Source organism: Necator americanus, chromosome II (assembly GCF_031761385.1).
Source record: "Necator americanus strain Aroian chromosome II, whole genome shotgun sequence".
Classification (NCBI taxonomy): Eukaryota; Metazoa; Nematoda; class Chromadorea; order Rhabditida; family Ancylostomatidae; genus Necator; species Necator americanus.
In genome coordinates, this window is record NC_087372.1 from 1,291,356 (window position 1) to 1,357,455 (window position 66,100).

At 37.6% G+C, this 66,100-nt stretch overlaps 3 protein-coding genes across 4 annotated transcripts; 2 read left to right on the forward strand and 1 right to left on the reverse strand.

Annotated features, from left to right (window-relative positions):
* Nucleotides 1-21,872: 21,872 nt before the first annotated feature.
* Nucleotides 21,873-34,260, forward strand: RB195_016561 (uncharacterized protein; the record flags this gene model as incomplete). 2 transcript variants are annotated; one of them, XM_064183142.1, is made up of 13 exons in its annotated part: nt 21,873-21,995; nt 26,273-26,346; nt 26,995-27,149; nt 27,323-27,528; nt 28,387-28,554; nt 28,634-28,807; nt 29,754-29,876; nt 31,364-31,411; nt 31,543-31,649; nt 31,763-31,830; nt 32,042-32,177; nt 32,234-32,309; nt 34,063-34,260. In XM_064183142.1, the coding sequence occupies 13 exons, from the start codon at nt 21,873-21,875 to the stop codon at nt 34,258-34,260; spliced, it is 1,656 nt and encodes a 551-aa protein (XP_064039022.1). The 2 variants fall into 2 exon arrangements, with proteins under 2 accessions (XP_064039022.1, XP_064039023.1); XM_064183141.1 differs by having other exon boundaries at nt 32,042-32,172; nt 34,063-34,181.
* A 186-nt stretch (nt 34,261-34,446) lies between these two features.
* Nucleotides 34,447-35,022, forward strand: RB195_016562 (uncharacterized protein; the record flags this gene model as incomplete). The annotated part of the gene is made up of 4 exons (XM_064183143.1): nt 34,447-34,474; nt 34,534-34,629; nt 34,734-34,845; nt 34,929-35,022. 4 exons carry the CDS (start codon nt 34,447-34,449, stop codon nt 35,020-35,022), a joined length of 330 nt encoding a protein of 109 aa, XP_064039024.1.
* A 605-nt stretch (nt 35,023-35,627) lies between these two features.
* Nucleotides 35,628-59,221, reverse strand: RB195_016563 (uncharacterized protein; the record flags this gene model as incomplete). The annotated part of the gene is made up of 11 exons (XM_064183144.1): nt 35,628-35,771; nt 35,829-36,023; nt 36,236-36,362; nt 36,671-36,791; nt 40,559-40,625; nt 41,549-41,680; nt 43,811-43,930; nt 44,109-44,210; nt 44,533-44,604; nt 49,130-49,189; nt 59,180-59,221. The coding sequence occupies 11 exons, from the start codon at nt 59,219-59,221 to the stop codon at nt 35,628-35,630; spliced, it is 1,182 nt and encodes a 393-aa protein (XP_064039025.1).
* Between the last annotated feature and the right edge of the window lie 6,879 nt (nt 59,222-66,100).

Here is a 66,100-nt window from a genome sequence, read left to right on the forward strand (position 1 = left end):
CTTTTTTAATTTTAATAATTAATTTTAATTTTTTAATAATTAATTTTTAAATTTTAATTTTTAAAATAATTTTTCGCTGAGCCCATTTATTACACTTCCTTGGAGATATGAAGCGAGTTTGAACTCTGAGCCTCTCTGAACCAATCGAAGACCATCATTATATTGTCATGGATGAAGAATAAAGTTTCTGGCGTTAATCAATTCGCTTCGAACCTCCGATCAATCGTGCAGGAAGCGGAATCTCTTACCGCTACACCCCTCCCGAAATGAGAGATAACGATGTAGAATCACTTTCGTGTTTGATTTTATAAAATTCCCCGTAACTTTTAATCAAACACGTCCATTGACTTTCTAAATTTAACGTTCTCTGTGACTTGCGATCTCATTCCTGATCTTTTTAATGTCGTTTTGGGATTCATGGGAATGAGAAATCCTACAGAACAAAAAAAAGAGTTCTAGGTCAAAGTCATAGAACAACGAGACTCTCTCACGAGGACAGAGCTTTTCATTCAGAGAGGTGCAACGATAGACGATGTCCTAGTAACGCTCTTCTCGCAGCGTTATTGGTTGCTTTGAAATTTCTCGCTCACTTTTTAGGCGAAATTAGACAGTCTCTGGGGTAAGCTGATTATCCGGAAAGTTAATTGAATTAAAAAAACTTCTGTTTGGACAATCGACCAAGGGATCTACAGTATCCTTAAAGATTTTAACCAATTGCATGCACTAAGTCGGATCACTGATATCTCGTAGTCTATTTATTGAAATCTGCATAATAAACATAGTTTATTCACTAATTTTGTACTTACTACATTCAATTACCTCTTAATTTTGTTGGTACAATGACAGAATATGAATGTTCTTTTTTAGGACTGATTTCTAGTGGTCTCAGAGGTCATAGTGTTTCTCACAATGGAAGAATTAATAAATATTTTAGAAAGAAGAAGAATAAGCGATCATACGAAATGGCTTCAAAAAAGTGCCGAAAGTTTCTATGGCAGCTCAAGATCAGTCAGGATTAGACCTACTGCTGATTTGGGATTAAGGAATTAAATGCTAGTGTCAATCATCCCAAGCAAGATCAGCAAAATCCAGTTGCAGACTCGTTTCTTCTTTCTTAAATCTAGAAATCTTAAATTCTATCAAAGAAAAAAATCAAATTAGGACTTTAAATAGTTTTACAGATTTGCTAACATCTCGGGGCGGGTGTAGCGCAGTCGGCTAAAGGTTCCGCTTCCTGCACGATCGATCGGCGGGTTCGAGTCCACCCTAGTGTTCACCAGGCTTTTCATCCATCCGAGGTCGATAATTTGTTGCCAAACTTGTCTGGGAGGATAAAAACACTGTCTTGACCCATTGGCTAGCCCCCGCAAGTTATTGTATAGGCGAGTTACACGTTCGTGAACCTCAAACGATTCTGAATTGAAGCGAAGTGGTGGAGAAGGTCCCAAGCGGATTGATTAACATAACATAAGAATTTAAACATAATTAAGATAACAAAATATCATAACATAACAGTAACGGTAACTTCTCGCAGACATCACCTATAACTTCCACAGAGCTACAGTTCTCATCTGGCTATAAATGAATTGGGGTTGAATCAGTAGGTCCGTCATCTCTTAGACGAAATGCTAGCAATAACTCTTATTAATAGCAATAACTCCCTTAAAAGCCTTTAATTTTCTTCTAGATTTCTGAAAATGCTTATTTTTTTGTATCAACACCTAAATATAAGCATTTTCGTCCTGATTACTGCAAATTTTCCCTCCTTCCGATCACTGCAGATAGAGTTCTTCAAAAATTGGTGATCTTTCTTGCTAACTTCTCAAATTGGATTTTCTCCAAGTATCTAAATTTACACAGTAGCATTTTCATAAATCTGAAAAAAATATTTGGAAAAATCGTGAAATGCTCGCATGTAACCATTTATTGTGTCGCAGTCTCAGGTTCTAGGACAAGTTTTCGTCTCTTAGGCAAATATCGCCAAAGTTGCGTGTTGTTGACCCTTCACTTTTTCCCGCAAAGCACAGTCGGAAACTCCACAGAAGCTGTGTGTGGGCGGGTGCCCCCGTATCCCTACGGCCTCACGCATTCGAACTGCTTCTTTGTGTACCCTGGCTAGGAGCCGTGGTGCTAATGTGTCACTTCGAGCTAAAATAAAATCTCCACCTCTAATTGACTGCTCTATTTAATCAGCAAATTTAGCTGGTTTCCTGTGTTTACCCACAAAGAAACGTTCAAGTGGCTCTTCTGTTTCGAAAAAACAATTTTGTTCGTATTGTGTTTTTTGAAAAGCACCATCGAGGTGCGAAATTTGTCACTTCATCCTTTTTCCTCCTCTGAGAATGAGAAATAACGGGCCTTCTATCCCTCCGCCCAGTTCATCGGTGCCTAATTTTCAATCTCGTAGCTTGCTTTCTGAAGTGCCGTCTTACATGTGGGACGACTCCTTGGTTTTAGTTTTTTTCCTATTTTTTTTCAAGCAAAAAAAAAACTAAGGAAAATTTCTGGATTGCTTTGATAACGAAGAGAAATCTAGAATGTTTTTCTGGAATTTTAACTGAGCGTATCCTGATCACTGCAAAATTTACTTGCTTTCTGATCACTCCAGATACAGTTCTTTAAGCTACACTAAATGTTCGACTTCATGTGAACTGGATCGGCTTTTCGAATCAAAAATTGTGCAGTTTAAAAAATCTTGAAACTAATTCTAAAAAAATTTTGAAAAATTTAATTAAAAAACAGCTTTGATTTCTACAACAACAACAAAAATGTTCAATTTTAAACATTGAAATAAGCTCATGCAACCGATCTGTTCACAAATCAGAGTAGATTTGGATACTTAATTTGGAAAGAGTTTTCTTTTCGAAACCATTTGGTGCATAAAATTTTCGTGACTTTCAAAGTGCTGCAGAAACAGCTACATATAATTTATGGTTTTAATTAATGAGGAAATTAGCTGGGTTTCCTTGGAATTTGACCTCGAGCTCGTGAAGATACCTTCTTCTTTTCTTCTTCTTCGTGCAGCAAGCTTTCGCTGAAGAATGTTCCCAGCAAAAATTCACCACTTTTCGTTGGGGAAATACGAGAAAAGTACCTTTACGACTAAAGAAGCTTTGGTTTTTTTAATATTTTGCGCTTTTGAAAATCTTGGCAGACAATTTGCTGGTACGGTGTATATGGACTCAGCTATTATTGGAGAGCTGAAAATGAAAAATATTCGTCGATCATTGATCAGCCTTACAATAAATTATATAAAAACTAATACTTAATCGTTGTACAACCTGTTCTGTTCTCTGTCTCTCTCTGTTACTTAATCGTTGTACAACCTTTTACCTCATGTAGAAATTCTCAAATGTCGGATCTGATCTCCAGAGCGAGTGGTTAAACGAATTTGATGATATTAGTTAGGGTCTTACGTAAACCTCAACGAATTATTGTACTTACTCGAGGTACAGTATGATTATCACGAGTACTGAAGTTGAATTAACTTGAAAGTTGAATTTAATTGATTGAAATTTGATTTGATTGGTTGATAACTCGAATAAATTGACGAGATTCAGGATACATAATGATTTCGGAGTTTTCAGACAGAAAATTTACCAAGCTTTTGTTTTGCTATGTGGTCTCGAACTGCTAAGCTATAGTAAACGTAAATCGCGCGCTGGTGGCCGTCCTTCAAATCACGATCTACGGTGGAATAAAAACCTAATTCCAACCATGCCTTGCGTTCCTCAAGGGTCCAGGATATAATTGGTAGCAGACCTGTCTGGGAAAAAAAAAAACACAGGCTTGACACATCGGCTCGCCTCCGCAATTCAATTCATTGTTGGGCTGCACACGCCTTTATAAACCTCGAACGATTCTGGATTAAAGTCGCAGACGCATTCCGATAAGGATTGGTCAGTGACGTACATTTTATTCCTCATCCTTCACCGGGATATCGAGAACAAAAGCGGCGAGCCCGCATCTCTACAGATTGCGTGTTTTCTGCCCGCTTTGGGTAAAATCGTGAACATTGGACCCATTTCCTTCAGAAAATCCTCAAACCCCTCCTCCAAATCCATTCGGATGGACCCTAAACTCCGGCACCACTGGAGTTTAATGCTAAACGCATGTGTATCGGCGAATTCGGGTGGTGGATGAGAGCACATGCCAGCTGTCATGGCGGTTCACTTCTATTATTCACATACACCTGTTGCAGATCGTATTTTCTCTGGATATCTTCCCAGATTATGTTCTTTCGTGCATTTTTTTTTGACTTTGAAAGTAGTTACTTACTTTGCCGCGTCTGTTAAACCGAAACGAATGTGCTGGAGCTTGTGGTTGAGAGAATGCTTTGTTCGAGAAAAATCCAGCCGACGTAGTGGAAGTTTATTGCTGCTGCAGCTGCGGCGGCGGTTTATCGTAGTGATGAAATCGCCGTTAGTTATTATTTTTTAGTTATTGTGCGCACTTTATTTGTTGTTTTAGTTGTATTTTTAGGGTTTTTTTAAAAATTATTTTTGAGTTGTTGTATTCTTGCTAAATTTTCAAATTCGCTCTTTGAACTGAAATAAAATCAAATAAATAAAAAGACAGATTTATAGAGTTTTCCTAATCATGTTATATTCCTTCTATTTTGGAATCAATGTAATTATCAAGATTTCTATGGAAGAAACAAATGTTTGTTTATTAATTATTTTCATTTTTTCACCGGTAAAGCCTCTTTTTGAAATATTTAAAAAGGGTTGACACCTTGATTTGCGGATTTTCTGGAGACAGACTCTCACACCTTTCCCGTTCCTGATCGTGTTCGAATCATTTACTGTCATTTACTGTGTTTTGAATTACTGTTCTTCAAGAAATTAGTCTTTAAGTAAAATTTCTCTGCTTACGACCAGCACCTGTTGAACATGTCTTCAAGATCTTTAAGAACAATTAATTATCTGAAAAAAATTAGTCCGATTACCTCACATTTCCTGCATTTTATAAGCTATTAGGCACTAAACCTCATTGAAACTCAGGAAAAAAACCTCTCATAAATCTTGTTTAGGTGCGGAACCGATGGTGCTTCTGAGAATACAAGCCCGCGTTCGAATCATTCACTGCCCTTTTAATGAAGTCTTTGTTCGGGGGAAATTTATGACGGTGTTTGCGGGAGGTTTTTCCCATCCGATGTCGGTAGTAGTACTACGAAGTATCCACAGCACTCTGTTTTTCTTTGCTTCGAGAATTCTGCATGTGAATTGCGTCAAAACAGCGTGATCTATGCGGATTTCTTGACCTTTCCTGATTATGCAAGGTAAATGTGTCATTGATGCATTCTTAATGCATATTATTCAAGAAAAAAAACGAACAAAAACTGTTTAGAAAATATTTTTGGAAATACGACAGAAAAAAACGTGGAAAGGGGAATATTGACAAGCGTCTTTGAGTTCTATGCATTCGAATTTTTTTTCGAAAGATTTTTTTTCATAGTATCGTTTGATATAAGCACTCTTTTCTATTTTTTTTCCTAGAAATGAGCGCTTATTTTTGTTTTTTTCAAAAATTGACCCTATTCGAAAGTGCTACAGTCATCTATACACAGCTTGCTCTTATTTTTCTTGCCGTTCATTTGTCAAACGGTTTTTTCTCTGGATTCACTCAACTGGAGGTCATTTAACCTGCTTTGCGCGTGTATGGATAATTCGTGAGTTTTCAACAAAGTTACGTGAATGAGAAGTAAAGGCAGGTATCTATTAAAGGTGGGATATCGCTGCCATAGTTATTATTACGGATAACCATCCATGTGGCATCCTTGACTTGTTTTTGTCCGAGAGTTATCATTAAAAAATCCCGTCGAAACTCGACCTTCTCGTCCTAATCTGGTCACTAGTTTTCAGGAAGAATTTCCAAATTTTTATCTCCCACTCTAAGAAGAAAAGAGTCGTATGGGTTGCTTATTCTGAAATGTTTTAAAATTTTGAGGGAAGTTTCGATAATTTTGGATCTTTAACGGACTTTCAGGCGATTCCACCGCCGGAGGTCGATTTGATAGTGCTGCTTGACTAAGTTAACTTTATAAAAGGCCAAACAGTAATTCTCAGTTTACTGCGGAATAAATTCGGAATTTTAAATTTCCCTCGAAATTTTTTTTCCGGTAGATATCTTCGCATTTGTTTACAATAACACTGTATTTATTCCGCAGTAAACAGAGAATGGCAGACCCATTCGTTGTTTCGTAATCGTTCTCACAAATTCTCACAAATCCTCGGATTTATCTAATACTTTTGACCTTCCTCTCGAACGTTTACTCAAACGAAGAAGTGAAATGTACTTTTCTCGGCCGTAAAAGTTTCCTCTGCTCAAGTATTTACATTTTTCGTGCAAATTTCCTTTTTTACGTGAAGAAATCCTTAAATGATTTTATGGCTTTAGGATCACGTGTGCGTTATTCGAGGACAGACGGCATTTTGTTAGTTTCACCGTTAAAAAGTGAAGTATAAAGATGCTCTGAGCGTTTTTGGGAGGTGTTAGAAAATTTATCGAATTTTTTTTTCTCCTGCTGACTTATTGCTTGGTGTAGGCATCCGTATTACTGTTAGAGTATAGTGTTTTTGGCATGAGTTTGTGTTCTTCGCAAGCGTGTGCGCCAAGCGAAATGCGTTAATTACAGCGCACGCGTAGCGGCATCCTTGGTAAACACTGGCATGTACAGGCAGATCAAGTGAAAATTTGAGTACAAAACTTGGCCTCATTCCTACGGATAGGGAATATATGTGAGCTCTCTACTGCTGGGTTATGCTGTAATAGGAAAGTTGCTGAACTTAAATTTTTCCTGTTTATTAGATCCTTCCGAGTCATTAAATATTGTTTTTTTTTTGCTAGTCAAAAATCCACAAAATAAAATCCTTGAAATAATTAATATAGAAGAGCGGCTGCACATTCGTGCATTGATATATGACATTATCTAATATTTCCTTTTATTCTATTTTTTATTCAATTTTTTGTTATTTCGGTCAATTTTCCGCGTATTATCTTCTGTTACGAATAGGATCACGAAGCTCAAGGTACTTTATGATGATTTCGCCTCAAAAAAATTTCGCCTCAAAATGTCAAAAAAACTGCACGGCCGGTTCGGAACCGCTCAAGGGTCAAGTAATCCTTTCACCCTTTCAGGGTCGGTAATTTGGTACCAGATTTGTCTGAGAAAATGAAAACACCGAACTTTAGCTGGGTCCGTAAGTTATAAGTACTATAATATATAAAAAAACCTATAAAACCTGCAAAAACTTCTACGAAGTTAATATGAATCCTTTAAAGAAATCCTCTTTCGCTAGATTTTTGTGTTTTGAGTTTGATAAAATGATTGAGTTTCACATTCGGAGGTTTAGGAGTGCCGATAGGCAGGATTTTGAAATAAAATCAACTCATAAGGTTAAATGTCGACTGAGCAAAACTCATGAGCTAAAAAGAGATAAGAAAATTGGTGGAAATACTCTAGTTTCCGGAGGAAAAAAAAGCATAGTGTACAGGTATGAAATGTTTCAATAAAACTTCACTTCAACAATAAAGAGCACAAAAATAAACAGTCACAGTGAAGGAAAAAATTTTGTTGTCAACATATTTTGAGGTTTAGACGCTCTGGACTGTCAATAATTTCGAAAAAAGGTCATGCCACTCCTAAACCTCCGTAAAAAATAAACTTTTATTGAAAAAGTATCTATTTTATTAATTTTACGGCTTATTTCTGACGGTTTTTTTTAAATTTAGTTGTCCCTGTCAGCATGTACTGTAAACATCATAGGGGGAGTTTTTACTTCACTCTCAGCAATTACTCATTTCCAATCGTTAGGATTCCTCTCTTTCCTATAAATTTCTTTATAGATAGGAGATTACGGCAATAATAAGTGGGACAATTTTTTCCCGGGTACAAATCCACAGTTTTCGATCGTATCCGTCCAAAATCGGCTCGACGGTCTATACTCGTCCTCGGATAGTTTGTATTTATTGACAATGCTCGATGAACAAAAAAAAATCCGCGCATTTACATCGAGTGCACACGATCTCGAGTGCGCTGCAGTGCGTTTCATCGCCGCTGGGATCCATTGCTATTATGACGTCATCAATCAAGATCCACCGCTGTCGTCGACATCTGACATGCGTGTTGTGCCGTGCGTGTCGTGCTGTGGATCACGAAATCAAATCACGGAAAACCTGATCGCATGTCGAAACCCCTAGTTTTCTCAATGATATCGCTGATAGGGTTCCCTTGGGCGTGGCTCCATTTGTGACAGTTGTCCGTTGTTTTTTCGTAGTTTACCCAGAAAATTTTGGGATTGTAGCGGACCTACGCGTAGCATTTGTTTGCTAAGACATGGACGCGCTCCGCGCATTGTTTGAATGCTTCATGTCTTCCCCCAGCAGAAAAACAAGGAATTTGCTGCTGAACGTTCCGGATTTCCTGCCAGTTCGACAACGATTGAGCGTGAACAGCAACAGGAAATAATGCAGCGCGGAAAACAAAAGCTGTCCGTCTACCGGGTTCATTGTTTTTCTCTTGTCTTCCCGTACTGATTGTTTCGTTTTACTTTCGGTTGCTCGAGAATCAGTGACAGTTGATTTTTCTTCTTTTTCGATGATATTTTTAGAAGTATTTTTCGAATAGAACTGGACTTCGACGATGTTTTTTTTTTGCTCTTTTAGCAAGAATCGGAATGACATGTATGCACCGGTTCTCATTAATTCTTCTGATTTTTTTTAAAGGTTTTCTTTTTCTGCAGTCTTTACTAGGAAAAGTTTCTAGAGGATTATCGCTAAAACGTCTATCATGGAAGGAAATCTCGGTAATCTTCTAGTTTTGCTAATTTATTGTTTTATTTTTGTTGTTTTGTTTTGACAGCTGCTTCAAAGTATAGTTGCTTTTACTTCAAATTTAGATTTTTTGAAAAGCCCAAAGATGCCCTGTGACCTTACCACCATCCTGGGGACTTATTTTTATAGCAAAGCGCTTAATGTTTCACAATATTTTTTTTAGTAAATTATCGCAAGTGATTTTAATAACAAGATAAGAGAAGAAATAAATATATTGGGAAGAACACTTGCCGAAAGTAGAAGAAAATTGAGTTATTTTTCCTTTATCTTGAATTAATGATGATAATAAGGAGTTTTTTTCCATTAGTCTCAAAAAATTGTAGCAGAGGTGGTGAATAAAGTCAGGTGATGTGCTTTTATTTAATTTCTGGAAATTCCAAATCGGTTTTTCTTGGACGCTCCCAGAATCCTTCTCAGTATTTTTCGTGCTGAAAAATTCCCAATACATAACGAATTTTAGTTTAGCACGTTAGTAATTCGTTTTACTTTGAAATTTTGATCAAATTGTTTCTTTTTTCTCGTACTCAGTTTCTCTTAGAGCTGTTATCAGTGATGAAAGGATCATATTTGGCAGAAATTGCTGGAAATACGACGAAATCGAATGGTGTAGGTCAACAAATACGGGAACATTTGCCCTACAATCGAACCACCAACTCCATTTCTGATTATTATGCCATTATTCACGTATTTTTAAGCGCACGGGAAAATTTTTTCGAAGAATATGAGCACTAAATTTCTTCTTTCCCTTCGCTCCCCTGTTTTTTTTGCTTGCTTTCGTCTCCTCACGCTTTGCTTCCATGGTCATCTTTCTGGTTTTTTTCTGGGAATTACATCTTTCCTTCATCATTTATCATCTGGTTTCTTATCACAGTCGCTCATCTGTGGTGTCCTAGCGATCGGTCATCCAACTCTCGCCATTTACTAACTAGTTTGACTTGCTCGGTTTTTACCGATCTCTTTTCTTCGCTTTCTTCTTTTTTTCAACTTTACCTCTCCCCACTGCCTTAACACTTATGTTTCAATGCGAAACGGTACCATATCTGCGTTCATTGTCGAAATACTCTCTTTTGCTTGTTCTGTTCTTTTCTATTTCTATCACTTCCTGTTCTCTCACATCTCATCCGCTTTTGTGAGTCTTTCTTTGATTTTCTTCTCATCGGATGCGTATAATCTTTTCCTGCTCACTTATTTTCGTTTACACTGCTCGCTTCGCTTCGACATCGTTTGCGCATTTCCGATCCCGACAAGGAAGCACCTGCTGCTTGTTTTCTGTGGGATTTTCTTTCCAGTGGGCTCTTTTCCCTCGCCGCTTCTATTCCTTTGCTAACATAGAAGTCTCATTAGAAATTTAAATTGAATTCTTTGCCTTCTTACATGCACTGATCTTTTCTCATAGTTTTTTTTTGAAATTTCAATGAATTTTACAACACTCAACCTAACTTGCGGCCTCCTGCCTCAGTTTAGATTGCACGGATTCCGCAAAATTTTGAAGTTCTTGGATGAAGGAGCTCTATAAAGCCGTTTGTGGTAGTCCTATACTGCACGTATTCGACGAATTTTATTCTATAATTAATAGAAAATTAGAAAAACCCTGGAACACTATTCTTATCCTTCTTAAGGGGAATTTGTGAGGCAACTTGAGAACAATGATGTTTCGAGAAATGAGATTGTTAGTTGAAGTTGAAGTTTTGTGAAAACAGTAGCTAGAGTAAACCATTCTGTTTCATGATGCAATAATAGATTTTTTACGCACATACACTATTTTCAGTCTTTGTACTGGATGCGATCCAGCACAACGTGACAGTGATTGGCTGATTTTTATAGGAAATTAATGGAATGATCGAAAAATAGGTAGATCTATTTGAGGTGGGATCAAAATGTGTAGGAATTTGTTGGAAGAAATGTCAGTGCACGATGAAATTAGATGAAAATAAGTATCTTTTTCGTGGCCTGAGGAGAAATTCATGGAAAAATGCAGAAAAATTCCGGTTTGTCTTCAACCCTTAACACTGAAATATGTAGAAGATTTTGCGAAGGTCACAACAACCGAAGAAGCGGAGAGGTGCGGAGGAGAGAGAGTTCACTGGAGGCCATTGATCCGACCAATTTTCGATCTCTTCATGCGTCAATTCGAACAGGATCGCACCCACGTATTGACCTTCTCAGCACGTTTCCTCTCACCTTTTTTTTTACAGATTGCTTTCAATTTTTCTGCTTTGTTTTCAATTTGCCAAAGGGTAAAATACATTCATTTCCGAAAAAGGATCGAATCTGGTGTCCTTTTTTTTGACAAGAACTTCTTTAGAATCCATTTTGTTTAATAAAATTACAATTGTTATCATTTTGAGTATCCCTTGTGAGACCTTTCGGCCAGTAACGTTGTAACGTTGTTGCAGAATCCAATACAGTTAGAAGATCCTTGCTTCACAAACAGACACTTGTGGATTTTGAATCATTTAGTAGATCTGAGAGGATCGCTTTAGATCACTGGATCTAGCTAGCTGTACCAAATCAATAGCATTTTTCCAGTTTTTGTGAGTTCCTATCATTTCTAAATAACAATAAAGCTTTGTTATGGTTGATGTTGTAAAGAATCGTATTCTTAGCGATTTTTTTTTGGTCTGAGAGTTTTTTTAGACTTCGAAAAAAAGAACTTTTCAAAATAATATTTTCTTGTTGTATTCAAAAAAGTTGAAATTGAATTGAGAAGAAAATTCCCAATATGACAAGGAGAACGTCCCCAAGAGAGTCAAGAACCTGTTCAGAGTCAGATGTGGTGGAAATTTTGATTTTCTTCCTTAATCATCTGCCTTAACATACATTAATCATTACAACAAAAGATGTAAGATGTTCTTGAGATGATGAGTAACATTCTGTCCACATGAGTCACATGTAACGGAGGAGGAGAACGATTTGAAAGCGACGATATTCGCACAAAGAACTCCTAGACGTCTGTTAATTAAAGGTCTGGATGGTTTTGTGGAGCTTTGTGAGTGAGCGGCATTCGTTTTTACATAATTTTCTACATGAGCACCTTCTTGCATTGCAGTCCCGTCGGATTTTTCTCGCTTCTCACATTTTCCAAGTTTTTTCTGGGAAGGAAATAAATCTTTTCGTATGTAAAGTTTAGATAATAAAATTAATATTATGTCGATGATATTATTGCACAATCTGTTCACAGAAAGCCGGTCTACTCTTCTGAACGTGAATGGATCCTTACTCTTTACTTATTTTCTTTTTTTTCACTTTTTATTAGATTTTTTTCTTATATGTTCAACTTTAGAACTTTACTTGGACTACTCAACTCGAGAAATTTTTTAAATGTCAAAATCAAATGGATTATAAATTAAATCTGGCTGAATTTTTCTATTCAAAAGAGGTTTAATCCGTTTTTAAGTGTTTCTAGCTTCCACGGAAATTAGTAGCGATGTTTACGTCTTGGCATCTCCTATTTTTTTTGGCAAAGACGCTTCGGTAGCGTTACGTAATAAGAAAATTCCGGAATTTAGAATCCCTTATGTTTATCCACACATAGTGTGTTGGTAAACATTGGCCCACCACAAGGAAAATATTATCGAATCATTACCTTTTAGAGAGATATAGAGCGGACATGAATCATCTACAAACACGTAACTGGGCTACGACCGGTTCTTTCCCAGGAACAAAGTTTGAATCAGGCTGTGAGTAATGGGCGCGGAAATCGTTCCGATGTTTTTAGAGCCGATTTGATTAAATAACCTTACTTTATAGAGTTGTACAGCAGTTCAGCCTCATACTGTAGGACCTAATGCATTATTAGATTACTGTAGAATGTAGAAAAAAAATCTTGTCAGGTTACTGTATAACCTTATGAGGAGAGAAGGTACGCAATTATTGCGTGGATTTCCAAGATTTCTAGTTTTTTTTTGAGAAGAGAGTGATCTTATAATTTATAGAACTTCCGTGTGCATCGGCCAGAATTCTCACAACAATGGAGCCAGCTCTGGATGGTAGCTGTCTGATCCGTTACCGCTACTTTACCACGCTTGAAAAATTTTTTGTTGTTGAAAAATCCCGAATAAGGAAACGAAAAATAATAATGTAGTTCCTAAAATTTATCATATCATCAAAAGTAAGCGAGTTCTGCTTAAGGATTTTCAAATGAAAGTCCACATAAAAAACGGTACCTACAGCAATACATAGGTACACATCTCCTGCGTCAAAAATAATAATTATTGCGTTGATTTCTAAGATTTTTACTTTTTTTTCTTAAAAAGAGTAATCTTATAATTTATAAAATTTTCGTGTGCATCGTCCAGAATTCTCGCAAAAAGTACTTTTTTCCCTGAAATTTGGTCAATAGATTCGATATAATGAGAGCCTCTCTCAGCACTTTTGTGGTTCTGTTTTCAAAAAAAAAAAATCTAATGCGTTTCGTACTAAATTCTATGTGACATAACTCTGTAGCGCAACTATAAATTGTGGATTTACTGCACACGGATTGTTTAAAGTGTAAACGAGTCGGCGTCTTGGTGTAAACGGCACATCTGTTTCCGAATTCACATACTACTTTTTATTACTCGTTTTTTTCCCCCACGAGTTTTGGCTCCGTGACTCGGCTCAACTCTTATCGGTGGCTTACAATTAGTCTTAAACGTGACGCACTCTTTCTTGACAGTGTTTGCGAATGCAATCCGGAAAAACTGGATGATGAAAAGGAGGGAAATGTAAGTCACGGGGATTTCTACTCTGTTTTCTAAGCGCTTTTGTTGTTTGGTCAGCAGACAACGCTAATTTCATTTATTTTTTCTTCGAAAGAAACTACCAAATCGCAGTGTTACAAAATTTTCTTCTCAGAAAATTTTTGCTTGTTTTTTTTTTGACGAAATTTCCCAGATACTGTATTATTCCTTCGAGTACTTAGTTTTTCATCTTGAATGCTTCTGGAGGAGATTCACAGGGAACTTTTTCACACTGACTAATCCAAGGGAAATTTGATCTGTTCTCCTTGAAATTAAATAGAAGCCATGATATTCCATTTGTTGAAAATTCTTTCAAAAAACACACTCCTTGAACCCGAAATTCAGCTGAAATTGACTTGAATTTGATATCCGTTCATCTTTCGATTAAAAAGTGCTTTTTCACTCGAGCATCCCGCAAAAGTAAATAGTAAAATTGATAAAATATTAAAATCAAATAACTAATTATAATTAAAATTAGATTAGTAATAGTAAATAAATTAATTATTCATTTGGTATAATTAAAAAACGCAATAGTAAAATTGATAAAATTTGATAAAGTATTCTTTTCTCATCTGACCATTTCTAAGGAATTGGGACCCTGTGACTTTATTTTTTTTCTGGATTTAGATCGGTTGGAACAGCTCTGAATGATGAGGGCGTTTCATTTGTCAAATCACTACCGAGTGTAAACTACGAGTTACTTTTGGCTGAAATTCAGCATTGGAGTATTTGACCGGTGGAATTTTCTAACTAACATCATTTCATCATCTGAATTATAATTCCGTAGCGTAGGGTTTTGACAGAATTTACCATATTGTTTTGTTTTGTTACTGCCCATTTTAATTCTAGAGATTAGATTCTTAAAAATTGTTAGCTTTGCTGAGGTAAATTCAGTTACAGAGAGATTCAATAATCCATTTATTACCCATTCGTCTAATTGTATTCAATAGAAGTTGTAGTGATGGATCCATAGAAAGTTTTTTACTTCACCTACTCCTTCCACAGTTTCCTATTTCTTTTCCGTTTGGAGGTACTTCGGTTATTTTCGAAACCTCCTCTTCAGTCGGTTCCCTTTAACAGTTTTCCGAATTCCGCAGAAGTTCGTGAAATTTTCGGTTTAACTCTTTATCTTTTATAGACAAAAGACTGTGGCTTTTTCCTCACGAGAAAAGGACGAAGAAAATAAAGTGCTCTATCTTCTCCCACCTTTTCCCCCAAAATCCACCTTCTCACTTCATTTGTTCCCCAGAGCCTATCGGTCCTACCATTTGTTAGAGATAAATGGGTCGTTTTACAGAAGATTCAGCGGTTCCGAGCTCCCAAAGAAAGGCAACACACGCGGAAAAAAACCATAACGACACCGAGTTCCCATCGTTATTCGCACTGCTGCCCTTCTTTTACGGAACACGAATCTCTCATCCGGGCGGCTTCGGGGTTGTTATGACTCGTAACGGCGAGAGGACACATTGGAAAAAGCCCGGTGACGAGTGCGCATCAGTGCTGCACCCATGAGTAGACGAAATCGGAGAAACGGAGTTCGACGCTATGTCCGTGTTGTTCTTGCTAGGTGAACTTTCTAAGTGATTTTTTCATCAGCCACTTTTTTGATACTTGAGGTCGGCTGAGGCCCTAAAAACTTTCCGTTTGGTCATCTCGGAGTTTAAATGAAAAATAACCAAGCTGGAAGTTTTTATAAAAGATATAATTGTCCTCTGTTAGTCCTGAGGTGAGAAACTATGTTTTAAATTTATACAGAAAGACCGATGGGTCGATGTAATGGCGTTGAAGTCGTTAAGTTCCACTTTTGGCGTTAGATGCATGTCTCGTGAAATAGTTACTGGAATTACTAGTAATTACTAGTAAAATTTGTCATGATCTGTCAGGATCTGTCATGATGTTTTGCTAGAAAAAAAAGAAAAACGGCTTATTTTGGTTTAATTCTGATTTTTACCGTTATCAATCAATTTACAAACGCTCCAACTCATTAAATTAAACCATTTTATCGTACGACGTTATGTGATACTTTTCAGTAACTCTCCATTCCTACTGGATTTTTCAATGAATCCTATCTGCTGTCCAGTCGTTCTGCGTTCTTTAACGCTCTGATGGCTAACCTCCCTATTTTTAAAAAGAAAGTTCGCATTGTCTTGCTCCGCAAGCGTTTCCGATCTGAGTAAGTTTTTTTTCATCAGAAAAAAAAGAAATATGCGCACATTTTCTCCTTGCATCAACCTTCTAGTGATCTTCAAGGTGAATAATTTTTCCAAAGAAGTGTATATAATTGTTTTTTATTTATCTTTCCTGTTGGGCTTACCAATTTCTTAAGTAAACCTCAATATTTTAACGCATATACCTAAGTATAACTTTCAGAAGTGTCTAGGAGTCTTTTTCAAAGGGGAGCTCAAATGAACGATCCGATATCTTAGAATTGAAAATTGCTTCGTCGACGGCTTCGGGAAACCACTATTTCTCAAATTTCATTACCGTACGCATTTTTACGCTCTAAGTCCTGGTTCACGATACAATTTTGATCACTTGAGATAACCGCGTAATGAGATTAAAGTCACCGAAGAAAATAAATAGCTATAAAATAGATAATTCTCCTCTGAGCGCACAATACCGTATCATAGAGATTTATTTCTGGGGCCTTATGGTGAACATTTTTGATGCCACATGCTTTTCGGGAACACTGTATTTACTGGAAATGTGCCTAGTTGCCAATACATCCAGAGATCCACTAGTGCCTCATGGAGTCGTCATTGTGTTTGAATGTAACCTCTGCTGATGTGTCCTTAGCTTTCTACACGAACCGTATCTCATGAATTCAAGACAACAATGAAATTTCAAAGTAGACCTATGTTTGTATGAATTTCCTTGGAATTTTTCACTCACGACTCAAGAAAACTGCTCCGATAATTCATTTAGTACGTACTCTTTTTCGAAGTACTATTTCCACTGCGTTCTAGTTTATCTCAGAATTCCTTATCCTTATGTCCTTTGAAATTCATTTAAATTAAAGAGGATTTTTGCGAGGACTTTCTCCGAATAAACGAAGTGGAATTAATTTTTTTTGAATCGTAGAAAACTCCTTCTTCTTTTAAACAACAAAGTGTTTTTTGTTCCAAACGCTTTAGCGAAAAAATAAGTTTCTTTCGGCGATGAATTTCTGAAGAATTTGAATGATGTGAATGTTACAAAGAAAATCAATTTCACTATTTTTTTCTTCAGATTTCTTTCACAGAAATGGGATGGATTTTCTTCCAGAATTGTTTTTTCTGCGATTTACTTCTCAACGATCTTCAAATTCACTCGCTACAATTACTGTTAATTTCTTTTTTCATTGGAAGCACTGTGGATTTACAGGGAATCAGTTAAATAAGCGTAGTGAACCGAGGTGCTCCACTGGACTTTTCTTCTCCTTTTGGAGAACTTTTCTTTTATTTGAAATTGGTACCCCAACCTCCTTCTCTTTTCCCAGATTTTGGCTGCCTAAATTTTTTTGTGGGTTGCTTCTCAGCATTTTAACCGTGGCTAAATCCTGGCTATACAGGATTCTTTGTAACTTTTTCTCTCTCTCTCGAGTTAAGAAGGTATGCGTCTGAATTCAATAAGCGCCTAATCCAGTCTCGATTTGTTAAAAACGGCACACTTTTCGCAAAACATCGTGAATAATTTCTTGAAGTGAGCTCAACAATGGTCTTGTGTCTTAGTCATTGCTCCTCCTCTCCGTTTTTTTACCTCCTTCGTTTCCTTCTTTCTCGTAGAACAGAATTTTTGGCCACGGATTTTATCTGTGATTATGTTGTTCTCAAGCGTAGCGAACTAGTTTAGATTATTCTCGAAAACTGGCTTGAGCACATCCAAATCCACGGACGGAGTAATGCGAAATCATCGACCCTATCCGCTTCACTCGAGTGCTTTCCACTTATACTACGTTGCACATGTCTCCGATCCTTAACGCCGTCAAATTCGATTTGAAAAAAAGACGTACATAGCTGCTGGAAGATTCGGAGTCAGAGCTAGTATTCTGGAGCTATTTTCCACTTTTTTCGTCACACGCTTTTCTGAGATATCCCCAATAAGCAATCCATAGGAACGTCTAGTTTTCCAGCAACTCATCCTTCAATCTTTTTGAAATTGTTCATACGTTTCCAGCTTTTCTTGTACATTTCTAGTAAATACGTAAGTTTTGAGCAATTCCTCGTCCTAGAATTCTTAATCCTATTATTTTCTATTATTATTATTCCTATTATTTGCGCTCTATAAAAATTTCTTTTCTTTTCGAAGTCAGTGCTTGTCGAAGTAGTGGTTGGTGAACAAAAATAGGAGATTTTGTTAAGGAATGCAGTTTAGAAAAATTTCGTGTAGATTTCGACGTCTCTTACATCGAACAAAGTGTTGTTTTTACATCCATTTTTTCTTTTTTCAGTTCGATATAAATTCTTCTCAATTTGTTTTTCTCATTTCATGGACATCAGTACAGACTTACATCTCCTTTTTATGCGGAACTTTTTTTTTCTTTTTTGGTTTTTTTTTCTGCGGATCTCCCGAATATATTCAACGATTTCCTATGTTCATTTGGAAATAGTGTGATCTTCCTGAAATTCTTAATGAAAGTTTGTAATCGTGTTGTTGAATTGGACTCTAAATTTTTCCCATAACACTAATTTGAGTCAATTTCTTATAATTTCTATTTTGGTAGAGCTGACATCGAAGCATTTCAACTCTAATTTCTCTAACTACCTCTCTGATTTCTGTTTATGTACGCCTCCGACTGAGCGTGAGCAAAAAAAAAGGAATTTCTCCGGTAGAAATCCGGCTCTTAACCTTCACAGAAAAATTAGGTAAACAATGAAATTTCCACTCTTTATAAAATGCTACTTCACTTCTTTCCCCCGTGAAGAAATTCTTCCCACTTTATAGTATTTACTCAAGGATATCGTAAAATATGCTGAAAAGTGCAAGCACACATTCGTATTCAAACAGCAGGATCATGCCGAAAAGGAGGCGGAGCTACTGAGGGGGGAACACGGCAGAGATTTCTGGATTCCCCAGGATTAATGCTACGTTTGTCATTGTCATTTCGTTACTATTTCAGTAATTTGCTAATTTTTGCTTCTTGTAAATTTAGTTTTGGACTGACTATCAATAAAAATAAATTTGTGCTGCATACATCAGTCTTTCGTCACGAACAAATAAATAATATAAAGAAACAATTTGTTGAATTTCTTTGTGTATGCGTTAAAATTTTTATAGTCGATGTCCTTTCCTTATTTTAATTCGTCTTTTATTTATTTTGATTTAATTTAGGTATTTAATGATGGGAGAAATATATGCATGGTGCATGAGAAAAAGTGAAATATTAGTAGCTATGCAGCTTATTATCAACATCTTTCTACTTTTGCTCTTTAAAAAAATAGTGCTGCTATTTTTAATCCCTCCATCATATTTCCCCAGTTCTTACAAAATTAAAAGATGAGTAACTTGGAATCATGTTTTTCGCTGCTAGAACATTGGTTTTTTTCTTATTTTAATTAGAATAGAATTAGGATAAAAATATATTTTTGTTCTAAATAAATCTAAATATAAATAAATATATTTTTTTGTTATTGTTATTTGTATTTTCTCCATTTCTTGATCTAGTCCCCCTCTCTTTTTCTTTTCTTCTTTTCGTCCCACAACAGGAAAACGTGAAAGTAGTTTTTAAAAAAACTAAACGGTTAGCAAGATTAAAGTGTTTACTAAAAATCTTGATTATTTTCTATTTTTTCGCCAGTTCTTATTTTTCCTATTAATGTTATTCTCTTCCACTTCTAACCTCAAGCTATTTCCTTCAAATTCGTAGTTCGAGAAATGAATAAGATAAAAAATATTTCAAGGCACGTTTATTCTAAAGAAATAGGTAAGTAAAGAAAATTCTTTAGACTTTAGGTTGTTTTTACCATGTATTTTAAAAAGGATGAGAATTTTATTCTAGCTCATCATTTTAACCTCGTAGAACCTCTATTCTACAGAAGTTTCAGATAGAAGTAGTGTAATTTTTGTACCTACTTCAAGAATTTGCAGAATTCTGTGTTTATTTACAACATCATCAGGAAATATATTATGTTTCGTTTATTGGTTTTTGTTTCCACACAATTTGTGCACTTTTACGTAGGAAATGAAGTACTGTCCTTCGATTTTCCTGTGGTACCGAGAGGTTTTTCACAAGTTTCACTACATTTTCCAATCGAACTTTGCTCAGTTTCTCAACAGTCGATGTTCTCGTCCAGTAGGTTGCACCAAGGCTGCCTCTTCTGCCATAATCGGACACCGTACTCGACCGTTCTGCCCGGGCGGAACTGCGATGGCACGTCCGCTAAGACCTCTACTACTTTTACTGTCCCTATTTACATACACATATATACGTAGCAGTCTCTGTAGACCTGCTAACACTTTTCTCCTACTGTAAGCTAACTAGTTACGGTACTAATTACAGTGCTAGTGGTCACACTGTATGCAATCGTGGAGTATTCCAGCAACAGTATTTCTTGATCAATTAAGTGAACGAGTAAAAAAAAAGGGTAATAAAATGTCTACAATGTTATCAATGTAAAATTAGTGGGAAGAATTTTGTCCTTTTCAAAATTTTATCTTTTTTTCTTATTATTTCCTGATCCCTTTTAGAATTTTTCCGACTTTACCTTTTCGGGAGAAAAAAGAAAACATTGCGTAAACCCAATTTATCCTCAAGTTTATGGACGAGATTTTCATTACCGTAGCACTTTCATCCTTAACGTGTTCAGAGATAAGCGCAAGATTTTGAGCTTAAAAGTCGAAGGGAGGTGGGACAAGTCCCAAAATGTCGGGATTAGAATGTGGATACAGCTTTTTCTCTAATTATTTCTATATTTTCTGTGAATTGGACGGGTTAAAGTCTCTTCTACGCCACTAAAACTTTAAAAGTCTTGAATTTTCGATATTTTCTTACTGTACCATTAATATTCACGTAGTTACTTCAAGTTAAGGATACTTGGAAATTTGTCCCTCTATAGGAAACTTGAAATGGCGAAAAAAAAATAAGAAATTTCTTTTTTTTTGTTATTCTGGATATATTCTATTCTGATCGTGCTACCGTTTCTACACATCATTTCGAAAATTTATTTTATCTATGTTGTTCGGACCTTTTTTTATGGAACTCTACTGCTGCATGTACTAAATGTATAGAGAAATAAATGTATACATTGAGCAGCAGCAGTGTGCAGAATTCGGTGTTTATTTATAACTTCATCAGTAAACATATTGTGTTTCGTTTAGTGATTTTTGTTTCCACACAATGTGTGTGCACATTTACGTAAGAGAGCAATTCTGAATGCCCTCATCGTTTTTGCATGAAAAATGTGTCGAATTCGTGTCAACAACGCAAATACACACGATCGAAATAATTTTGCAACGATGAATCCGGTCATAGATATGGACGGGTGCAACCGACGCGTCGTTGGAGGTTTGAAGGGTCATCGTCGGGCAATTTTGCTCCTCAAAGTTGGCGCCAATAATCTGGGTCCCTCAAATATCTCGTATAGTTTATATAAATTGCCCGATCGGTCTTTTCTTCTTACTTTCGTTCGACGATTTTTCCTAGAACTAAAGCGACCTTTGTAATTTGGAGGTCCTATGCGGATTTCAAGGCAATTTTTATGAGTAGAAAAAGCAGTTAAATCTGTAGTGTCTTTTTTTGCTCTAGCTTTTCGAGCAAAACTATTCCCATTTATTTGAGCACATAAATGTGGTGCAGCATGAAATTATCCCCTAAAGGTATTAACTGTTTTCCCTAAAAGCATTGGTGGTCCGTTTTTTCTTCCGCTTATTTCCAATAAAACACGTCCTGACTGCTTGGCTAAGTAGGCATTTCTAAGGAGAAGCGATAACTGTTACGAGATATCCAGAATTGGTCGTATTTTTCCTCGTAAAGATATTCACTACGCTTCCGTCCAACTAGTGGACATTAGTCTCAAGGATTTCTCGAGCATAACGATGGAAATTGTTGTACTAAAAATAATTGTCATGCCTGTTGTTTATCGTGAGAGGACACGACTTCTGTCCATTCGTCAACGTCAATCGTACATTATGACATGATGTTTGCATTTTTTTCTTTGTTGTTACCGCCTATGCGCCCGGATCGGCTCCACCTCCGCTCGGATCCTCCGAAGATGACGTTCGCTAAGGGTAGAATTTTCAGATCATTGCCGATCGGTGGTTTCCTCGTTCGCGATCGAGTCGGACTGCGTACGTGAGAGGTGTGTGAAGTGTACTTTGGGGAACTTCGCGGCGGTGAACATGAATGTGCCACCACAGCTGCTCCATCAGTTGCCGTTGCTTGCGATTTTTGTCGTGCCGGTCACCAGCGCCTACTTTGGACTCACCAGGATCAATATGAAGAGTGCGATACATTTTCAGCAGGTGAGTTTCGAATTTTTTTTTTGCTCCTCAAAAATCTCCACGAAACCTTGACTGAGTTCCTCGAGTAGTTAGAAGGCGAGATTTGCATCGATTTTTACTAACAGCTAGGTTTCTCTCAAAAATTCTGAGGAAAATCTAAGTCATAAATATCGGACTCCTTTAAACGTCCCATTAAAATATAGAAATTATCCAGAGTTTACTTGGAAAAAACACTTTCAGGTCTTTTATTATTGTACGCAGTGAGATTTATACGATAGCAGATCACCTCCGATCGCAATAATGAACCCTCCATGATATTTTCGCTAACACTGGTCATCAAGATAACTCTGAAGAATAAGTACCCATTTTTTTATATTCAGAATAATTGCGCAGTCCATGACTTCATTAAGAACTCTGTCATACATTAATTAATTATTTATATTTAGTTTTTTATTTTAAAATCACTTCAAACGCAGCAGGTATTTACTAGTTCAGGTCTTATATTTTGTGCTCCCATCACCGTCGCACAGTAAGTTGAATAAATTCCGTAAAGATGCGTCCAGCTACCAATATTTCCGTCCGAAAATTAATCGTTGCATAGAAATTATGTTGAAATCCAGTTTACCATCAAAATGTTGGCCTTAGTGAGGTTTTTTTCGTCACGATCATATTCCTGGAAACTTCAAACTTTCGTGCTTCCCAGTCAGCCCAATTAGCTCTTCCTAGTCGTTGGAGTTTTATAAAAATAAAAGCATCGGAAGACGAACTGTACACGGATCGATCCACTCTCTGGTTGCTTCGCCCGAGACGAATTGCCGCAGAGCTAGTGCATTTAGTAGTTTTTGACTACTCTTTCACTCACCAACAGCGATAATAGAAATTTTCTCGAAGGTACATTCAGTAGAAAAAAAAAGAGTAAACGGCGTCAAGAAAGTGGCGCAGGGCCGAAAAAAAAACTCTGTTGAGGAAGAGAAAAAGTTGTTCAAATAATCAAAAATTATTCTTTTCAAAAGATGTTGACAAAGCATGGAATGAGTAACAATGAGTTGGATATCATTTTTAATCACCTTGAATAAAATTCATTTACTTGAAGTTTCACTGTTAAACATCAAGATTATGCGAGAGCTTTGAGAATTTTGAGGATTCGGACAAATTTATGAGTTTCGTGTGTTTAAAGCTGGTATAATTGTTAGTCTAGTTTATAGCTGCACAATTAAGTGCGTATGCACTTAGAATACGCCATTTCCACGACACATTTGGCAGGAAACTCAAAATTCATGCAGTTGAGGGAGGATATCCGAAACCTCCTCAGCTCTTAGATACCGTGTACTGCCCGAAGCGATCGGCTATTGAGTCATTGACCCTACTAGAAGTTCATATCATATTTTGGCCCATGAATTTCTGGACATAGATACCCTGCAGCGATTTGAGCATGAGCGACCAAATAGTTACCTACTAATGTAGATAAATCCTGCCTATTGAGGTAAGTAAAACCTTAAAGGATAGAGGATAAAGTTTCTGGAGTTAATCAATCCGCTTGGGACGCGTCCCCACGTTCACTTCAATTCAGAATCCTTTGAGGTTTACGAACGTGTATCTGGCCTATACAATGACTTGCGGTGGCTAGCCGATGTGTCAAGTCAGTGCTTTTATCCTCGCAGACAAGTCTGGTACCAATTTATCGACTCCGGAGGGATGAAAGACTTGGTGAGCACTAGGGCCGATTCGAACCCCTGATCGATCGTGCAGGAAGCGGAACCTCTAACCGCTACACTACACCCACCCTTAGGTAAAACCTTACCTACCATAAAAGTAAATTTTGTTCAGCCAATCACAGCGAAAAAGCTAAACTTATATTACAGTAATTATGAAAGTTGTATTAATTGTAAACTTATATATTTGTGAAACCACAAATCGCTTTAAAAAAATTGTTTATGTTCAAAAAAAATCTCTCGCTGCTACCGTTCACAAAATTCTTCTTCTCACTCGCGGACAACTGTAGAAAGAGGCTTAGCTAATGACATATTCTGGATATGCAACATCGGCTGAGACAACTGTCCATCATCTTCGACTTCTGCTTTGCTTATTTGATTTTTCTGTGATCCTTCTTGATTGTTTTAGGATTTCAAAGGGATTTAGTGAGAAGCTGCACTCAAATTATTCCCAATACGCCTATTCAGTTCTTTTTTTCAAGGGGTTTCCGTTTCACAAAGAGGTACTCATTTCCCACACAGAATCAAGCGAATCAAAGTTGCTGAACAATATAATTTTTTAAAATCATTTCTAACAATCCTATGGTATCATAAGTTCGTTCAGGGAAGCAAATTTCCTGGAAATTTGAGTGAATTTAAATCGATTCACATGAGCATTTCTTTCCTCCGACTACATATACTTCAGCATCGAGAGTTCCGCTTGAGAGACCGTCATTTGTCGTTAGTGTTTCTTTTTTTGCTCACCGCATCTGCTCCTTTTTTTCCTCATTTCTGTTCTTGATCAAATAACTAATTGTGTGTTCGATTTAGAAGACTAAACATTCATGTTTTTTTCTTTCTTTCTTTCGATTTTTCTCTTTTATCGCTAGAATTTTGAGCTCTGTTTTGTTTTGTGCTATCCATTTTCGCATTGCGCTGTGAGGCGAAGGGAAAAAAGCAGAATTTCGTCGTCTGCAAAAATTAATAAGTGATATGAAGCAAACACGTTTCATCGTTCCACGACCCCTTCAAAAAAACCTAAGAGGTAGATTTCAGTCGCGTATGTGCATAGCTCGTCCGTATGAACTGTACAAGTTTTAATTATTAAATAAGAGGTCACTTCCGTCGCCTGCGAAACTCAACAGTCATGTTCTTTGGATGAAACTTGTGATTTGTTTGTGAAGAAAAGAAAATGTTCGAAATGAAAATAAAAGAAAGAACGCAACCATATTGTATTATATTTTTGAACTGATAAGATTTAGAAGGAAAGATTGTTTAATTCTATCTGCATTATAAATTATAAAGTTATAGTTAGTTATATGTATATGTTATGCTTCAATTGCACCGAAAATTTCCTCATTTTTATCATATGATCATGATCAATTAGTTAAATTCATAATTAATGACCATAATTAATTATTATCATAATTCCACACACGCATCAATCTGTGACGGACCCCCTCACGACTGCTCGCCAAAGAGGTCCTGATGAAATCAAAGAGTTTGCGGGAACTGTATCCTCGGATTTGTCTACATCTAAGCACGGTAGAAAAAACATCAAAGAACAAAAAAAAACATCAAGGCTTAAAAAAATTAATAGTGAGTTTAAAAAATGCATTGCCAACTATAATGAAAAATGTAAAATTAACTATAGTGAAGTATTAAACCTAACTATCACGATTTTTCATGAGTGGTATATTTTTCTCGACGATTTTTTGCAGAGGTTTCTGATTTTTTTTTTCATTTCTGAATGCGGAACAAAACGCTTCAGTGTTGTGACCTCAATTATCCGCCAATATTTCGAATTATCCACACGTAACAGCAAAATTTTCCACGACTGCTTCACTGCTGTCTAGTTTGCTCCTCATTATTCCAACCTCCGCAATCGGTAACAGAACTCGTTGCTTAGTTCCTCTTCTCCCGTGTGTTTTGCTCACATCTTCTTCCAGTCGAGCAGTGAACCGTGTAGAAATGATGGTCGTACGCGATTTCACCTTGTCCTCTTAGAATAGCCTTCATCTCCCTTAATTGCCGAGACAGGGCGAGTTTCGCCAATTCCTCTCATGAGCATGACAGCATTACCACCGAAACTGGAGACGTTGGATGCGTACGCGCTGCTCGAATCGGAAAAAGCATTCATACGTAAGGAACCGTTTCTTGTAGAGGGACCTACCGTTCATTGCCTGACTACGACAATCGAGGAAATCCGTAAATTTGGTACAGATGGTATCGGATCAGTGTAATCAAGTAGATTTTTTTTTTTTGAAATAATCCATGATATTCTAGACAAATAAAACATAAATATAACAAAAAGATCTAACTTTGAACTTTTTTAAATTTTAAAATGAAACTTTAAATTCGAGCACAGAGTTGGTAAGAAGTGTACGGTCAAGAAAAAAAAAAGGCATATCCGCAGAGAACGACGTGGCAACAATATTATTCTGTCCTAAGTCAAGTCCCTTAAGATTTTTTTTCATATTTTCATCAAATTTTCCATAAGCCAATAATGAAATGGTTTTTTTTTGGCAGGGACTGTTTTAATAAAAACCTATAATTCATCAGTTAGTAAATATGCAATGCAGTGAATTTTAAGTACTTTATTTTCAGGGAACCAGAGGTTCTTCAGCGTGGCGAGCTGCGCTTACGATGAGCACATTGACGATCCCATCATTTGCGTTTTGGTTCGTTTCTCATCTTCTCATATGTTCAAAATATTCCCAGGATACCTCATTTTACTCAATTTTCTAAAGTACTATTCTAATACATCGATGAAACTTTTAACCCTTTACCCTTTTGATCCTTTACTCTCCTAATTGATGAATCAAGATCGGGGACTAGTTCTCGCTTTAGACCATGTTTTCATCCATGTCAAGGATTGATGTTTAGAGAGTTGATTGTAGTCCAGTCGGAAAATCCATGATTTAATTAGAAATTTAAAATGTTTGAAATGTTTGTTTAGAATGTTATTTAAAATGTTTTTTTTCGTGATATTGTTTAGTTTTGTTTTGTTATTCATCAGGGAAAGAACTTCGTGGATCAGATTCCGCCTAAATGTCCTCTTTATTGCTACATATCCACACAAAAGCGATTTTCTGGGGAATTTTTGAGATAAAATTGGCTGGGTCTCAAAATCCTCTCACATACTAGTGCAGAATGTCAAGAAAAGAGTTTAGAGGATACGGAACTGCTTAAATTTAGAGATGGGTAAAAAATTATACATTATCTCTATACTGTCCGTTTATGTGAATGGAAGCAAAGAAGGAGTTCGAGCAAAAGGAATCGCAACCTAATTTTCTCGGATTTTTTTCACAAAATTCCAAAAATTTTAGGTGTTTACTGCTGCGCGGACCATCAGCTCTGGCGTATCAACTTGGATTCTCGTTAGCTATTGTGGTGGTATTCTGTTCAGTGGCCAGTATACTACATTACGTACCGTCACCGAGTCTATTCGCTTATCCGCAATTGCGGTTCCAGTCCAGTAATTGTGAGTTTAATATCGTAACCTCACCTCATTCTCGAAAATGCAAGAAATTTCCTTTTGAACCTACTATTTCGCCTGAATTTTTGCTGAATTCCAGATTTTTAACGATTTTTTTCAAACAACTATTTTATATCTCCAGTATGTGCACGTGAATTGTTACAGTACGTTTGTTACAGTACGCTTCGCACTCTCGATTCTGCAAACCGTCGTCACCTTCCTGTGTATTCTGCTGGTTCTGCTCCACTCTTCGTCGATGCTCGCCTCCGTCTCGTTATTCTCACTTTACCTCTGCGTGGCTCTTGTCGCCTTCTTCCCACTTTTCGCCGTCGTCTTCTCCGGATACTCCAGCATTATGACCTTATCGCTAGTTCTACACACATTTGTGAGTTTCTGTTGACTTAATGGTGATAAAAACGTGCCATGAAGAATTTACTATATGGTTTAACGATCTTACATTTCGGAACTTCTCTTAAATGTTAAATTTTAATAAGTCCTTAAATGTTGTTGGTTTAATTCACCTAATTGATGTGAAACGAAAAGAAGCATTAGATCACACCAATCAAATCCGCTTTTTTTTTCTAAAAAAAAGCTCTCAAAGTAGCAAAGGAACGTAGTTCCTGCGATTTTCCTTTTTCTAGATAGTCTACTAATTTCTAAGCATTTTTGGCAGAAAAAGGGAACGCGCTTAGTGAGGAGGAAAAAAGTAAGTATGCGCTCAAAAAGTGGAGTAAATAGAATAAACAGGTAGAGAAGTGCCAGAAAAATTCGCGAAAATTACGCTGTTGAAACCTTATGCGGACAAACTTCTCTTTTAAGACCATAAATAGATCAAATGCATAGATATTTCCCAGAGAGAAATGTAGTCTAAGGAAATTTTTCATGAAAAATTATGGTTGTCGTAGAATTGACATGACAGGAATTTTTTGTAACTTCTAAATAAGACATTGACTGCAAAGAGGTGTGCCGATATGAGGAAATCAAGCATTTCAATGGAAAGGTTCGGAAATGATGTGCTTTAATGGAAGAAATTGACTCAGAAAATTATAACCCGTTGTTAGGGACATCCTGAGGAGTCTCAGCGGGAAAATGACTTTCCAGGACAGTGATATGTTATGTTACGTATATATTGTCGTATGCAGTTTATGTACTGTTTAATATTCTACTCGGAATGCTCTGGAAAATATTTGTATCGATATAATTTCCAAAATTGAATCATAAAAATCAACGGATTCTTTTCCAGTGCATCCTCTTCGGTATCGGTGTATTCCTTGTCTTTGGGATTAAAGACGTCACATCCTTCCGAACGATCGTCCCCTATGAGTTCACAATGTCCGACGCTGTTTTATCGCTTTTTGTCGGATTCATTGTCTCTTTGTATCAGTTGACTTCGAGTCCGCTGCTTTATCAGGTACAGGGTTTAGCAAAAATCTTAAAAGTAGTTTATTTTTCAAAATAAGCTCGGCTCCCTATTTCAAACATAATTTAAGGCCTACTTTCCTATTCCTACGCTCTATAAGCTACGATTGACTCTCGTATTCCACGGAGTTTTCCAATTATTCTCGTCCATCTTGGTTTTCCTCACTATTTCGCTATTTTATGCGTTTCTCGAGAAAAACTGCTCATTAAGCTTTTCATATCAAACGCTTTTCCAGTTTGCGAAGGTAAGTCGTCACTGTTTTTCCTTTGGTTTTGCTTTAAGGTGATGTTAAGTATATTTGAAGTACTATTTTATATTTTCGAAAAATAGAATTATACGACCCCCTCCGAATCTTCTGAAGTCTCGAATTGCTTCTCCTCTTTTACCTGCTTTTCCAACTCGTATACTCGTTCCGTACCTCTTCTGCGAATGAAAAAGCACTTTTTTTTCTAATTTAGCTGAAAACAACTACCGTGTAGTTGATGTATCCTTTGAAAATCGTAACAAAAAATAATTCCGGATGGAAATGACTTCTTCTCCGAAACTGACAATATTCGAATAAAACCACTCAAAACAATAAAATTTTTTAGTGGGTTTATTTTTTTTACAGAAAAGTTCAAAAAATGAGAAGAAAAAACGGACGAAATAAGTCTTCAGAAAGGTAGTAGTTCCTCTGAATAAAAGGACGTCTATAAATAAAAGAATGAGATAATTTCCGTAAAAATTCTGTTAAATTCTATCGAAGAAAAGTTTCTGGTGCGAAGACAAACACGGATGTCCTTCATGTAAACTACTTTTTATATCAGCGGGAAATTGTAGAATTTTGCAAGGATCAAAGGATTTGAGGGTTCTGCAAGAAGCAGCGAAATTTAGTAAAGTCTGTTAATTTCGTGGATTTCGACTGATCCCATTCGGGCTCCCCAAACTTCGAAACAATGTGCCCTGCCCATCTCCCTTCGGCTCGGAACAGCCCTCGGTTACGCTGAGGTCTAGAGAGGAACGCAAGCGAATGTCCCTATTCAGAAAAAAGAAACAGTGAAATTTAGAAAAAAAAGTGCTCGAAGTTCAAAATTAGTAAAGAAAATTTTTACCTCAGTATCCACAGTCTTAGCATGTAATTTCTTTAACAGATTTATAGATCACAAGTAAATGTAATGGAGGATTCCTAGATTTATTCTTTATTTTTCCAGTACACCGTCCCTCATCCAGCCCTGGCTTACGCTGTGATTGTATCATTTCTGTCAGTTTTCACATTTTGCATTCAGTGGTTGTACATGTGCATTACGACACATGTATGGGAGGAATTTGTGAAGGTTAGTCGATATAAGGCGTATTTCAATGTGGTTCTTTCAGGAAAATACGATAATTTGAAAAAAGAACTAATTTAACCGTGCGTATGACGCGTATGACGTCCTCTAGGAAATTAAAGAAAGCATGCCATGAATCTGACGTGTTATGGATTTCTCATAGAAAACTTCCATACGGGGTCGTAGATTGCGGAAAACCACGTGGTTCCGCACATCTCTCCGTGATCTTCGTAAGAAACGGAATGGGAACCCCTTTTTTTCCTAGGCTTCTTGGCCTCTTCTTTTTAGGCTGCGTTAGAACACGCCTCTAGGTACACGTCCCGTTCCCCTCAGCAGTCTATTCATTAGTTCGACGTGAATTAGCTGGTTGGGATATCTAATTGATTTTCGACCGCTCGCTCGCACATGCGGCGCGTGCACAACGGTGACACATTGCAGTGCAACGTAGGAATGTCGGCGGCTTCCGGGCGGTGTTTTTTGGCAACTGTGGAGAGATCAGTGGAACCACCTGGTTTTTCGCAACCTACGACCCTGTATGGAAGCTTTCCATGGAAAATCCGTACCACGCCAGATTCGTAGTCTGCTGCCTTTACGCAACATTTATTCGTTAATGATTCTATTCTAGGATTTCTATAGGTTCTAGTAGTTAAAAATGTGTTGGAATAAGTCACCGCCAATAATTTTACCAAAAATAGAGACATCCTCAGAAAATGACCGTTAAATTTGGGATAATTTACATTTACGAGGATCAGTTTGCAGCATTCCTATTCATTACTTCTACTAGGCACAGCGTTAAGTGTTCAGCATATCATGTTTTTGCAAAGAGAAAGATAAAGGCATCACCCCAAAAATCTGGAGTGGAGATTTCTTCCTAGTTGCCGTAGAAAACGGCCCGAAAGATACGGCTTCGAGCGTTCCGGCGCACTATTTTCTACAAGGAGTTCGATTGGAGCGCGCCAGCCCTGTGCAGCGCCGCATCTTCCGGGCTGTTTTTTACGCCAATTAGGAAGAAATGGACGGAATCACCCCACTCTCCGTAGTCTCCCATCCCGTATACGAATACACCACCTGAAATCTGCACCACCTCAGATTCGTGGAGTAATGCCTTTAAACCTTTATTATTCTTGATATATTTAGCAATTTGAAGACAAAGTCTAACGGTTCTCAACACCACTTTTTTCTAGTAGATTTTGAACTACAATTACTAGATGTGTGAGCCAAAAATAATATGTTTAATAATAGTAATAATAATAATAGCAATAATAATAATAATAAGGTTTAGTTTTCGAGTTATTCCTTCATACTTTTATGAAACGCATCGCATTGCTACTGCTGAAGTAATTCTTGTGCTTCGTAGTGTCCTAGTTCTGTGGTGGATTGTGAGAGCTCTGTTCTTTTTTTTTCCTGTGGTGGCGGTAATTTAGTAAATAAGAATAGATAAATGAACAAATAATTTAAATTATCGTCAGATACAACAGCTATCAACTTTTCAGGTACATCTGAGGGATCTTGGTTCCATGAAACAACTTTGCTGTCTTCAGGTTTGTCAAGCTTTTTTTCTAAAAATATTTTAGCTAATATTTATCTTAAAATCATAGTTTTTTTGAGACTAAACGAAAAAAGGACTCTATGTCCGTACCTGTGAACTTCTCCTCAAAAATAACAATTCCAGTCAATTTTACTGCTCATATGTGCGATTTCTGTAAGTATAGTATCTGCGATTCGTTTTTTCCAAATTCCCTACGATATCTTGACTCCTTCACTGATGTTGTCCATTCTGTGAGTATTCAATGTTTTTTAAAATAATTTTTATTACGTCTAGCCTAAAAATGCGGACAGTAATGCTATTACATAAATAATATTAAAGTGGTGTATGTTGTGATATGTTCTAGGACAATTTGTGCTGGAATGTGCGGAATTTTCATGTGCGGTTATTTTCTACCGTTCTGTAATTCAAGAGGTTTGTCTTTTTCTGGATGTTACCGTATGGTTTTGCAGTAGTGCGGTTCACGCAATCGTCGCCCTTAGTTTCTTTTCCCTCAATTTTGAGGTCAAATTTAGAAATCACGAAACAAGCACATACATAACTATCATATTCTCGTACAATTTCAAATATTCGAAAGATAACAGAACCAATGCCTTCCCAACATCTATTTATTTTTTCTTCTCAGGAGCTTTGACGTCCCTGATTATCACTACCATTTCCTCGCTTTGTCTATTCTACCTCTACGCTTCGCACAACACTTTGCCAACACTGAAGAGCAGCTGCTCAGCTGAGACAGTCGCCAATTCTACGGTTCTTGTAAGGTACTTTTTGAGAAAATGCTTGGATGAAAATTACTGTTGATTCCGGAAAATTCCAGGTCGTTCAATATGGAAAAAATGGTGTTGATGGCATCTCAAATGCCTTTATATTCTCATCCAATCGTCGCTTTTGTGGTAAGCCTTTGCGGGAATTTCAAACTTCTTGTATACTCTTCAGTTGCCTTCTCAAATCCATGAAAATTTAAACCAGTGGGTCCTATCTGGAAATTTATGCCGCAGAATCAAGACTGTTTCTGCTTCTAGGAGTGGTTCATTTTAATTTTTTGAAACATAGGCTTAGTTGAAAAGTTTTGCAGGGTTCTTATTGAAGGTGTCAGCATCATATTCAGACTTCAGACTTTTTCAGTTCAGTTCAGACTCGATTTTACATTTATACTTCTTCGACGTCACTGCAATTTAAGAACGGTATTGTTGTAATAGAAGGAGCTCTTCTCGTTCTTTTTTCGCAACAACTAAAATAAAATGATGAGCTCAGATGAAATGATACCAACGTCATCACTGTACCGATAAAGATAAGGGTCCCATGTGAGATCAAGTAAAGTGCTAGTGCTATTAGAAAAGCAGTTTGCATGTGTGTATCTGACTTGTGAAGAAAGCAACCGGAAAACATGATGAAGGGAACGTGCGAAGGAGTAGAAGAAGGCGCACTTCGCTATGAAAGGAGTCGTCACGGCCATGAAACAGTCCATTGCGTCTTAGTCAATTCCAGACAAATTCGCTTGGAACTATTGCGCTATATTGGTGTACTAATAACACCGCTCATCCCAATTATCCCACATTTTTCTCAAGTCGTCAGATCCGTTGCACTGTTTAGTGGAAAGGTCGCACCAACCTAACACCGTGGGACCCGTCACGCTCAATATTTCAGGGTTTCCGGCGTCGGCGATGCGGTGGGACCCGCTCCCCTCCATCTTTATCATTTCTAGCAGCTGGGCACAATATGGGTGCCGCCTGGAAGTCCCATTTCTCCTTTTCTTGTGGCTTCCTGGCTAACCTCTCTAGCAACATTGGTATTTCTCTGGACAAAAGCGCTGAGACGAGGTTGAACCCACTTCGCTGCGTAACGTACTTCCGTAAAAGACATGGAGTAAGCTCGCAATTATTTAGCGTGATACTATGTCAGATGGAATTCAGTTCCTCAGTCTTTCTTCTTCTTCAAAAAACAATTGATGAAAGTGAACTGTTCTGAACACTAAATAAAGCTACCCATCGTTCGTGAGTTCCGTAGGACAGTTCATACTTTTTACACAGATCTTCCTGCGCTATTTCGCTCTGTCTTTGTGAAAAGAAAAACGTTATCCTTTGACTGGCTAGGACAGGGAATGGTGGTGTGCCCTTTAGGCACTTAAACAGTAACGAATTCCGAAGAAAGCCAACGCGCCTTTCTAGATTTAAAGGCAGCACCCCACGAATCTGAGGTAGTGCAGATTTCAAGTGGAGTATTCGTATACGGGATGGGAGACTACGGAGAGGGAGGTGATTCCGTCCATTTCTTGCTAATTGCCGTAAAAAAACGGCCCGGAAGATGCGGCGCCGCACAAGACTGGTGCGCTCCAATCGAACCTCTTGTACAAAATGGTGCGCCAAAACGAATGAAACCGTATCTTCCGGGCCGTTTTTACGGCAATTAGGAAGAAATGGACGGAATCACCCCCCTCTCCGTAGTCTCCTATCCTGTATACGAACACTCCACCTGAAATCTGCACCACCTCAGATTCGTGGGGTGATGCCTTTAAGTGAAACGTGGGACCGAGACTTGACAGGATAAACTTGAATCCATGTTACCTAAGGTAGAAGGGTCCCTATTTTCATCTTTAAGAAAAATAAAATCATTATGTAAGGATCAATGCTTGATGGCGTGTTTCAGATGAGCGTAGTGATCTGTCCGATCGTCTCGTTCTTCACCGGCGGCCAGGATCAAATGAGTCTCGACTGGAATCTGCTTGTTGTCCCCGGCTCATTGGGACGCGGTTCCGCCTACAGTAAACGGCCGTTTGTGGAAAGTGAATCGTTTCGCTACGCACAGCACACAGCTGGACCCGGTCTACTGAAACATCAGCGATAGTCGATAGTTCTGTACAAATCCTATATTTGGTGCTTTATTCCACTGTTTTGTATTTTCTTCCTGTTTTTTTTCAGCATCACATTGCCATTCTTCATACTTTCTTGCTTATGTCACTTTTGTCGTTTTTAATGTTGTCTTATTTTTTCTTCTGTAGAGTGTTCATATCATAATTTTACTACGGGTCATATGTGCAGTGAAATTCTAATGGAACTCGGTGAGGAAGAATAAAATATTTGAGTTTTTGGATGATGGAAACTAGTCTGAAGTTTGTAGGTCGTAGGGGACGTGACCGTGCTACAAAATCTTCCTACATGATAATCTTACGGTACTCGTTAGTACTCCATTCACCTATTCCTATAACTCATATATGTACGTTTAAAAATCGCAAATCTAATCACCTAGACTAAGGATAAGAGTACCTGCCAGCGTAGCTGGAACTATAAACGCTGAGGGCGATAAATTAAAATTTCCAGCTTTGGACTTGCACTTTAATCAGGTTCTACACCATGAATCTTATCATCGTGTCCGATCACAGCTTAAATTATGGAAATACGATGAAGAAGTTCCAGAAAGGAAATGGAAAAGGTATTTGAAGCGCATTGAAAGATTATGCCTTTCGTGTAAGAAGCGCGATAACTGCACCAGAATTATGGACTTCTGTCATCCAGCGTCACAGTGATACCGACAAAAACTATGAGCGATTTTTGTTGCCTCACTTCAACGTTCCTTAAAGATGCAGAAAACAGAGAACAAGGACATTAGGAGAAAGTATAAATGATCTTTCAAAGATACGTTGCTATCCATAAATACTTAACTCCTCTTGAACTGAGACTCTGATAAATATGTGAAAGTATATCGTCTATCGAGCGTTGTGATCTGACGGATATAAAGATTTTGAGTAAGGGATAGTGTACCGCAGTCGGTTAGAGGTTCCGCTTCCTGCACGATCGATCAGAGGTTCGAATCCGCGCTAGCGCCAACCAAACCTCTCATCCCTTCGGGTACCAGACTTGTCTGGGAGGATAAAAACACTGACATGACACATCGGCTAGCCCTCACAAGTTATTGTATAGGAGAGGCACGGGTTTCAAAACCTCAACGATCACGAATTCCACTAAAACTCCTTGGTGCATCCCAGATGAATTGACACTCTACAGACTTTATCCTTGATCCCCATGGAGTTTGGAGAAGGGAACAATGCTGCGTTGGCGTTTCCTGATTGCAATCACTGTTACCTCATGTCATATTTTTCACCGGAATCGGGGAATAATTGTGATTCTATCAACACAAAGTGTGACACCATATATGAATCTTTATAGCACGAACAAAATCGCTTATTGCATGGGAAATCCGTCGGATAAATAGTGTTAATCGGTGATCTCCTCGATTTTCAGGAATCGCGGCTCCTCCTTGTACTGAGGTGGGGAGAACATCGGCGGCATAGTGTAGGCAGGCACAAACGGACGATACGGTGTTTTGAGCATATGAATAGGTATGTACATAGGACGAGGCTGAAACAACGAAACGCTACATATCGTGATCGAGCGATACGAACACGGTTCGCGTACCTGTGGATGGGTGCTGTACGGAGGTGGTCCTTCGCTGCCGGTGCTGTACTCGGACGGTGGGACACAGTAGTACACGCTGCTCTTATCGCCGGACGTGATACTCAGCGGTGATGGGCAACCGACACGAGTTCCAATCATAATCGGAGCGTCCACAGTGAAATTCCCGAGCGATGTGAGCAACAGTTCATAGGTGACCTGATTACCGTATGATATGCGAAAAATATGTAAAACAAACGAAACTAGAACCTAGAATTATGTTAATAAAGCGAATAGAGTTGTTTTAACCAGCAACACAATATTCTGTAGAATTTCCGCTTTCTTTTTTTGTCTTAATAAAGGATAAAAAAAAATAGACGTGGCTTCTCCAGAAATCTCGGAACATTCTCAAAAGAGGTTCTTACTGCTACCTGGATACTGATCGCATTTCTTTCCAACGATGGATAGCAGTCGTGAGGGATTTGAATCGAGTGATGGAGTGTGAGGGTGTCACCTGGAGCCACTGAGCCGCAAACCAAACGAGTGATCAGTCGATTACTGAAGATGGGTGGATATTTATGGTTAACATGGGTTTAACAACAAATAAATAGCTAAAAAAATCGGAAGAATCTGCAAAGGACGCTACGATGTTATTAAAACGTTCTTAAATATCTTATTTTTTTAAAATTAAACTTCTAAAAAATTAGTAAGAAAAAAATGCTATTACTTTGAAAGTTTTTTTTTTTTTAAATTCCACAATTTTTTCCAGCATTTATAGAGAATACAATCGTAGGACCATGTTTTTTTCAATTTTGACACCGTAGGTGTGGGAGGTTCAGAGTAAAGGATGTGTTTAAAGGACTTACTCTGTTCGTTTCGCCTCTCCGCTGGTGTAGTACACTTTCTGACGTAATTCTATGGAAACGTGTTTCAGTACACTGGTGTTATGGTTATTCTTCACTTGACCAGTAACAAGAACGTGTTCACCTGAAAATTTCCGGAAAAAATTCGGTTCAATTCGTCGGTTACTTTGAATTTTAGAGAAAAATATAGACTGTATTGCAGTGAAATAAATAAAAATTAGAAAAAAAAACCCGCATTACTGGGACGAGCAGTCATGGAAGATGGGATTTTTTTGGGTCAGATCCTAGTGTGTTGAAGGGGTCACAGGATAGATACGACGAGAACCACCACATAACTTTTCAGTCCTTCTATCAATCCATACACAAGTCGAATTTTAACTAATATTTACTCTTTTTTCAGTTCTTCGGAAAATCCTGTCCTATGTTTGTGAGCGAAAATCACTTGACCACAATGATCAGATCCACAGATCGTTGGTGACCTCGTGACGGTGTCGCCGGTTGCCATCACGAACTCCTTATCCTACTTTAGACGCTCGTTTTCCTGTGAACACTACCGCAATCAATCGTTCTCACGGCTGATTTCTTGCGTTCCACAAATCGACAGCTACTGATTTGATAATCATGGATGTGGAAGTGTTGAATGGAACTCTTAAATCAGTCAGCGTTCGATTGACATCAATTTTTTTCAATTAAAAATATTCATAAGATTACCATATAAGTACCAAATACCAAAAGACCACTGTATTTCGGCTCTTTTACGTTACATCACCTAGAAATTTTCTAAAAAAACGATAAATGAGTAATATGGATTAACGATCTTACAAAAATTATTAACTATCATAGTTTCGGACACCTGCAGAAAAATATCCCCAGATCAATTCACATGGATTTCTGGAAGATTATTTTCAAAGTAGTTCCACGAAGAAGTATAGTTTTGTCGGAAAATTTCAAGCTTGGCAGAGAACGAATACCAAAAACTGGCTGATATGTATTTATAATATGTTTTTCATTTTATTGATTGATTAAGAAAGAATACTACTGTACTAATTAATGGTGGGAGACTACAATTACTGGTGTACTTTGTAATATTTTATTACATACAACAATAGAATTCGGAACTTTTCAAAGTTTCATCTCCTGAACTTTCTCCTACCAATCTAAGAGAGTCAGCGACCTCTTCCAAAGTATGTGGTTATTTATTTATTTATTTATTCACATACTCTAATGGTGCACCGAAAGAAAAGAGAAGAAAAAGCAACACCTCCAATCCTTAAACTGCAAAAATGGAGGAAATTTTTTTTAGGCAGAACATTTCAAAAAATTGTTTCCTGGATATCGATGTCGAGTAGATGAAGGACATCAATAACCCTTAGGTAGAGTTGACTCATGGGAGAGGGTGTGGAGAAGAACACCTCTAATCCTTAAACCGCAAAAATGAAAGAAAACGAGGCCTCAGAAACGCTCACGTGCGGATCCAAACTGTAACCATGATCCTTTTTTTAATTTTTAGATCTCTGTATCTTTTAGGTCGTTTCATTGTCAGTCTTCTTTTACTTGAAAATAAAATGTGGTTGAGTTAATACTTTCTCGTTAGAAGGACTAAAAAAATTAAAAGTTTTCAGTAAAAAGACGGTGAAAAATTCATTTCTATCCGATTTTGTACGTCCCTGCTAGAACTACACTACCATTCTCAAACATTTTGATCGAAGAATCCAGTGATGCGCGACGTAAGAGATTTGCTGAATGTTTTTTTTCCGGTACGAAACATTTGAGAAAAAAAAACGTAATTGGAAGGAATTCATCGAATTAAAAGAGCGGCATGTTCTGATTCAAATTGAATTAGCAACGGAAGTCTAAAACCACGATGTCACATCCACCGGATCTTGAGTTGTCAGGGAATTTTTGCTCGATGAGAATGACGTCGACGTCGAAAAAGCCTAAGTATCTAAAGTTTGATGATTTCCTGTTTGAATTACACATTTTCACAAATTAACAGTTTTTCCAAGTTACGAATTCATATTTCCCTTCAATAAACAAATTTATTACGCGTTTTCGCAAATTAGACGCAGAGACCAACGAACCAAAAATCAAACGTTTGATGGAAAGTTCGGCCTCATCCAAGGCGATCCTCTCCACCTGGGTCGATGATTAGATCAAAGATCATCCGCAGATCTCAGATGACGGTGGTGAACCAAGGAAACTGCTGGATTCAGATTCAAGCTGTTCATCTCAGATTACCCAGTCTGAGAGCAGAAAATCTCCAAAAATTTGCTATAATAAGGCAAAATGTTCTCAAAGTAATCCAGAGCACGCTACCAAGACTGCTCAATCTAATCGATAACCGAGATGGGTCCGTCGTGCATCGACATGGATCACTAATCATATTGATATGACATGTAAAAGCTAGATTCCAGGAATTTTGTAGATGAAATTGTTTTCGGAAATCCAGAAGTCAGAAACTTAGCGTTTCCTTATTTCCTAATCTCAAGTATTACCTATACGTGAACCACCTCTTGTAGGATTTTCTTCCAGATAAGATTTTTACGAGAAAGAACGTTTCTTTTTCAATATTTTACGCAAATCCTTTTGATCCCCGGATAAAATCCACGCATATTCCAAACGAAATACTCATGTCTTTGTGGAATTGTCCATTGTTCCGCTGGGCGGCGATCCTGTTCACCACAATCAACGCCGCGCACAGCAACCATATCCTGATTCGGTATCATCCCGATTCTTCCGTATTGGAACAAATGCGATGCGAGACAAAAAAGAAACAGCAGTTAAGCTGATTGAAGATTTCCGGAAACGAATTATGGAGGCGTCAGGGAGAACGGAAATCTTTAAAAATGGCCACGACCTCTTTTTTTTTCGGAAATATCGCTTAGTTCAATTGATGAACGCACACAAACGGTTCTGGATGGATTTAGAAATATCTCGGTGTTCTTCACCGGTCGAGTCAGCCAGGATGAAATTCTACGGACGGATGGGATAAAACAATTGCGATTTTCAGATGGAAAAGGCCTAACTTGAAAAATCAACCAAAATTTTTCAGTGTTCGAAGAGGGGAAGTTCGATCTGGTCTGTCCGCATTCGCGATTAGTGCGAAAATTCGAGATGTGTGCACGAAAACACATTCATTCATTCGATTCGATGCAACGTTTTTTCCCCCCTCCCACAAAATAATGTCGCACATAAAATACCAGTTTAATTGATCCAGTTCAGTAATTAAGGTCACATGAATAAAACTGTTTGGAATGAGGTTTCTTAAGGAGTCAGAGAAGAAATGATGAACTAGTCTAGGATTTTCGACGCTCGCTCGCGTTCTTATAGTATTTGGCCCAGATTTTCATTGCGCTACGAGCTAATAGGGTCGGAAAAAGCTAGAAAGTAAATTTATACGATGAGAAGTGTAGCTACAAATAAGTGTTATAAAAAATACTACAGAGAAAAATTAAGTCAGTAAATAATTTGAAGTTTTCATTTCTGTTACAGTACCAGTTAGGGGCAGTCTACTTCAAAGAAGCGTAGGTAGTACCATGGATAATAGATATTTCTATCCGAAAATTTATGGATTTGCCATAAATAGTGCAAACAAGGTCGTTTGCCCAACGTTTCCCTCATAAAAGTGAAGCTGAAGGATTGCATGACACTGTGAGAACCAATTATCCATGAAACGTAAGTGAAGCTCAGTGCGCGATCAAATATGTTTGTAAACAATGCCAACCGTGAACACCAACACAGCAGATCATTCTCGTGCAGAAAAAAATAATTTGCTGAAAAAAATAAAAAATAAAATGTAATAAAAATAGAAAATAAATAATAAAAATAATTCAATTCGAAAAGCTAATTCTTGTAGGAGATTTTATTTCTTGCAGAAATAAAATAGTTTACCGGTAACGAAAGCAGATTTGTCCACTTCGAAAGTTACATTGCAATCCAGACGATTGAAGCAGAGAGCCTAGGAGGCAAAGTGTTATTAGGAGATGTCACGAGAGAAGAAAAAATGAAATGAAAATAATTTCACAGGAATTAAAAAAATCGGAAATTTCGGGCGTTCGGGAAATTATCTCAAGGAATTTCCTAGTCGCTACCATAATTTAGCCTGCAACAAAAACAAACTGTAACAAACTCTGCTAAGTTTTTTTTTTTGAAGGATCTTTTTGGAGAACTATAATAGCTATCATCCCTATTAAACTGTAATCGATTTTTTTTTTGCACTCCTCCTCTGCTAAAAAAATTCGTTTACAAGATCAGTTCTCATTTTTGCAGCCAACAAAAGTATCAACAACCGAATTTTTCAATTAAAAAAATAATAGTAGAACAACGGAAGCTCTACTCGATATTAGGAGAAGTCACAAAATATCAGGTACAGTTACATAAACATTTGCCGGAAAATCCCCCGAGCAATTTTATTTTGCGACGACGTCATGGGTCGCTACATACTCTTTTTCGAATCGCAACTTTTTCGGAGAGGTTTCTGTCCTGACACTTCATTCGTTTAACATCTGCCAGCTATTTATTACACATATCTTTTTTTTCAAAATTACAGAGTTTTTCACAAGCTACATATTTTATACTGTGAGCCAAAGTAAAAAGTAGTTCGAAGAAGAAAAGAAGAAAATAAAGTGGAATTGAGCGTTAAACTTGTGATTTTTGCTTTCAAACCTTTCGAACGTTCTAATGAAGGAAATTCTCGGATTCTATGTCGAATATATTGTCCCTTCAAGATTTCTAAAAACTTAATAACAGAACCTCTGTTCAGCACATGGAAAATCATCCTTCCTCTCAATTTCGCTTCATAACACATAAAAAAGAAATTTCCTGAGGTTGCCTTTGATTTTTCTGTTCCCGAACTCCATAAGCTCCAGAACTACAACAAACCTTCTTCCGCAAATGCCTTTGAATTGAAACAGGTGGTAGATTTGTGTTGGTCGCCGTTGAACCCCAGACCACAGCCTCACTTTCCGTTTCCAGCAACGCCTCCTCACCGGTGGGGAAGCGACGAAGTGTGAACTGAAGTGAATTGAGTCTTTTTTTTTTGTTCTTGAAAGAAAACTTCCACCCATATTTCCGCTGCCAGTCTTCAGAAAGCGCTCCCACATAAATCCTCCCCCTCCTGAAGGTGAAAGTACAACTGACGAACGGAATAGTCGCGGGAGGGCAGTTAGCCAACGGAAAAACCAAGTGCATTGCTAATTGTCACCTGGTTTTTCCTGGCATTCGCTTGGCTGAGGTCATTTTTTTGTCGATCGACCGCTGGATGAATGATAGGGTTTGAAGGTTACGAACTCGAGTGGCAATTTTGTGGACGGCAGAGAATGACATGGGCGCTGATACTGGATTGGTCTTGTGCGGAATATTCAGGCAAGTTTGTCCAGAACACAGTGCTCGGGATAGAAAGCTTTTTGGTGAGAAGACTGAATCGATTTCCAGGGAACACATACATATGAATAAACAAATAAACAAATAAATAAATAAATATGTCATTTGTAGAAAACCAGAACCCGGAGGGATTTTGATAGTACTAAAGGTTCGGATCGAAGATCATTCATAGAAACAATGAGTTTTTTTTCTAGGATTTTTTTCTCCCTTAAGTTATTATGACTCTTATCTTGGACATCATCAACACAAAAACAAGTCACCTGGAAAATTTGTTTCCGGGATCATTAACCGAATTGGTGGACGAAATCCTCAAATTAAAAATGCAACCTAGAGAGCTTGGAAAATTACTGCGTGTGAAAAAAAAACCGAACAAAAACTTCCCAGCATTTCAGTTCTTATGTGGTTTCCGACAAGAAACGGTCAGATATCACCCGACAGCTGACAGATTCGCCTTTTAGCGAGAAACGCTTTGCGATGCCGCATTTTGTGACTCGCGGAATAACCTCTGGCTGCCAGTTTTTCTTCATTTTCAAGGTCGGAAAGGAGACCTCGGAGATTGGCAACTTTGATGCTTATCGCTTGCTGTCGGTGGTCATGGAAGGGTGGCTCGTTGTCCGAGTTATCCGAGTCCACGGTAACGTTGATTTGATGTGAAATCTGGACTGATGTGGGAAAGGAAGTATCCAGAAATAGGTAAATTTTTCGCTGACACCATTTCTGAGGCCGATATAAACCTCAATTCCTAGATGGGATTCGTTCTGGATACTAACCTAATGGGAAAAAAAAGTCCTTTAAAAGTTCTCTTTGGAAAAAAAGTTGAAAGTTGCACTACTGACTATGGATAGAGATCAAAATGTCCCTATGGGTTGATTTTCTGGAAGAAAAACTACCAAGTAAAGAAAAAAAAACACGGGAGATTATATACTGTCAAGTGAGTTCTTGTATTCGGATAGACGAATTCGTGAACAATCCAGAAAAATGGAAAAGAAAATTGTTTCCCACGTGGTTATTTCAAATTCACTCTAAGAAATTAAATGTAAAAAGGGTACTGCGTGGAAAATTCTCGAAGCTTCTCCCATAGATCTCATTGTTAAGGGTTCATCGCCAAACTTCGTAGGAAGAAAAAAAAAGAATATCCGTAGGATAGCTGCACGGTTCCCACGTCCTCAATTCCTCTCCTCCACATGTTCCCAAAGCGCGAAAAACTTCGACACTTTACGGAAGATACAACCATCATACGGTAACTAATTGTGAATGATCAAAGAATGTGCCGACTTTTTCGCTGCAACGGAAGTGATTGCACAAAAAAAACCTTAAGTTCAGGAAAAAAACAACTCCTTAGAGGTCTCTTCAACACCACTAGAACAGGCATTTTTTCAGTTCACGAAAAAAACCGTGTGATGGATGGCGGTGTGGAAACTGTATCTTCTTTTTTCACAAAAAGAAAATGGAGATTATCATTTTTTAAATTTTTTCACTTCTTTCCCTGTCTTCTTTTTTTCTGAAATAGCAGTTGTAGATTATCGGCATTTTTTAACTTCTTTCCCCAAAATTTTTCTTTTTTTTTCGGAAATAAGAGTTATTTTAGAATAAGCAAGCAGGCATTCTAAATGTCTTCAGTAATTTCACTCTTTTTATAGTAAAAGTGGCGCAGGTCTCGAACTCCTCGAATATGAAAATCAACCGATTTTTAAAGATGAACGACAGAGAAGAACGCTGATAGAAGGAAGAACTGCGGCAAAAAGAAAAAAAAAATGATACCTTAGCAACAACTCGATAGGCTATCGCTCCATATTTCCCGTCGAAAGATCCTGGAAGATCAGCTGGAAGTATCAACAGCATTGGAAGTCGATGATAGCCTTCAGCTAAGACCATTGTGCCCTGAAATGCAGAGAAAAGCGATTTCATGCTGTGAAAAATTCTTACATCTAAAAAACCACATCTATTTTTTTTTATATTTGAACTAATATTTATTTAGTCGCTGGTAAATGCCGCAAAAGAGGAAGTATAGAACCAAAAAATATGGAGTAAAAAAAAAGAAACCGAAAAATATTCGAACCTTGGAAGTTGGCAGTAGAAATTGCTGAATAGGAACAGGAATTCGGTTAGAGATCAATGTATGGATGGAATCGTGACCGGAAAATGCAGAACGACAGCGTCCCTGAAAAAATTGATGTAAGGTTCAAAATCCTTCTACAGGTACTTTCCAGAAACTTTCTTCCTCCACATTTCCATTTTTCAATCTTAGCGTTCAAAAAAAAAAAAACGAAGACTTTGAGAAATCTAAGAAATGTACAAATAGCAAAAATTTCATCGTCATCTTAATTTTTTATAATTATTATCAAATTTTATCAGAAGATACATATTTGTAGGAAACGCGTGTTTTCGAAACTGCAATTTATTTCTTCTACGATGATTAACTGAAAGTCCTCTGAAGAGTCCAGTAACCTCTGAAGGAGTTACAGAAGCAACGTTTCACCTACCTCAAAAATAACAACTGAATTGACGACTTCAACAGCATCCGGTATGCGAAGGTGGATTTCGAACATCTCTTTCTGAAATGCACATCACTTAAGCCGAAAAAAAAACTTTCCAACATCTACTAACGTGTCGTGAAATTATTTGATTTAAATGAACAGTTTTGCCTCAATTATAGACTTTTTTTTTAAAATCATGTATCATCATTTACACACCACTGTAAATAAATGTAAGGAAAAACAAATATTACGAAGAAACAAAGAAATCAGCGCTACGTATGTAAGAAAAAATCGATTGAAATAGTTTGCATAAGATTTTCCTTGCGGCTTAATAGTAAATTCTCAATTTTCTTTTCAGCAACTATTCAAACATCTTTTTTTGAACGAAATAAACATAATATGCGTCTATGCTTCCAAAAATATCATCCGGTTCATTTTTTCTCATTTCTAGTACCATCCTACGGTTACCACTTACTGTTTCTGTTCAGAACACTTGCAAGGTACCAGAAAATCAATTTTTCTAGTTATTTTCACAATCTTCGAGAAGATACTCCAATTTTAAGGAATTTTCAAACTTAAAAAAACCCTATCTATTTCCTGTCACAAATCATACAGCTGCATTTTTTTCGTGGTTTTTTCTGCTGAATTGCTTCTAATTAGTGTCATGACCTTACGACAAATCCACAAAGATCTAACTTTTAGAGAGTCCCTACCCTTAAGTTCAGAATCTGACAGTTGAGTGACGTCTGAACCCTATCAACCACTAAATCTTAATGATGAATACCACCATCTTGACAGTTCAATCACGCAAAACGCCATCGACGCGTTCAGGGTCATCGTGCGACGACGCGGTTTCCACAGCATTCGCTGATGTTCATCACAAAACGCGATTTCATGGAAATTGGAACGAATTCAGGCGTAAAACAGCGATGTGATGCAATGCGTGTCGGTCATCTTCTGCTATGATGGGACATTTTTCGGCGATTTATCACCTCGAACTATTTTCGCTAACGGCGTTCGCCGTCGGCGGGTCGAAGGAAAATGAGATCACCCATCATCCGAAAATATCTTCGGATGAGTTGGTAACTACTTGCGTACTCTTCATCTCATTCGAGTTCTTCTCAAAAACTTTAGCTCCGTCGCACGCTTCCAACATTAACAACTTTTTAGCTCTTTTTAACGATAGAAGTTCTGAGATATACCAAAATTTGGAGAAAAAAGACAAAAACTCAAAGAAATCTGCTTGTATCCGTGAAACGATTCCGGCCAACAGCTATTCTATAACAGATCCTGGGTAATAAAATTTCTTTGCTACATATACGTAAGATGCTTTGCGAAACAACGAATAACGCTATAAGAAATAAAAATAAAAATAAATATAAATTTAATATAAATAAGAAGAGTAACTTTTTTGAACGACTACTCGATAAATCTGGATTCAAAAGCACCATAAGCTGCCAAAAAGAAGAAGGGATGGGAAATTTTGTACTTCCTTGGCACCATCCAGATCCAGCAATTCATTTTACAACTTGCTTCATAGTACCCTCCGGCTGATTTCTACTGCTATTCACCCAACACTTTAAGCGTAAGAACAAAAACTAAAAAACGTAGGACTGAAAACATAGCCGATTTCTTTCCAGAAAAAAAAAACTTCAGAACATCACAGCAAAATTTTTGAGCTGGAAAAAATTGAACGCAAATTGATTTTACTTTATAGCATTTAAAAAATCCTAATGAAATATTTACTGGAATATCAAGCTGCGAAAAGTGTCTGTTGAAGTCCCAGAACAGATAAATAGGTTAAAAAAAGCCAGAAAACCCCAGAGCCAGAAAATAAAGATGGGAATTTTCAAAGAATTACCATCCATTTATGGGAATCTGTGATGGTAAATAACCAGGAAAATCATATTTTGAGTACACTATTCAGTTTTAATTTATTTGTACGGTTTAGTACGTTCTCGCAACGTTTTTCTTTGCATTTTTAAAGGTAATATTGAGACACTCTAAAGAGGTTCTTGGACTATTTTTCAACTCGGTTTTTCGATTCGCTCATGAGTAGTTTCAATTGCCGTTCGCTCACGTATAAGGATACAAATTAGGAAGAGGTTACGAAAAATTCTCGCAAAAATACAAAAAAAGAAGTTTTCTAGCAGTCAGATAGCTCCAGGATATAAAGGTATCCTCGCAATTGTTGGAATTTGAACGGGTACCGGATGATTGTCCCGTTAGTTTGTGTTGTCTGCCGAGTTTGAGAAACTGGTTGCGTATTTGAAACCCGCATCCTACCACCACCCGCAAAGCGTATACGTACACGTATGTCCAGTTGCTGGCCGTTGCGTGTGCTGCGCCGTAAATTGGTTGTTAGCCGATGTGGTCGTGACTTTTTTTTTCGCGCTCACATCGTTCTTCGAAAAAAAAAAACTGAGGGCCATGGGATTATCCATGCAGGATATGGTTTTTCTTCTTACAAAAAATAAAACTCGAATCACCTTTGGAAATCGGAAACTTCGAAAATTTTGCTCGAATTAATGATCGTAGTTTTTTTTTTAAACACGTATCTCTTTAACAATTTCGTTTCGGTGCAAACGTAATGCATGAAATTACAACGAATGAAAGGAAATGAAGATTGCAATCGATCGCTTTAGTCTTCCAGGAAAATTTTTCGACTTCAATCCACCACTTCCGCATGTCTTCACTTTTCGAATAACCAGAAAAATAAGCTTATAAGTATTCACGCCCAGCCTGAAGCCTACCATAACCATTATTATTACAATAGACGATACAACAAGATCTTTTTATTCAAACCACTGAATGAGGTTAAGAAATCCCGTCACAAATCTCTACGATCCATCCGAAAATCAACAAGGACCTGTTTAGAAGAAAAAAAATTTAGAAGAAATCGATTTCGAACGATGTTTACTCATATATCAAACGTTTTGCATTGCTTAAACTTCTTTTTTTTTGTGATTGGCAGATCTCGTTACAGCAGAACCAGACATTGAACTCACCGAAAACGGGATTCGATTTTTCTCAGACGAAAACGCTGAACGAAAGAAAATCTCCAAGCAAACAAGCTACCAATAGTGGCTAAATAAGAAAACCCAAAAGCGTGGAGATCCTAATATCCATAACTACCACACAGGACTCGTAGCTAACGATCCATGAGAAATTTTTACGCTGTTCGCGGACAGCAAATTCTGACCTCGGTAGGTTATTGTGTCAAGAGGAACCAGGATTAATGTTAGAATTTAGCGCGTCTAATGAAATCTGCGACGAAAAGCGCTGAGAACGTGTTTTAAGGGTTTGTAACAAGAGATTTATGGATAGAAGAGGGAAATTATCCGCAACGAATGAGTTCATCAAAGGTTTCTTCATTAATGAGCTAATCTACAGGAGCTAGATTTTCCGCATTTTTAACCTTTTTTTTTTCGTGACAATTTCTAATTAAAAGGTGTGCCAACTCTGTGTACTTTACACCCTCACGAAGAGGTATCCTTGGAATTTTTTTTTCCGTCGATGTTTCAAATCTGGCTCTGATTATAGCCTAACTGTCACCTTCCAGGAACTTTCTTCGGTCGGTCAAAATCCCAACGATGTTCTGGTGGCTGAGGTGGTCAAACTCCCACGGTTACGAGATTTATTTCCTCTTCTGTTGATAGGAATCAGTTATGTCTAGTTGAGGTAAGCAAATTTGGGATGGCACAGTACTTAGGCTCAAGAGTTTTGAGAGCGGTTAGCCACAAGCCAGGTGAGACCGAGAGCTTGAGCTCAAACGTCCCTCTTGTACAGCAGACAAAGATAACCTTTAATCCTGAAAAACCTCTTTCCTACAAAAAAACGATGTTAAGGATTGTCCAGAGATTCTCCAATTCTGTTTACGTCTTGTTTACGTTTTTCTCTTATGTTTCCATAGGAGTTGCAGGTTCCCCGAGAAGTCAGCTGAAATGCTCTTCACTGGTAATTTGTCACAACCCTGTCTGAAGTGTACCAGTTGTAGTAAATTCCGTAAAATCAGGATTGGTGAATACATTCATCGACTGTAGGTGACCGGAATACAGAAACAACGCAAGATTACGAGGAATTCCACGCTAACAAGGCAATTCTCACTTTCATTGAGTAATTCATTGCACATCCGAACAGTACCAGTAAAAAAATCCACCATTCCGTAATGATCCATCAACTCGGATTTGCACAAACAGACCCACCGTAGCGACCAGCGAATGGACGCGACGCGCCAACACTTTCTACATATACACTTCTTGAAACTGGGAACTTCAGTAATTTATTTTATTCAGTTAGGAACAAATCCTACCCCGAACTACCAGCTCTTATTGACCGCTTTTTTTCCTACTATATGACTTGGAATTGGAAAACGACAAGGTTACACCTATGAGTCACGGCAGACAAACCATCAGATAACGAAAAATCAGCCGCAAGAGAATATTGCTGACAATATTTGATTATTATTGAAAAGAATAATAGCCAAAAAAATTTTAAAACTATTTCGTTTCAATATATGAGAATAACAGAAAGAAAGAGAAGTTGGGAAAATAAATAAACTAAACACTACAAAGAAATCAAGAACACAAAAGTAAGGACTCACTGCTCCAGCTCTCAGTGGCCGCTCTGGCAAAATCACTTTAGCAGCTCTTTTACGAGCCATCTGAAAATACGAGAGTTATGCAATGATAGAAAAATTCTAGAAATGAAGGACTGAAAGAAAATAAATTTTCAAGTTTTAAAATGTCAAGGATATCTAAAAGTCTGAGTCGGAGTTATTTGGAGTATTCCAGAGAAAGTACGAGTGTCGTATGAGGAGAAAAAAGTGTATATTACTAGTGTCAAAATGGAAAGTGTACGGAAACATCCACAAATTAAAAAGGTACATTTATACTTCTGATATTCCATTGTTGAAATCTGTATGGAGTTAGTTTACTGTTTGCGATTTCTGATGCTTCCCCATCTGGGACGCTTGTAAGTGAAGAAAAAAGAAAAAATAAAGAGTGAAAAGTAGGAAAGAGAACGGAGTAGAAGAAAGGAGGAGGTGTGGGGAGAATTTTTGGATCGAACTTCGGGCGCAGTCTTTCCACTGTTATTCTCGCTACAAAAAGAACTATGATTTATTGGAGTCCAGTCTCATTTTTAGTTAATATCGAATGGAAGCAAAAGCAAATTACTATTGGATGGAAATCAAGTAAGTTATGTGATATAATGAAAAAAAAAAGAATTGAAAAGAAAATTCTATTTTCTCCACAGGTCTCCGGAGATTGCATTGTTTTGAAATAATAATTCGGAAAAAAAATCAAAATCTAGGAAAGTTTGAAATCCCCTTCTCTCAGACTCTGTTAGCGTATTTTGAGTGCGGTAGGTTAGTTAATAAGTGATACTGGATAAACATGCACATATATTCTATCAGAAAAAAACCGTCAGCCAAAAAAATCATTTAAAAAGGAGATAAAAGATTTCTGAGAAAATATGTTATAATTTAACAAATTCTATTCTTCAGACCATTCAGAATAAGCTGAAACATCCAAAACGGAAAAAGCTTGAAGTTCGATTTGAAAACACGAGCAAAACATCGCCGAATCCTCATTACGTTGGGTTTACGACAAGTATGGGCGGCGCTTGGTTGGATTGGTTGGAGGTTGGAAAAAAACCAGATCGTACAATGTGTTATAATCCAACGCAATGAATTACTGGATACGATGAGAACGCCGCTCTGTTGGATGAAGGAACGGAAAAAAGAATTGTTTACGATTGGTTAAGTGAAAAAATCCTAGAGACACGAAAAACGCGACGAGTCAATGGAAACTCAAATAAATGTGTTTTTCATTTCTTGATTGTGCTCACTTGAAAAAATGTAAAAAAAAAATGTAATTTAATGGGAGCAAATAATTGAGTGTGAGAAAAAAAAACCAGAGTAAATGCGATTCGTTAGGTTTTATACTGTAGAAACGTAAATCGTTATTGGAAAAAAAATACTAATTTCAAAGGAGCCGAAAGAATATTTCGTACATAATAATATGATCCATATTTGATCGGCATAGCATGCAAAAAAAAGTAAAATTCAGGCGAAATTCTGGTGAGCTCTGTTCCATTTTTTTTTGTTTGATGGCACACCTGCAGGTGTTCTCAATAAATAAATAAATAAACTAATTAATTAATTAATTAAAACTAATTCGGTCATCTGAGGCAATAAACTACTTGTTGACTTCTTCTAATGATTAACTATAAACTGATAAATCGTCTTCCGAACTTGTACTACAAATTCCTCTGCGTCTCTATTGAAAGCGTTATGCCTTCACTCTGCCATTTTTGTTACTAAAGCTAGTGGAACTGGTCCCAGAATTTTGATAGCTCCAAGGATAATACGAATCGGTTCGATAAACACATTATCCCGGGAAAAAACCGCGAAGGACATGTTTTTAGGTTTCAATGTTCACTCCACTGTGGGCTATTTCTTCGCATTAATATTTCCACGCTAAGATTTGTTTTTTACTTGGGCAGGAAACTGAAAAAAGAAGCAATTGTAAGTTTGTGGTTTCTCTAATAAAAAAAACCCAATAAACAATAGGAATGATAGTAAAATAATAGTAAGAATAATGAAAACTAATAAAAAAATGGTAAGGAAACAGTGGGAATTTTTAGTGAGTCCAGAACCAGATGGAAACGAGGTCATGCTCACCTGACTAGATATTAATTTTGAGGCTACGTAATGCAAAAAAGAGCGCTTTCGCAAAAATCAATTGACAGAAAATTTCCTCGCTCGTCCTTTGTACCTCATCATTTTTCCATGGTTTGACTTTCTTTCGCAAACTGGAAACAATTTTAACGTTTAGAATGAGAAACCTCCCAGAAACAAGTTTCGCAAAGACTTTACTACTTTTTTTCCTAGAAACATAAAATGGGACAGGCGGTTGACGCCTCTCGCTATGAAAACTACCAAAGTCTAGTACCAACCGAGTTTTAGTGGCTGTTTTCCAAAAAAGTGAGGACTTCTCGTTTTTAATGATAGAAGAAAAGTTGTATTCTATTCTTATGCCTTTATGTCTATTTTCAGTAGAAAATTATCTTTAAAACTTTGATTTTGATGGATCCTGGTTCACTAATATCCGGCTTTCAAAGGTTTTCAAGAAAAAAATCTAAAATTAATTGGCAGTTTTTCTTTAACTTTCTTGTAAAAAGAGAAGGCTTCTGAGAGGGCACGGAATATGAAATTAGGATAAGATGAGAACATAAAGTGTCCAATAGAAAACAATCTTTTCCTTCAGGAAATGCCAATCATTGTCCTTCCCTTATCAATCAGATTTTATTAAATGAAATTTTACTCTCAGACAGAACATAATTAATGGAATTTCAGAATTTCCGGCAATTTTCCAAATTTTGTCACAAATTTAAATGCGTAAGTGAGCATAATCATGTCTGGTTCAAAGATGCATGAGCAATGCTTCTTTTAAGTAAAAATTTGCATTAATTTAGCACAAGGTTTTAAAGCAATTCAATTCAGTTCAATTTTACTCAATTTTCCTTGAACAAAAAACGTTCACTGCTATTTCAAAGCAGCGAAAATTCCACAAGAAATCGAAGTGCTGTGACATCGGCCGTTGAGCAAATTTTTCGCAAACGCATGTGAAGGTCAAGAATAACGCGAGCATGATTAATATGCATGCGATGTTGAGTGTTGCGCGACGAATTCAATGAGGTGAACCCATTAAGTGAATGGGAGAAAGAGGAAAAAGAGGAAAAAGAAACGTGTAGGTGAGGAGAGCGATGAACGGAGAGCAAATGGAGAGAGAGACGAATGGATGCAATAAATGCAGAAAATTCGCAATAACTGTATGTGTACTACTAAAAACCGGATCCACCTGAATAAATAGAAGAAAAGAGCTGTTTTATGGAGCTATTCAGAACTAGGAACGCCCCGAGCGAAACAAAGGTAACTGAACCTGCAGAAAAGCACTAACATTTTCTTCCAGAAATGTTCACAACTGGGAAACTCCTGATATAGTTTTTTTTTCATCGAAAAAAAAATCGAATTGCGGTGCTACATAGTTTCCAGATGATTTCCAGAAACAACTAATCTTCATCGAATAAGAATTGAAGAAAAAAGAATTTGAAAGACTACATTTAAAATGATACTTGGCTAGAAAATCTCTTTTAACTAAGCGAATCGAATCATGAAGTGGAAGTCTCTAGGATGTGTTTTCTGAAGAAGAGAAAATGGCATAGGAATTCGTACATGAAAATGAAATATCACAGAAAGATTCAATTTTAAACAAGAAAAACCTCCAGGAATGTGATTTCCAGCGATGAGAAGACTAATATTAGAGCGGAAGGTTGGTGAGAATGTAAGGAAAAAGTAGAAGCATAAGGAGCGGAAGCAACTGGGAAAAAAAAAGAAGATGTAACAGAATGAAACCAGTTCAAGTGGCGGAAATCTGACAGTTTCCGGCATGAAACGACATTTTTTCGACAACTTAATAGAATAAACCAGGAGAAACTACAAATTTCAATGTGAATTCACCACAGTAACCTACACGATCCACGAAAATAAGGACGCCGCAGGAGGAACAATGCGAAAGTGTCGTTATCACGTTGTTATTATGTCATTAATACTGGAACGAAATCATTTAAATGTCGGCAATAAATTTCTCTTCAAATGGCACTCAACAGCACTCCGACAGTCACATTCGAAGCGAATTACACAACAATCAACAACCTTTTAATGTGTCCCATCAAGAAAGTGGAATATTAGCCGAACAAAAAGGCGCTCTGTTCGCTGGAACGTGTTCGCAAAGAGGACGGTAGAACCGCTCAACGGCACGCTACCGCAGGCAAGCATATTATTATAGGATTAGCCGTAAAACGAGGTGCAACAGAAAACTACGACTGGACACCTGAGAGAAGTTGCCGATTATACACGCCCAGGTTGCTGTTCCAGGGCGCTGACGACGATCGACGTTGCTGGATTAGTCTGGATTTTTTTTTCGTGATGGTCATCAAAGGAGAGAGAGAGAAGTGTCGTGAATCCCAATCGAGAGATATTTTTGAAGTCATATCGATGGGCACATCGAATCGAAATACATCATCTGTGAAGCACATGAGGCTGCGTAGAAAACAGGACTTATTCAATGTGCCGACTTTTTTCTGCAATTGCGGACTCTTTTGAATAGAACGTCAAACGCATCGTACAAGCTGGCGTGCTTTTTTTTCGGCGGTTATGACGAGATTTCGCGAGTGAAGAAAAAAAATGGAGCGGATTCAGTCATGGTTTATGTTCCAGTCATCCGTCTTAAATCGTTTCCAATGAACACTTTGTCAAGTCCGTAATTACACAAAAGAATAGGAGAAGTCAAAGTGCGACCATTAAGTAGATTAAGGAGACGTTTTTCCGACTTGGATGATAGAAAATTGTGCTATTTCAAAGTAAGTGTGCCCACGGGAGGTAGTGAGAATTGCACAAATCTGCAGCTTATTACCGTATTAGCCGGAAAATTGTGCACTTTTACGTGTTTAGTAGCCATAAATAAGTAATCTTTCTTACAGAAACAAAATAGTCTTGAAGTACACGGGGTAGGTGGTGGTTACTGTATGCTACCGGCTAATAGAATGACATCGACTTTCTCGGGAAATGACGGAAGCACTTACGCATAATATGCGCCGGTGCTACACATGCGGGAATTACGCAATAAGTATAAACGCTTCAAAAGTGAGGGCTGCGCTGGAGATCGTTCGAAAGAAGATTGATGACAGACATGGATTATATCCACCATTTAAAGCAACTGCAGTAAATACACGAAAAGGAGGTAAGGGTTAAAGAAACTGTCAATGGGTTCTTTACTTACGAAACTGACCACAACGTGAAGCGAGACTTTTCCGAGATAACAGAGGAGGAAATGAGGTCAGGGGCAGATGTGATTAGGTGAATTTCAAAATGTTCCTGGTCGCAAGAAGGTAACTGAAGAAAGACTGTTCGAGATCTACGCAACCGTATGCGCTTAGGACCAAAAGTATAACTTTGAAGTTACTGCGAGCGTTTTTCAAGCCCTGTTTCACGGATACAGTAATAAATGTCAGTGGAATCTTAACCCAGATTCATTGGTTCATTAACGCGACCTGAACATAGTCTAAAGTTCTCCGACAGTTATGTACTGAAATTAAAAGAAATTAAAGAAAATTGAATCTAACGTCGATTTGCCTGACATTTAAATACATTGTAACACTTGATTTTGAATTCCCTTTCGAAGTTTTAGAGTTGATCTATAGGTATTTAATTTTTACCGCTACGAAAATAATTAAATATGGTTCTGGCAGGTTCTTCTAAGGCTTTTAGCTTCTCTTGTGAACGCAAAAACATCACAAGTAGTTAGTTCTGCTTTCTAGACAAGTGAATTCATAGGAACAAACGAAGAAATACGAAATATAAAGGATAAATAAAGTATAAAAGATAATGGTAGGACAACGAACTAGCTTGTGAAAGAAATAATGAGTCCGGAAAGAATTTGAAAGAAGAAGGAATGTTATGAGCTGCTAATGGTTCAAAGATCCACCAGATCCTGCGAGGAAAAGATAAAATCAACTAGCCAGCTAGTATTCGACAAAACGCGTGACACCACCGTCGCCGACACGGCGGCGACGACACCTCCGTGGCGAAGGCGGCGCCGGCGTCTGCAGCAGCAGCAGCAGCAGCAGCTGATCGACTGTCCGAGACCGCCACGCCCCGCCGATGCTGGTGGCTGCTGCGCGTTTTTCTGACCTCAATACCGTTGATGTCGCTGCGATTCGTGTGTGCTGCGATGGCGATCGCCGCTCGCTGCAACGCTAAACGATCAGCGTTCACCAGCGCTCATCTACGTACGTCGTAACAGTGCTAAGCGTTTCGTTTGTGCGCGTCGTAGCTGTCCTTGAAAAAGTACGACAGAAAATCATCGCGCGAATCGATGTGACGATTAGCTGTACGCCATCGTCAACGCCACTAAACAGTATACGGGAATAATTAGAATTCAGACTGAAGTGTTCGAGTCGAGTGCGAATCGACGTCGTTGACGAAGCGTCGTCACGACCTCAATATGATCCTCATGCGCCGCCAAGTTCTCTTAAATTCAATTAGAACGTGTTGATATTTTTTTCCTCGGCGTTAAGTGTATGACTACAACCCATTTGCGCTCGTTTGGGAATATCCTCAGAAGAAAACGAGATGTGCGAGGCTAATCTGAGTTTGAACATCAGATGGAACTTCAAGAGGGTGCAACTGGTTTTTTTTTTCAAAAAAAATTATCTGGGGAGAATAAAAGCACATTTCCTATAATTTCATGGTGCTTAAAAGGTGAACGTTAGTAACCTAAATCTTTCTTCCTGGTATCCAATATGTAAACCAGTAGCGCTATTGGCACTATGTAGTTCTTTTTAGGTGCAAAAATCCTAATCATTCCCTGTGAAAATTACCTATAACTGTACAGGTTGAGTCATTAAGTTGTTTACTTCACTGATATAAAATTTTTTATGAATATTTTCATAATGACTATGTAACGTTTCGTCACAATTTTTCAGGATAATAAAGTAGTTTCCTAATTCATAGAGACAATCATAAAAAGTAAACATAGTAATCAGATCTTGGATTAACTTGAATGATCGAAAGGAAAAGGAAAAATTAAATTGAATGATTGAAAGGAAATGACTGAAAGGATTCGATTGAAAGGTATTTTAAATTCTTGAAAACTCTGCTTTTCTGAAAAAAAAATCCGGTGGAGTGAATTGAGAAGTGTACCTCTTCGACTACTAAAAGGAAGACAACGCGGTACGGTTCGATTTCTTTTTTTTTTGCAAGATTTTAGAGAATATTAATCATGTATAAATAAATTAGTACAAGGTGCATTTGAAAGACTTAGGATCGCCATGAAAGCACGAAATGTGAATGTTTTTGAAATAAATTACTGCCCATTACTTTTTTTTGCCGTCTACAAATCACGGTGCACAAATTAGAGAGGTCTCTAAACTTTAAGCTAAGCTAATAAGCTTTCTCACAAATAAATAAAGAAGTTGAAAAGAGTTGAAAACGAAAGAATGGATCACTAACCCCGGAAAGAAATCGCCTGGACTAGGCCATGCTTGTGTAGACACACCTACGACGACCTCGGACGAGTTGAGAGAAATTTACGTGACTTGCTTACTGCCCACCTCCACAGTAAATATTTGTGTTTGAGTCTAGGATCCGAAAAAAAGATTATAGAGTCAGTATTTGCATTTTTTGAACACAAAGACTGGATGCTAGCATCGATGAAGAGAGTTCATGAAACGTTAGTCAATAAACCTGTTGACGAACTTTTGTGTAACCCCATAAGAACAACAATACCACTTTCCATTAATTTTCTGGATCTGTCGTGTGTAGAGGGGACCGGAAAAGAGCGGAATAAGAACCTGCTCCACCTCAATATTCAGTAAACTTTTAGCAGTATCCAGCGCAACGTAGATCTGTAGATTTACTGTGCATACTGTAATAGTTGGACGTGTACGGATACCGTGACGAAGGCGAACGGATGCCGCGCCACTTTCTTCCTCTTCGACAAAACCGTATACAGCACTGGTAGTGAGAAGAAACATAAACCCGGCGTATTTCCGCACCGCAAACTTTGTCCGAGTAAACAGAGCGGAAGAAGTAACCACTCCGTACGTCTGTGTGATCCTGAGAACCGGTTACATGTCGAGTCACTTTACAAACGGCCCGATACTTCCAAAACATTCATAACTAGGAAGAAAATAAAACAAATAGGAGGAAGAATCTTAATATTGATCTTATAACGAAAAAAAACAACGAAATCATTTTTCTTGTTTACATTTGTGTCTAGCCAAGTGGCTGTGGAAGCTTCAGAACGAAAACAACAGTGGAGAAGAGGTTCCGAAAGTTGCAATGCCGCTTTCTTCCGTTTTTCATGAAATGCAAATTTTCTCAGTGGATTTTCTGGACGACCTGTTCAAATAATAAGAGATGAGAAAAATACTTTCGAACTTTTCGATACTAGGAGCAAACACCGGAAAAAAACTTTTGTTAGAATTCGAACGAGGTTTTTTGTGATGGAAAACTCGTCTAAAAAGGACGAGATACTGTCTTAAAGGCGCGAAAAACTATAGCTAGTAATCACTTTTCGATAGATTAAACGAAAAAAAGATATTAAGATTTTGAATGTGAAAACAACATGAGAAAAAATGAGCAGGAAACTTAAATGAGATAAAAAAATAAAAATATATATAGTAAAAGTCGGTTTCAGTAAATAAATCACTGAAATTTAATTATCGATGTTGTTGCGGGGTTACTGTACCCTTTCGCAGTACAAACCCTGCTTTAACCTTCTATTTCTTCAGAATTTTGCATTATTTGGAACAAGCATAGTACGTTGATGACACCGAGAACGAAACATTATTATTTAATAAATAAATTGAAAAATTAACTAATTAATCAACTGAATATTAATTATTAAATATTCAATATTAGTTTAAAAAAAGTTAAGATTAATAAATTCATACATCAGCGAGACCTACATAACTTAGCGATTTTTGACTAACTTATAAGTTAAAGACTCAACCACAGGCAATGAAAAACTTTACAAAAATAAAGCGATGGCGGATCGCCTGGTGTAGGATTCAACTTATCCTTCTTAACTTTAGCTACTGTCACGGAGTAGAAATTTATGGTTAGATTTTACTTCAAGTACTTTTATTTACGGGTTTAACCTACTTCGAAGTAACTCTATCTCAACCATTTAACTCATTGTTAATCATAACTCCGAGAGATGAACGAGAATTCGGTGCCAGCAATGCAATACACACCACTTCCCTTCCAGGAATTTCTCTCAAGGTCCATATTGTTGCACGATCAACAGCTGCTTTTGAGCAATTATATGAAACATTAAGTTACAGAAATTAGTCAGTCACTAATCAGAATCATCAATTAATCGGAACTTCTTGTGTTTTTTCAGTTTAGATCTTCAAAATACCATTGTTCGTGTCTCCGAAGGGTTTTCAGAAAAAGATGCCCTGGAAATCCAATGCAAAGACATACTATTATCAAATAATTTATTCTGAAGCTATAGAAAAAGTCAGCAACGATGGCTGCCTTCTCAAATACCGCATCAAGTTAAAAAAATAAATTAGGAGATAATTAAAGGTGGATAGATATCTTCGGGAAATTTCTACCGTTCCCATAACAACTACTTCTAGTCATTACATGTTGCGAACGCATCCATTACCAATTCGTATTGTCATGCGTTTATGTGAAGGAAAAACTGCGTCACAGACACCTGTTCTCAAAGTTTCTACCGTTCGAAATGTTACGAAATGAAAAATCAATTTAATTTGGAACGAAATTTATGATTAATAGGAGGTCCTAAGGTTATAGTGGCGCACATTTGCTTACTTACTTTTACGTTTGACTTTTAGTGCGTAGAGCAAGAAGTCACTTTTCTTAGATACTCCCTAAATTGTGCGTATATCTCATGTAAAATCACTCTCTCCCTCTTTTATGTTACCTATCCCCTCGATTCCTCTCCTCATTCTCAGCGTAGCAACATTTCTGGGCAGAATAAACAGAGCAAAAGCATGACTGATTTCACATTTTATTAGAAAATCATAGAAATGAAGAAAAATTACGCCTCATCACCTCTAAACTTCGTCCCCCGAGACATTGCCGAATAGCAATCATTTCTACTCTTCATAAGCTAGTAGAAAATCCTGCAAAAAAAATCATCAATTACGAAAGATGGTGGGAAGGTTATGAGATAACAGAAATTCCACGATAAGCGGTGAGAAGAAGCTTCGGATGAGAAAATTTTTTTTTTCGAACCAGAGAGAATTAGCAACTGAGAGAACACATGTAAACACCTTGTACCAGCGAAGAAGAAAAAAAAACGAAAAAAACCAAAACGTAGAGATGGAAGACCTAAATCATAGAAAACATTGGAAATTCCGTCGAAAATATGAAAATTTAGGGCATCCGCTCACGTTCGAATGTAATTTAATTATTGCGGTTATTTTCGGGGAAGAGCAAAATAAACAGCCTACGAGATCGGCGAAATCGTTTGAAGAACATCGGTAACAAACAGAAACAGAATACCCTTTCAAGATTGACAAAACAGAAATTTTGAACCCTAATGGAAGCGACACTTCGGAGAACATGAAATGAAATGAGAAAGAGAGCGGATGACCTTTTGTTTATTCCGAAGAAAAGAGTATGTGATGTGCTGCCATTAATTAGAATTGAAAATCCTAAACGAAAACTTTTAGTCACTGATCTTCTTGTTCATCCACTTCTAATGATTCATATTTGTCAGGAGAATTCCTGAGAAATGCGGGAGAAAAGTAGTGGATCCGAGGAGGGATGCAGCAAGAAAAAAAGTCAGAAATTACTGAAATTGAGTTAGCATCAGCTGGAAATGAAGTGTAATCACCCTTCCCCCTCTTTTCAATTTTTTTTTGTCGATAGTACATTAATCAGGTACATACATACACACATACATACAACACTGAGCTCTTCAGAGAACAGCGTTTTGGTAGAACATCCGCCGCTGCTCCGTATATCGAACTGGTTACCTTTCTGCTTAGAGCATACACAGTATATGGGGAAAATTTGAATCTTATTGTAAAGCACCCAAAAGCATAAAAGAACAATCAGATTCTTGTATATTAGCTGAAATGGAGACATCCGGAAAAAACGATACAATGCTTGGATCCAAGCGATATCAGCCATACAGCCGACATCTTTTGGATCCGTACATTGTCTCGAACCATTCCGATTTTTCTACCGTTAAGTGTCCTTTCTTATGTTCCTACTAGGAAGAACGTAATTTTTTGTTGTTGTTAAATTTCTGGGCCAAACCATTAGCGGATCTTGCGGCGGACTGGATGGATTTTCTCGAATTCCAGTAACAGACACGGAGCTCGCAATCTGCACATGATTCTATCCGCTTTGTTGTATTTTTGAGACAGCAGCGCTTTGTTCTTTGCACCTATATGGCAGGATAAATCCTTGATGTGAAACGAATGTTAGCCGAAAAGGTAGAACATACGAATTAAGCTGGAAATGACTGGAAAATCCAGAATGAATACACTGAGCTCCACCGGAGGTGTTATTCCTCAGAATTGCTACCTCGAGCCTCCAATAAATGCTTAAATATACCAGCATAAGAGCGATCGGGAGAACTTATAGCTTCTCGATAATAGCATTACGATTGTACTGTCCACAACCGTCGTCTAGTCGCTTGATGTGACGACGTTGGAGTGTATAAACGACGTAATTGTCATGAATCCAGTCCGTACACATCCTAAAATGAAAACGTATAGTTAGACTAAGGATTCGTTAACGAACGGACATTTTTGAGTAGTTCCTCCAGCTATGTTTTTAAGAGAAAACAAATAAAGTTGATAATGAGTGGAGATAGCAGAGATTGCCTTGGACAGCACTGAACAAATCCCTGAAAGACTCACGTCACAGAAATGGGTTCGGAGTAATTTTCAAACCCACTAAAAATCCAAGGTCATTCTATGAGGACGTATTTCTTCAGGATATTGATGGTGTAATGGTTTCTGCAACTATGTAGCGACCCTTTCACGCTACTTTCTATGAAAAAGTGACCATCACAGCATCATATGATGCTGTGATGGGGCGTATGTTTGGCGTTAATCAATCCGCTTGGGATCCACCAGCACGTTCACTTCAATTCAGAATCGTTTGAGGTCTACGAACGTGTGTCTAGCCAATACAGTGACTTTGCGGGGGCTACCCGATGTGTAAAGCCAGTGTTTTTATTCTCCCAGAGAAGTCTGGTACCAATCTATCTACCCCGGAGGACGAAAAGCTTGGTTGGCGCTAGCGCGGACTCGAACCATCGATAGGTCATGCAGCTACAGCCGATCCTCTTACCGACTGCGCTATACCCTTGCAAATAGACTGTAGAAACTAAAAAGTAAGCTAAACGTAAAAAAAAACCGCCGTCCCCCTCTAAATAGTGGTCAAGTCTTGATCTGTTTCGAAATAGTTTTGTTTTTTTCAAAGAAAATTTTGTGTCAGTCATATCTCTGTTCAAACATAGATTGAATGAACAAAATAAGAACCATTAGCGTGTATTAGCGTTGAATGATTTACCAAATTTGGGATGAAAGGCTTGGTGAGCACCAGGGCGGACTCGAACCTGCAATCGACAGCGACAGCGGAACCTTTAGCCGACTGCGCTACACCCACCCCCGTCGACTATAGTTCCTCATAAAATAAACTACAGAGTCTGTTGAAAAGAAAAATAAAACCGACACATGTTGGATTACACTTTACAATTACACTTTCGTAATCCGAAATAAAGGCAGAATTTTCAAAATTGTTTCTTCTTCAACTCTATGTATAAGCCGATACCTGGTTGCTATCAGACAGCACCTGTCCATCAGAGAATCGTTACGATTTTTTTGTGATTCCCATTAAAGTACATCAGTTTTGAGAAAAATTGATGGGAAGGACGTCTGATTCACTTTTCACAAAAATATTTCACAGCGAGACAAACACATAAGTCTCATTTCTAATCTGCAAGAACATCGACGAAATTTTGAAAATCTACGAAAATTTCAAAAGCCATATTATTATTCAGACTTTTTAGTGGTCCGGGGTTTTTTCTACACCAATAAAGTAGGGAAGTAATTAAAGGAAGAAGTATGAAGTATTTTCGGATACTGCCGAATTATGGATGAAGTCAAGCAGTGGCAGAAATAACAAAATAACATGTGAAGTTGTATTTCGAAAAATAGGAACAGGGGGAGTAACTTTTCTCACAAAACGTTAGAAAAGGCGTTGAGACGACCAATGTTAGGGAAAGTCAAAACCTGTTAGACAACCAAACTCCCCCAACCGTCAAAGAACGTCTATGCGTAGGGTGGGTCACCGATTTGCAACACAACTCACAAAAACCTCAAAAATCGGGAACATATAAGGACCGGGGGAGTGTTTTCGAGTGAACTAAGGACGTTTCGAATTATGTTCATAGAATATCCATTTATGTCTAATGTATGTATCTAATATTGGTGTAGTTGCGCAGGAAGAATTGAGTATTTATTGAGAATTTAAATAAAGGAAAATTAATTCTATTAGTTCTAAAAAATGCATTCACTTACTTGCGATCTTTGTAATTTTTTAAATTTTCAGAGATGTAAATCGGATTTAGAATTCCGTTCATAGTTTGGGCTCTCCAGAGATCATTGTGATTGAAGGGGTTTTGTTGGCTAGAGGTAATGAGGTAAAGATCAAACAGTAACAGCTGCGACGAAGCAGTTCAGGAAAGGAACGAAACAGTCAGCGACATTCCATTTATAGAAAAAAAGTCACATTTATAAGAGTAAGTAACTCACACACACCTCAAAACGCCATTGATCAAAAATACATGATCTCGAAGGGGCAAATCTTCCGTTGCTTGTGTAATAAGATCCGAGATCACAGCGGTACTGATGGATATGGAGATAAACTTGAGAGAGTGATAATCCCAAACTATTCCGGAAAGTTTGACTCATTTAACAGATGACATCTACAGAACACCAAGTTCTTTTTGTTGTCAATAGGCTGTGGAGAGTTAGCGCAGCGAAAATGATGGCTCCAATCAGTTTCAGCTTTGCTTAGTGAAAATTTATCCCGAAATCTAAAATTATGGAAACGAGGTAGCATAAATTTTTTAAAAGAATGAGAGAGTTTCATTAAGGTTCATACGTAGACACCTGTATGCGCCTAACTTAGAGATAAGTTCTAACCAGATCAGTTAAATGGATCGTTAAAAGTGTTCAATCGTCGTTATGTCGATGAATTTTGGGTAGCAATAGGCATCAGAAGGCATCCTGGATCCGAATGATCCTGCACAGATATAAAGATAAAAGCTGGATTTATCCGGATAGCATTACCATGTAAAAAAATGTAAACTTCATTTTAACAAACACTTATTTCCTTCCTTCAGGTCAGAATTTCTAGATTTTTCAGGAAAAACTCTTGCATTTGCCGTAAGGAATTGTTTAGAAATCGAGAAAAAGAGAAGGGCCGCATTATGAAGAAATTGATAGAAATCGTAGCCTAAGAGATCAAAGATATGTGAAACTGCATTGCACACACCAAGAAAACCTAACTGACCAGGAATAATGTTTTGAAAATACGTAAACATCCAGTCCCTTAAGATTCCTCTTGGTTAAGATTACTGTAGGAAGCGTTGAGCACGGTTACTGGTAGCACGAGGAACTAGCAACGAATCCTTGTGAATGTAGGAGGAGGAAACAAGACGGAAGAGATCGCGGACGGCGGATCGTGTCGGAATCGAGCAAAGAAGTGTCCTCTAGAGCACGCGAAAGAGTCGTGGCGAGCGATCGTGTCACTCTTTCCTGTGACCCATGCGTTTATGATGTGTAATTCATTGGTTTACTAGTTGTTCCGGGGTGAAGTGTAGTTGGCGGACACTCCTATTTCTGGAAGTGAATAACTATGGTCAGTCAGGGTCCTGAAACCTAAGCATTAGTCTTAGAGGATCTATGATATGTAAGCTAAAGCTACTAGGAGAAAAAAAAAGAGAAGATAGAGGTTCCAGAAATGAGAGGGATAAGATGGTCCCCTACCCCAACTACACTTTACCAGTTGTTTTGTAGGTTTGCTCGCTGAAATTTGCGAATAATTGAAAGAGCCCGGTAGAATCAAAAACGAAAAGTGTGGATTATTCCCTAATATGAGAAAATTGTCGTTCGTTCTTTGAAAAACAAAAGATAGGAGATGAAAAGAGCGTATTTATAAACCGAAAGAGGGAGAAGAAACTATATTTTAACATAGTCTCATCACAATTTTTTATTTTTTTATTTAGTTCATCTTCTTATCACTTAATTCTCATCAAAATGAAGTCTAGAGAGCGGTATTTGATCTGGTTGGCACATATTTGTTCACTTTAATGGCTAGAATTAAAAGTGCATGACAAGGAGGAGAACGAGGGGTGAATTATAAGGAGATCTGGAAGATTCTAGGAAAAGACCTAAAAGAAGCACGGAAGATCTGATCACGTATCAAAAACCACTCATTCAAGTGGATAGATGCGCTCTAGCGGATAAATGGGCCTGGTTTGGGTGCATTGCTATACGGCAAAAATTCCCCCCCCCCCCCATTCATAAATCCATCAAGTAACGGAGATATGCGTACGTATCCACCCGCTGTGCTTGTGGAAATGACGGTGCAAGCAACGAGACAAGCAATGAAATATGATTGGATCGAGCTAGCGTTAGCAAATCAACCAAATAATATTAAAGAGAAGAAAGAAAAAAAGTTGGGAGAAAAGAAAGAAAAGAAGTTGATGAAAGAAATCGCTGAGGGCTTCGAATTCCCCACAATATTTATCCTGTCGAGGAAAAATTTCCAGATTTAGGGTCTGAATGAAGTTAAAATTTGTGAGCCTTTTGAAGACGGTGACACATCTGAGGAGATGTTTAATAGATTGAGGGACGGAGTCTTTGTATTTCTTTTTTACTTACTTTTTAATTATTTCTTACTTTTCTTTTCTTTTTCTTATTTATTTACTTTTTTATTTTTTTTCACTTATTTGCTTTTTTTATACGCAATATATCACACTTTTTGTTCTTCAGAGTAACCAGCACCTCAAATATCCCGAATCAAAGATTCTCATTACGGCAGTGTTCTGGAAATGATCCATCGTATGACCTAGAGAATTGTGACCGGAATTAGTCCATCCGGAAAACCTGTGACATCTCCGCCGAAGACTTACCAATTGTTTTCTGCTGTTTCAGCCTATTTTACAATATTTTTCCTAATAGCTAACTACAAATTATTGGGATCGTGTCCGGCTTTAATATAAGGAGATTCGAAACACAGCTAAGAATAAATTGCCGGCATGAAAACGTACGTAATTACGGTTAATGGGCATTCATTGTAATTTTGTTTGCTCTTGTATTGATTGCACGTTTCTGTGATCGAATCCAGTCGGTGTGGATTCTTTTTCGAGGGAAACATCTGGAAGAAACGTACGTAATCGCCACATTTTCAATTTTCTTTCGATCCATTTTGCTAATAATCTGGACATCTTCTCGAAGTGGACGCAAGCGGGTTCTGCTCAGGTCTTTTCTTCACAATACGCGATTTTTAATGCATTTATATATTGCAAACGTGCTGATTTTTTGTTGTTCTCATCTTGAGGATTTTCTTTCAGATGAGGTGGATTTTAATGGAATTTAAGAGAAACCCGAATGATGTTCCATTAAGATGACCACACCTCATTTGAACTTCATTCGTGTTTCTTCTATCTTGTGTCATTTTAGGGATAAATCCATTTCTTGTAGTTACAGGATATCTTGGACCTTCATCTTCATTCTGCTCTGACAAAAAATTCTTAACAAAACAATGAAGTCCCTTCGAGGTACTAAGGCACGGAAGAAATATCCTGACTGCTTTTGGAGTCACAAAGTACAGTCTCCTTATAACATTCGCGTAAAACAACGCTTATGCGTATATCTTTTCCCCGAAAGGTAAGGTACTGTCTCCAAGAATAAAAAGTATTCATCCACGAAAAGATGAACA